Raw genomic sequence first — 72,089 nt, 5'->3', positions numbered from 1 at the left:
ATTTGATAAAGTGATGGGTTTTCCCCAAGTATCTTTTGAGTATTCACATTACATTAGAATATTTTATTTAAAAATTAAAAAGAGGTAACAAAATAAATTGTTCTTGAAATCTTGATATGAAAAGGAAAATATATTTTCTTGTTTCCCTTTATGGCCCAATACAGAGAAGGGAAGTGCCCAGGCTCAAGGTCACACATAGCTGAGAAATTTAAGACAGCAAGTCAGGCAGGCCTTCCTTTGGTACTTTCAAGCAAATGAATTGAGCTTTTGCCATGGCAAGGCTGGATTCCTCTTTGGTGCTTCCTAATGGGTGGTTGCCCCCATGGTTATAGTTCACCCCAGAGTGACTGGTTCTGCTGCTCATTCATCACTTCAAGTGATCTGTCTCGCCACCAGACTCCCTCTCGCTGGAAATGCAGTCTTGGTGGAACTGTCAATCATGGAAGATAGGGGAGGCAGGATCTGAGACCCAAGTGGGCCAATCAGACTCTTCTGCAAATTTGAATTACAAGTGAAATAGCATTAGATTAGGAAATTGATTCAAGTCCAGTGAGGCCCCATTAAGTCCTGCTACTTAAACTAGCAGATGGAGGAGGCAGTGTCCCCTTCAGAGCAGGGTTTTTGGAGCTAGATTGAGTTGGAAACCCAGTTCTGCTGCTTTCAAACGTAATGAGCTTCCTATGCCTCAGTTTCCTCAGATTGTAAGCAGGGAATAATAATGCTGCCCCCTCTAACAGTAGGGTTGTTACATGAATCAGTGCAAGTGTATCAGGCAGAGCTCTTGTCAGGAAATAAGAACCACTCTGAGTATCTGAAGCAGAAAAGGAATTTGATGCATGAAATTAGGAACATAGAAATCAATGAAAGGCTAGAGCAGTAGGCTCCTGGCTGCAGGAATGGTTTAGGGAACACAGTTCCAAACTGGCCTGCTGGAGAGCTGCCTTGTGTGCCACCATCAGGAAGGTGACCACTGGACTGTGACAGGAACGCCTGACTTCAGGAACACAGCGCCCTAGCTGTGACCCAGGGACCAGGGAGCCGCTTGGCTATTACTGTGCCCACTTCTCATCATTCAGGAAGCCGAGGATCAGACAATGGACAGGACTGTATCCAAGGGCATCAAGATCACTGAGTTTCCGTTTTTAAGTTTGAAGCCATGGCTGCTAGTAAGTGTTTGCATTTGTAAACAAGCAGTAACTTATAGCTGAATGATCTAACTTTGAGGACCCTTTCAGCTCTATAATTTCATAATTCTCTGGTCACATGTAAAAATCAGTTTCATTAACTTATAATTATGTGTCATATCTTCTGTATTGCAAAGAAGGAGGACGGTAATTCACAGTCCCTCCAGCAGAATGGAAGCATGTATTTCTTGCATCTTTCTGTCTCTCTTGAAATGCAGTTTTAGTAGCGTAATTCAGTTTTTATAGAGCAGCCTGGTGAACTGGAGACTTCAGTAGTCCAGTAACATATGTGGTTGGAGCTTTGACCGAGTCAGAGAAGCACCTGGACTACAGCATTGTGAGTCTGGCAGGAAGGAGGAGAGAAAGAGGGTGGGGAAGCTGATTGTGATAGAAAACTCACAGGCATCAACTCTGGGGGAGAGTGGGGGAACCCACCTGCCCTGTAGAAGTGGGTGGAGGTGGTGGTGGGCTGGGCTGAGCAACACCTTGGATTCAAAGGCTCTAAATTCAGCTGTGATTCAAGTATCCATCTACACCAGGAAGTCTGACCTAACAACAGCAGAATCCTTCACAGGGATCTAGACACTGCAATGTTCAGAAACTTGGTGAAGTAGCTGAGTTCAGGGGTCTTTGCATAGCAGGACCTCCCTGGGGGTTGGGGAGGAAGGGCTGGAGTGTGAGGAGAGGGAGAGGTGGGAACAGGGGATTTGCAGAGCTAAGCAGGTATCAGAGCCCCTTCCTCTTGCAAAGTCATCACTGAGATTTAGGCTGGGTGCTACTTACCCTGAGCAGAAACCATGAGATCGGAATTTCTTTCACTTGGATAGACTATAGACGTTTTTTTTTTTAATCAAGAAAAATTCTGTGTTAGCTAGACTTATTGTGGTGGTCACAATATATATAAATAAGGAATTATGTTGTACACCTGAAAACAGTATAATGTTACATGTCAATTATTCCTCAAAAAAAAAAAAAGAACTTCTCAGCTGGGTATTGGATCAAATGGTTTTTACTGTAACTACTTAAGTATGTAAAAATACGAAGCTATGTAAATTTTTGTCCATAGTGTTTACTTAATTCCGTATTTATATTTATGTATGAAATATATGTGGGTGATCCTTGAACAACATGAGTTTGAACTGCGCAAGTCCACTATGAAGATATTTTTCAATAATTATCTACTCTAGTATTCCTCAGTACATAATCAGAGGTTGGTTGAATCTGCAGAGGGTTGACTGTAAAATTATAAGTGGGTTTTTGACTCTGTAGGGGGTTGATGCCTTCAAGGGGCAGCTGTATATTCCATGCCATGCCAGTCCCACTGTGATACAATTATAAAACAGTACAGTGCTGTGGTTAAGAACACAGGCTCTGGAGCCACACCCACTTGGATTCAAATTCTAGAGCCACCATTTACTTGGTATGTAATCTTAGGCAAGTTGATCTCTCTGTGCCTCAGTTAGCTCACTGGTAACATGAGGGTAATAGGACCTATCTCAGAGTTGTTATGAGAATTAAATGAGCTAAACCATGTAAAGTATGCAGCACAGTGCCTGGGCTGTAGGAAGCTCTCCATAAGTACTAGCTATTACGTTATCTTTAAAACAGAGTGAAGCACAAACCATGTATGAGTGAAGCACAAACACATCTGCAAAACCAATATTATTCAAGTAGGTCACAGTCATTTAACATAACAGATGATGCTATTGTTCTGAAACTAATTGGTCATGTTGGGTTTAACAGTAGGAAGATGTGGTCTGAGGTTCAGTTCTGTATTTATTTTGGCCCTGGGGTTCAGTGCTAAAGGAGAGAATACCAGTTAGCCTGGTCTTGTTTGCTAGTGCAGAATAATTAGACTTCATAGTTAATTAAAAGTCTACCCTTGAGCATTTCTGAAATGCCAGTTCTAATGAAATGCCACTTGATAACTCTGTGGAACTGTCTTGTTCATTCGTAAGTAAGATTAGCCCTGACATATCCTGGAAGTCTGCATTAAGTGAGCGTCTAGTAGCATGAGTGCAAAAGTGAGGAACAGAAAAGTTCCTCATTGTTCATTTACTGCTATGTTCACAATAAATGAACTTTTATAAGCTGCCAGGTGCAACACAGACTCTGCAAACAGAATGAGAATGTAGTTCTGCTTACTACAAGGTTTCCTTCAGTTTGGACACCAAAACACTTGGCATTCCAACTACTTCAGTTCAGTTCAGTCGCTCAGCCGTATCCGACTCTTTGCGACCCTATGAATCGCAGCACGCCAGGCCTCCCTGTCCATCACCAACTCCCGGAGTTCACTCAGGCTCACGTCCATCGAGTCAGTGATGCCATCCAGCCATCTCATCCTCTGTCGTCCCTTTCTCCTCCTGCCCCCAATCCCTCCCAGCATCAGAGTCTTCCAACTACTTAGATTATTTAAATTATTTTAGATCTTCATTGTTCATCATAAGATGGCATCATTGGCCATTCACTTGATAAGATTATGTTTACAAATATAAATATGAGCTCTGAATTATATGGGAGAATATCAATTTAAAAAAGATTATCATCAAAATGAAGATAGAAAATTGGAGGGAAAAAAAAGAACAAATCACAACCTATACTCTTTTGGAGAATTGAAGACTCTAGGGAATTTAGAACTCTTTCCCTTTGGTTACTCAGTGCCTAGTATACAGTGGGTGCTCAATAAATATTTGGGTCTCCAAGAGGAAAAGAAACTAGTAAGGGAAAAGAAGGCAATAGCCATTTCTGTGGTTATTATGGAGAGGCGGGTAAGATGCTGGGATGTAGAGGTCTGTGGACCCACAGGGCTCACTTCTGGCCCTCTGGGTTGGGAACAATTAGGAGCTGGGCTGACTGGGCCCACGACATCAGGTCTTGAAAGGATGACCTAATTATCAGCGGCCGTGGGTAGAGGGTGGGGCTGAGATCCTGCTCTTGGGATTAGGGCAGAAACTAGGACTGCCCGCCCTGCAGCTGGGGCCTGTGTGTAAGACAGTCTGGGAAAACCAGTCCAGGGTGCAGGGTGAGTGAGAGAACCTCCACCCTGGACCACATCCTCCTGAACAGTGGACCAGTCACATCAGATACCTTTATATGAAGCCCATCAGTGCTTCTATTTTGTTCAACCGGAGAAGAATTACTTTTAACCTGAAGTTCCCAGTAAACAGGATTCAGGATGCAGCAGTTTCTTGAGTGGATCCAGATGGCCCACATCTGTAGCACTGCAGCCCACAGCAGGGTACAGATTCCTGGGTCCAGCCCTGGAGCTCAGGATTCCTTCTGGGTTCTTTGGAGCCTGGTATATCTGCATTTGAAACATGCTCCCACGTGATTCAGATGTGTGAGGGCCGTTTCCTTGAAGGCACGGCAGATCTGTTTTTAGCTAAATACGCTGCTGAGTCAGTCTTTATTGATTTGCTACACTGCACAGGGCTCTGGGGCTGGGTCTCTGCAAGAGGCGATTGTTCAACTGTGTCCCCCGTCCTCTCCTCACTGTATGCCCCACACTGGGCGACTGCTATCTTTTTCCTGTAATTAAGCCTCCCTCTGGTGCCCTGGTTTTACTCGCTGGCTACCTGTATTGTTCCCCTGAGTCAGAATCCATGCTGGCATTTGCCTCTTTGTTCCCCTGGGATCCAACTTCCTGAAGCTGCTGGAGTCACCAGGTTTGTGGAGCTTGCCTGCGCTGAGTCCCATCAGCTAAGGAGCCACGCCAGTCCCAGGGCGCTGCTCCCTCATCAGCCATGGCCCATGGGATAAGAGAATCAAGGACAGCCATCCGGGTCGGGCTGGAGGTATATTTTGCTAGGCAAGCTGGTTCTTTCCTTGGGAATTTGGAGTCTAGTGTCATTACAGACTATGAGGAAATTAGGTGCCAGTTTTGTAAATTTTTTGGATTAATTTTGAAGTTGTTTAATTTATACCTAGAGTTGAGGAACATAGTAAAAACAACAGACAGTAGAAAGAAGTGTGGCCAGTTAGCTGTGGCAATCCCAGCCTTCCTGAGAGACCTGGCTGCTTAACTCACCCTGGGCATGCGAGTCCTGTCTATACACTCTGCTGTGGACAGGGCAAGCCCTGACTAGTACAGTCCATCTGCCTGCTGCCCTGAGCCTATGTCTGCTCTCCATGTCCCTCCCCACACGCCCAGACAACCCCCAACCCCAGTCAGCACAGTCTTACTTTACCGCTCTTACTGCTCGTCCCTGTGTGGGGTGTGGACCCAGGGTCTCAGGTGCCTCATTTGGGGACAAGCCTGTCCTGTGACCAGTCGTAGCCCACATTTAGACTTCAGAGTAAATGCTGTTTTCATTTCTGATCCACTCTTATATTTTGGAAAAGAATACCACTTCCTGATTTTTGAGAGACTGGGCCTTCTCTATTTCCATCTTTTCAGCTAAAATCATAATTATCTGAGGAAAGAAGTGTGATTTAGGAAGGAAGACAATGGCACCCCACTCCAGTACTCTTGCCTGGAAAATCCCATGGACAGAGGAGCCTGGTGGGCTGCAGTCCATGGGGTCGCTAAGAGCCGGGCACGATTGAACGACTTCACTTTCACTTTTCACTTTCATGCATTGGAGAAGGAAATGGCAACCCACTCCAGTGTTCTTGCCTGGAGAATCCCAGGGATGGGGGAGCCTGGTGGGCTGCCGTCTATGGGGTCGCACAGAGTCAGACACGACTGAAGCGACTTAGCAGCAGCAGCAACATTTATTTTGCAGGATGCTGAAATTTTTATTTGAGGCCTTGATTTATATAAAAATTCTGGCACAGCTTTCTTCTTCTTCTTTTTTTTTTTTTTTGGTAGAGGGGGCTTTAGAGTTCCACATTTGTGGCAAAAGGGTTCCCTAGTTGTGATTTCTGATGTAAAAGTTGCTAACTTTCATGCTTTCTATATCTTGCTTTCACAAAGCAACAATCCATAAGATTATACCTGTTTTTCCTTAGCAGTTTCCCAGGACCTGTGATGTTTCATGCTCCTAGAAGTCATTGCTGATGTGCAGTTAGTGTGTGCCTGTTTTTAATTCTGGAATATATCTGTTCCCTTTTTCCTCTCCTGTTCTTTTCTCTTTAGCACTAGAGTGCTCATCTCTCTAGAAACTGAATCAGATTGTTCCTAAAATCAGGACTGTATCTCATTGTCAAAGTTTATATCTGAGAGGCTGCAGTCAGCATGGTTGTGGCATTTACTGAGCTCTTGGAATTCTCTCAAGCTGAAAGGCAATGATATTCAAGAAGATGTTTTCCTGCTGGTTGGGACCATCACTCAGACCTGGGACTTTCGCTTTTGTTGGCGCTAAAAGATGGCACCAATGATGGCACCAATGTTGGAGTGTGTTCCTGAGGGTGTGTTGGAATATAAGAAATACTTAGTGGGACTGAACTAACTGTAAGGCCCCATGCTGGGGGCTACAAGTAGGGCAACAGTAACTTTTATTCTAGGATCTTTTACAATAATAAAAGAGAAAAATGGTTTACAAAAATGACTTCTTTAGGACTGCAAAATTCTAGAGCCAGCAGGAAACTAGGAGATGATCTAATCTGTTGGTTTAAATGTTTGCCTTAAACCCACACCAAGCAATAAATTTAACATCGAGACCCAGTACACATGGCCATGGGCTTCCCAGGTGGTGCTAGTGGTAAAGAACCTGCCTGCCAATGCAGGAGACTTAAGAGGCGTGGGTTCTATCTCTGGATTGGGAAGATCCCCTAGAGGATGGCATGGCAACCCATTCAGGTATTCTTGCCTGGAAAATCCCTGGTGGGTTGCAGTCCATTGGGTCGCACAGAGGTGGACACGACTGCAGAGACTTAGTATGCAGGCACACGGTCACAAGGACATACATATGTAATTGCAACGTGCTTTACACATACTTCCTTGTCGTGTGCAATGTCCTCTAATATTTTCTGCTGGTTTTGATCTATTTTATTTCATTAATTAAAAATCCTGTTTGTAATAAAACTCCTAGAAGAGATCATAGTAAAACATTCTCTGACACAAGCTAATGTGTTCTTAGGTCAGTCTCCCAAGACAATAGAAATAAAAACAAAAATTAACAAATGGAACCTACAAACTTACAAGCTTTTGCACAGCAAAGGAAATCATAAACAAAATGAAAAGACAACCCTCAGAATGGGAGAAAATATTTGCAAATGATGCAGCCAACAAGAGCTTAATTTCCAAAATACGCAAATAGCTCATACACCTCAACACAAAAAAGCAAACAACCCAATTGAAAAATGAGCAAAAGACCTAAATAGACATGTCTCCAAAGAAGACATACAGGTGGGCAATAGGCACACAAAAAGGTGTTCAAAACACTAATTATTAGAAAAATGCAAATCGAAATTACAGTAAGGTACTACCTCATACCAGTCAGATGGCCATCATTAAAAAGTCTACAAATAACAAATGCTGGAGAAGGAGTGGAGAAAAGGGAACCATCTTATAATGTTAGTGGGATTATAAATTGGTACAGCTACTATGGAAAACAGTATGGAGGTTCCTCAAAAATCTAAAAAAAGAGTTGCCGTATGATCCAGCACTCACTCCTGGGCATATATTCCCAGAGTAATGATGCTTATGATGTGTTCTTTGTTCTGGCTTTGTCCCCAGTCTGGGAGTGAGGAGACTGACCAAATCAACCTCTCAAAGACCATTTCTGGACCTGCTTCTTGGGATTTGCTTCAGGGCCAGTTTATCAGCTATGTTAGAAAATTCTAAGTCTTACTACATCACCATCACAACCCACCTTTGGCTTTAACCTAGAATACTCAATCACCTATCTGTTCCTAATGTTTTTGACCTCTCTAAAAGAATCAAATTTACCTTCCAAATATGAAGATTTGCCACAGTAACATATTAAAAAGACTAGGCCTCAAGCTCTGTACAAAGTTCTGAACAGGAACCTTAGAGGGCAGACTTCTCAGGTTTGCACTCATGAAGCTGTGTGAGTTTGGGTGCATTTATTTAAACATCTGTCACAGTACTTAGTGTCTCTCTAGATGCAAATGACATCTGAACCATGCAACAGCTTGCTGTTGCTTACATGCTGTCTTCAGCCTGAAGGAATATGAGTATGGCTCTCTAAATTATTCCTAATGGAGCATGAACATTTTCTATAACTCAAAATAGTCATAATTTCATAGGATTCTTCATCTTTTTGTGATTTGAAACTGTTATGCCAACCTGGTCCTTGGGACCTGTTTCGTGGATGTCAGGACAGATTTGAGTAAATAAAGTAATTTATTGGGCCATATAGTAAATATTTACCAAGCACTTACTTTGCGCGTGGCTACGCAGAAGGAATGATTTGAATGCCTTATGCTTCTAATGAGTTGAATTTCCCTTTGTGTTTGAGGACTTCCTCTAACCCCAGACCTGGAGTGAAATTCAAGGATTATAAATGCTATTCAAATGAGAACAAAAACACCCACCCCCACCCCAAAGTCCTCTGTAAAGTGAAACTTTGCTTCTCCTGGCAGGCAGGATAATTCTCAGATGACAAGGGGTATATTTTTTTTCCTTGGGCTCCACTAATCAAAGTGTTAGCTTGTCTTGAACAAGCTTTACCCACCTCTGGTACCTTTCATCTAACACACCGAAGTTTTCTATAAATAGCAATTATGTCTTATAACACCCTTGTTGGCTCCATTTGATGGAGAAGAAAAGTGAGGTGGTGCAAGATTCCATTGCTTACAGAGGAGCCTCTAGTGAGGCATGATGCCTTGTTTGCTGAGTCCGGCTCTGTCTTCGGGTAACCAAAAAGCACAGTACACAGCTCAGCAAATTAAATGCTTTGGTTTCTTGGTTTGCTTTTCTGACTAGCTGGGTTCACAAAGTGGGCTAATACTGTATGATTCCATTTATATCAGACAAAGTTAATCTATGGCGTTATTTGTCAAGATAGTGGTTATTCCCCTTATACATGACTGGTAGGACTGTTAATTGGCATAGTCACTGGGAAAAACAGTATGCAGGTTTCTCAAGAAACTAAATGTAGAACTACCATATGACCCAGCAATCAAACTTGAGGGTATATATCTGAACAAAACAAAAACACTAATTCTAAAAGAGGCATGTACCCCAAAGTTCACAGCAGCATTATTTATAATAGCCAAAATATGGAAACAACCTAAGTGTCTATCAACAGGTGAATGAAGATGCGGTATATGTATATGCCATGGGATACTGCTTAGCCGTAAAGAAGAATGAAATTCTGCCACCTGAAGCAACACAGACGGACTCGGAGGGCATTGTGCGTAGTGAAATAAGTCAGGGAAAGACAAATACAGTATGATATCGCTTATATGCAGAATCTAAAAAAACACAAAACTAGTGAAAAAAACAAAAAAAGAGGCAGACTCACGGATATAGAGAACAAACCAGTGTTTACCAGTGTGTGTGGGGGCATGTGGGAGCGGAGAGTACAAAACACTGAGTGTTAAGACAGGCTCAAGGATGTATTGCACTACAAGGGGAACCGAGCTACTATTCTGTAATAACTATAAATGGAAAGCAACCTTTAAAATTGTGTTAAGGGACTTCCTTGGTGGTCCAGTGGCTAAGACTCCGAGTTCCCAATGTAGGGGGGCCCAGGTTCATTTCCTATTCAGGGAACTAGATCCCACACGCCTCAACGAAAACAGAACATGTGTGTCACAACAAAGATCAGAAGATCCTGCATGCTGCAACTGACTTGGTGCAGCTAAATAAATAAATATTAACAAAAAAAGAATTCAGACGAAGTGGTGAATGAGTTTTAAAAAAATTGCATTCGATGCATGATACTGGATGCTTGGGGCTAGTGCACTGAGACGACCCAGAGGGATGGTATGGGGAGGGAAGTGGGAGGAGGGTTCAGGATGGGGAACACATGTATACCTGTGGTGGATTCATTTTGATATTTGGCAAAACTAATACAATTATGTAAAGTTTAAAAATAAAATAAAATTAAAAATAAATAAATAAATTTCTTTATAAAAAGGTGGTGATTTGAAAAAATTCACTGCATTTATAATCTGTGCAACTTTTCTATGTACATTATACTTCATTAAAATGTTTACTAAAAAATGTATCCATTTACTATCTGCAGAACAGTGTTCCTATTATATTTGCAAGATAGATTTTGTTATTCCCATTTTACAATTGAAGAAACAGCTTGAAGGGTTTAAGTGCCTTGTTGAAGGCCACACAGTTCCAAGTTACAGAGTCAGGCTCTAAGGGGACCTGCCTGGCCCTCAGGACCACAACTTCACAGCCTTTCCCCGGGTTCCTCCCTGCCAAGTTTTCAGCCCCGCTCCCACTTTGGCCATGAGTGAAGATTTCTATGGAGAAAATCGTTCCTTTTGTACAACAGCTATAGAGCTAGAAGGCTTTCCAGCCCACTTCCTCCAAGAGTCCAGGAGGGTCTGTGGGGCCAAGTCTTCTGAGGCCTGTCCTGACATTGTGACCAGCTCTGTGGTGTGAGTGTGGCCCTCTCTATTGCTAGCACCTTTTACCAGCTCTCAATTCCCCTAAAAGATTCAATAAGGGGAGCAGCATTCGAAACAGACGGATGGTATTCACCTGTCACATAACAGCTAAAAATAAAAAAAGGGGAGGTGACAGTGAGATGCCATTGGTGGCATATTACCAGCTGATTGACACATTCTCATTGTTATTTCAAGTGAAAGGAAATACCTAACGCACAGTTGGCCCTGTCATCCAACATGGCTGTAAATTCTGGTCACTCATTAGTACAGTTTGAGCCAGAAAGAGGGTGTTCTGCATCTCGTTTATACAAAGGAGAATGGTACATTGTGAAAAAGTGAAATTTAGACTGCTTAGCATAGGCTAATTGGATCAATGCTGCATCCAAGGATGACTCCCTTCTACATCCTGGAGAGGTAAGTACTGAGAGGCTGGGCCAAGATCCTGCTGCAAGAAGACAGCTGTGTGTGGGCTGATGTGCCTTTCATTTCAAAAATGTGTTTTTCAATATAAGTTGACTCGTTGAATTAAATTAGAATTTTAAGTGGAATTTTGAGATCTTCTGAATAATTATTGGAAGTCCTTGAGGCTTTATTTCCATTCGGGTACTGACCCTAATGTGCTCCTTTTTATGTAGATGTGTGTTTTTAAGTGATGAAATAGGAATTGATGAGTTTGGCTTAGTGGTCAGGCTGTAAGAAGGTGTCACCATAGAAACCTGAATCTTGAAGGAAACAGTTTGCCTGGGGCATGTTTTGAGTATTTGGCACTTGACATTCGGAGGTTCTGGATGAAGTTTTCCTGTCTCATGAGGGTTCTGTTTACTGAAGAGTTCCAGCAGGACTGGCCTGCTTTGATACAGGGGAAGCCGTTTCTCATGGATATATTAAACTTGGGGCCCCTATAGAGAGAAAAACCTCAGCAAATATTATTATTTTTACTTAATTTTAAAGTTCAGATTTCTTAAGGAGTGGGGAAAGGCATAGCAAGCAGGAAGGAAGTAATAGAACCTCTGAACTGCACTTTGGGAATATTTTAAATGAAAAATTACTTCCATCATAAGGTTCAGTTCTTTTCTGGCAGCTCTTCTACTTACAGAGACTTTCACAAGAGTGTGTTCCATCTCTACTCAAGCTGGGCTTTTTAAAGTATTAACAAAAGGTGGTCCATTCAGAAACTTTTGCTTTGAGCGCCTAGAATTTCAACTTTTATCCTTGGGGTGACTCTACATTCCTTAAGCTACTTCTGCCAGTTGTAGCAAAATTTGCCAATGAGTAGGATTTATGGTAAGGACTAAAGTTGAGGATAGCATATCCTAGTATAGGCTTGGTTTCATAAGATTTACTAGAAATGGGTGTATGAGACTTGAATGCTCATTTTTAGGACACATAGACTCTAACTCACTGTATTTCTTATTTAAAAATTAAAAAGGAAGGGAAGTTCTCTGCTTTTAGACAAAAGTGTGTTGGGATCTATGGGGACAAACTGAGAACTGGTTTTTATTTCATTGCTTCTGAGATGCAGTGGCTGAGAAGGGACAGCTAGTCTTTCAGGAAAAACAGAGCCATCTGCTGGTAGATTGGCAGACTTACTTTTCCAGATGATCCAAAGACTGGGTACGGGTAATACTTGCAAGCTGGCAACAGATCTGTCACTGTTTATGCTGTCTCTGTTTTTAAAGAGCTGTTGTGTCATCATGGAATGAGAATGTTCAATAAAATTTACACATACAGTGTACCAAGCTATGTTGCTTTCGTAAGACTTTCTCTTGACTATATCAGGATCAGAAAAGGTGTGCTTTTGTCTACTCTTGTTTTTTGCCTCCTTTTAATCAGCAGCCTGCAGTGAAAAGCCCCAGAAGGGAGCAGCTCTGTGAGAAGGGGTTGCTCATTTCTAGTTGAGCCAGCAGCTTCTGGAACAGGAAGTGTTTGACCTGGGTCTAAGCCAGCATCTCTGCCGGGCGGGAGGCTTCTCAAGTCTCAGGGTGGACTTCCGGGGGGACTAAGCAACACTCACTTCTAGGACTGTCATATAGATTAGATGAGCTTTTTAGATGCAAAGGTTAAGCATGGTCTAGAAAGGCTCTCAGGGGCCCTCCTAGGCACAGTCACCGTCTCTCAACTGGCCTCCAAGCTCAGAGATGAGCTCTGTTCTTCACCTGGTGTTTTAAACTCCCTGCACAAAAGCAGTGTAAGCTCAGACCCAACTAACCCCAAACAGAATGCATTACCTCCAAGAGCCTCCCTGCCCTCACCAGGCTTTGAAGCCGTTAAAGCCATCATCCGTGCTAAGAAGTTGAGGCATCTGTTTGTTGCCAGAGCCTGTTCGTGTCACTATGAGCACAAGCTCTGGAGTCATGACCTTGGTTTTCTCTTCCTTTGATGGGGACAATAACACCCCCTGCCAGGGCTGCTGTGATGGTGCCACAAGATGAACTCACAGGTTCTTAGCACAGAGTCTGGCCGACGGGAAGACTCAGCATGGTTACTCACTTTTTAATAACATGGTCTCACAGATGCTTCCTCTTTTCCCCATTTCTATTGCCTCCAGGCCTGGCTTAATGCAGCCTCTGCCATCTTGACCTCCCAGCATTCAAGCTGCTACTCTCTTCCCTTCTTCTTATAAACTGTCACCAAGCTAATGTCCTTTATAGCCCTTGCCGGGCTAGTTCCTACTCAGGAAAACAGACAGACTTCTTAAGTAATCAGCCAAACTCCCTCTCCTGGTGTAAATCCTTTAAACCTGGCTCCACCTGCTATTATCCAAGGATTCTCACTAATCCTGATGTACAGACTCCACCCCAGGCAGTAACACACCTTGACCATTCCCTCTGTATCCTGGTCCCTTCTCTTATGCTATTTCCTTTGCTCTTTATGCTCCCTTCTCCCATCTTTTAACCTTGCCTGAATTTTAAGATGCAGCTCAAATCTCACCTCCACTGTGAGTTTTCCTCCAGCTCTGCAGCTTATAATGATTTTGCCTAAGGACTAACTCCTATTACCCTGCTGCTGCTACTTTTAAGTCGCTTCAGTCGTGTCCGACTCCATAGACGGCAGCCCACCAGGCTCCCCCATCCCTGGGATTCTCCAGGCAAAAACACTGGAGTGGGTTGCCATTTCCTTCTCCAATGCATGAAAGTGAAAAGTGAAAGTGAAGTCGCTCAGTCATGTCCGACTCTTAGTGACCCCATGGACTGCAGCCCACCAGGCTCCTCTGTCCATGGGATTTTCCAGGCAAGAGTACTGGAGTGGGGTGCCATTGCCTATTACCCTAATAATCCTAAATTCCTATTGCACTAAAAAATCCTACCCAATAGCCATAAATTAGAAGTTACTTATTCTCAAAGTTTTATTACAAGTTCAGTGAAGGGCCTGTGTTAATTCACCTCTCTGTGCCTCAGTTTTCCTCCTCTGTAAAATGGTGGTAATGACAGTTCCCGCCTCACAGGACTGTTGCAATGATTAAATTAATGTATGCAAAGCCAGAGCTCAGCACCTAGAAAGTGTTCGATAAGTGTTAGTTATTATTTTTCTGGAAACATGAATAAGGGATCAATACTGCTTATTTGATTGCCAGCTGTGTATTACCAAGAAGCCATCAGGTGCTAGACTTGGGCCCTTCAATGTCTATCTGATCCAACATTGCGTATCTTTTAAAGAAGACAGTAATGCTCTTGACAAATATTTATGGAGCGCCTACCACGCTCCAGGGACACACTGTACTGTTGTCAGTGCCAGTCTTTGTTTATTTTTACATATGTGGCCAGCCAGCTATTCACACCTGGAATGAACAGTATAGATCAAATATATTCATCATAGAGGATTTGAGTTCAAGTCTAGGCTCCTCCACCCATGTGGCCATGAACAAATAATTTACTACATCTGACCCTGACCTTTAGTTCCTCTATGTAAAATGAATTCTAAAGTCTTTCTAATCATGATCTGTCAAAAGAACCAACTATGGTTTAAATCAGATGTTTTCAGGCAGATAGTGGCCCTCACACATACACACACACACACACACACACACACACACACAGTTCATTTACATGCTCTTTAACACGAGGCCCTATGGTATATTTTTAAAAAACTCTCAGTGCCAGCACCCTCCTACTTCCTTACCGTTGTTTAATGCATACTTACCAACAAAGGGCAATTGCTCTAATTGCCATCTTGGAAAAGGAATGCTTTTGTTTTCCAGTGGCTTCCAGGTATGGGTGAGCCATAAACTCCACCACCTCCCTCTCTCCCTTCCCTGTCTGAGTCAGAGTTTCTGGAGATAGGGCTCAGGAACCCGTGCATTTGACAAGCACCCAGGTGACTCCCCTGCACATTAAAGTTGACAGTCCATGGAGTCTGGTCCACGCATATCCAGTTTAAACCAACTATAGCTAAACAGAAGCTAGATGTGGATGAGGGCTCCATTCAGTTCTGGTTGTCGGATGGCCTGGATTACCAATGCTGCCTTGTTACATGCCAACTCCCTGTCACCCAATCCTCAAGTATGGTGTCCTCATGAACTCTCTCAGTGGTCTTAGTCGCCAATGGGGCTTTTTCTTCTATGCTTGGCCTTCATGATGCATGGCTCCCTTAAGGAGGTTAAACTCCTTTGAAGGCGAGATCTGCAACCTGGGCATGATTTGGGTGCTTGGATTTCTCAGAAATAGGTTGCTGCATTCTGGCAAGTAGCAGTTTCTAGAGCAGATTCTAGATTTTGGACCATGACTCAATATGAGAAACCCATTTTATATGGAAACTCAGGGTTCATACAAACATGCATGCATGCTAAGTCGCTTTAGTCGAATCTGACTCTGCAACCCAGTGGAGCCCACCAGGCTCTTCTGTTTATGGTATTCTCCAGGCAAGAATACTGGAGTGGGTAGCCGTTTACTCCTCCAAGGGATCTTCTCGACCCAGCAATTGAACCCGTGTCTCATGTCTCATGCATTGACAGGCACATTCTTTAACACTAGTGCTACCTGGGAAGCCCCCATACAAACATACACCTGTATAAATATGCCCAGTGAACAGATAAATACATCCATCATATCTTTGCCCTTTGATATTTTCTTTTTTTTTCCAGTGTCTATCTTTTTTAAAAACTGTTTATTTTGTATTGGAGTATAGCTGATTAACAATGTTGTGATAGTTTCAGGTGGACAGCAAAGAGACTCAGCCATACATATACATGTATGCATTCTCCCCCAAACTCCCCTCTGATCCAGGCTGCCACATAGCATTGAGCAGAGAGCCCTGTGACATTTTCTATTCTATTTCATCAAGTAGATGGTCATTAGGAGCAAAATCCAGGCAGATCTAGAATCTGTGTTGAAAATCTGATGGAAGCTGCAGCTCTAACCTTCATTATTTGTAAATGATTTTGGGGTCCACAATCTCCCCAAATCATCTACAGATTTTAGGCGATGCAGTTTCTTGCTTGCATTTAAGGAAGCATGCCACGCTGCTTATGAAGCAGGGTGACACTGGGTTAGGCTTCTCTGAGCTAGATGCAGAATTCGTTTTAAAGTATGACGCTCCTGCAATGCACTTTCAGAATATCCATGGCAAGGCAGGGGTTCTCCGTCTTGGGAAAATAGTTGAAAATCTTCTCAGATGTTTCCTACTCTCCTCAACTGTCCTGGGGGCAGGACATCAACCCTTTGAAAATTCACTGCAGTTGGAAGCCAGTTTAGTATTTTCAAAGTGGAGACAAAGCTGGGAATCTTTCCACTATTAATAACAAAGTACTTGCAGTATATCCCACAACCAATAGTGCGTGGTCACACCATGGCTGAAAAGCTGGTTCTGCTTGACCTGACTATACCTTCCCCGGGGGCCTTCCAGACACTGGCCTCCCCTTTCCACATGCCATTCCTTCTCCTACAGTGCTTCCTCCCTGTCTTTCTGAATGGTTCTTACCTTCCAAGATTCTCTGTTTGAACCTCAATGACACTTTCTGTCTGTGCTGGGTAACTCCCTGCTTATGTGATTGATAGCAGATATATACTTCTTAACTTCAAATGAATGGATGAAAGGAATAGGTCTTGCTCTTTTTTTTTTTTTTTAAATTACCACCATGCCCTAGAAAAACAAATGCTCAATGAGCATTTCCTTCTACAAGTCCAGACACTGAGGCTGGCACACAGGCCTTAGCTTACCCTCCTAACTGGTGCCCAGAGGCAATGTGGCGAAATGGTCATCAGAACAGATTTGGGTTCTGGGTAGCCTGGTTCAAGTTTCAGCTGGACATAGAAAGTTCTCTAAAAAACATGGGAGAAGCAAGGTATAGGTCAGTGAGTTTACTCTGCTACCATGTATGAGTGAGAGATTCTGTGCTCACATGTTTGTTAATGCTTGAAATTTCTTTGGATGAATCCAAAAGAAATTAAGCAGTAGCACTTTCCTAAAGGGCAGGAGATTTGATTATTTTTCACTGTAAAGCTTATAGTTACCCATGCATGTATTGTTAAGTTGAAAAGTTTAAATTAAAAAATTTCCAGTTTTGTTGCTTCCTAGGGGTGTGATTTTTAGAAAATTGTTTGATTTTCCTGATCTTCAGTTTCTTCATCTGTAAAATGTAGCTAAGAAAGCCTACCTGAATGGATACATGCTAAAGTTGTTTCAGTCATGTCTGACTCTGTGAGACTCTATGGACTGCGGCCCACCAGGCTCCTCTGTCCATGGGATTCTCCAGGCAAGAATATTGGAGCGGGTTGCCATGCCCTCCTTTAGGGGAATCTTCCTGACCCAGGGATTGAACGTGCATCTCTTAGGTCTACCTTCAGTGGTAGGCGGGTTCTTTACCACAAGCGCCACCTGAGAAGCTAACCTGCGTGGACTGCATGGGTTAAATATGATAATATATACAAAATACTTAGCAGAAGGCTAAACACATTTCTTGGAAGAATTCACAAAATGGTTAACTGACCCAAGTCCTTGGAATTCAGTCCCATGCTCTCCTGTTTTAACCCAAAGCTTAGAATCCTAGAAACTTAAGTCCATTTCATTTCCATTGCTGTGTTTGGCGGTTCTTAACAAGGTCAGTGAGATCAGCCCTGGGATTTCTTTGGAAGGAATGATGCTAAAGCTGAAACTCCAGTACTTTGGCCACCTCATGCGAAGAGTTGACTCACTGGAAAAGACTCTGATGCTGGGAGGGATTGGGGGCAGGAGGAGAAGGGGACAACAGAGGATGAGATGGCTGGATGGCATCACTGACTCGATGGACATTGAGTCTGAGTGAACTCCGGGAGTTGGTGATGGACAGGGAGGCCTGGTGTGCTGCAATTCATGGTGTCGCAAAGAGTCGGACACGACTGAGCGACTGAACTGAACTGAACAAGGTCAGTGTCTGGCGAGGGCACTGTAACCCAGCCACCCGCACCAGGGGCTGACTCTTGGTTTCACCCCCTCAACAATCCTCCTGCTTCCTTGTTACCTGCAAGAACTCTCAACTATGTTCCTTCCAATGTTTGTTCTTTCATTTAATCCTTCATATACGCCTTAGATGACACTAACGAGCATCTTAAAAAACTGGAAATTCTTGAATTGAAGCAATGAGCTTCTATCCCGAGGTCCCTAACTTCCAGCTGGTTGCTTTTGCCAAAAGGAGAGAGCTCTTTAAGCAATGATTCACTTCAGCTCATGTTGCCTGAGTTGGTGTAACTTTGTTAGAATTTTCATGAGTCATATTACTTCTTTGCCTTAACTTTATCTGTTCAAGTGGTTACAGGATGATTTACTTGCTTTTACTTAAGTCATGGGAAATAAGTAGAAGGTTGAATTTCCGGGGGCTAGTTGTTGGTGCAAAACGATTGTCAACTCCTGCTATTCAATCGCTTTTCCTGAACTCTTTTGGTAGTAGTGCTATATCGAATTGGATGACTTTCCATAGTCTTTTTCCAGAACAAGATGTATTCTAACCTGAAATGGAGGTCAGGGAGGTCAGGGAAGAATACTATAATGTGCCACTGTCGAATCACATTAAAACAAAAATAGCTAACATTTGTTGAATTTTTTACTATACACCAGACCCTGAGCTAAGCACTAGGTTTAGTTCTTACCCTCACTCGACAAGAACTGGTCCCCATTTTTTCAGCTATGGAAAGTAAATGACTTACCTGAGAAGTTAATCAGTGCCAGTGCATCCACCTGGACCACTTGGCCACAGAGCTCATGCCCTGAAGCACGACATAGATCAACAAGAAATAGATCAGGGATCCAAAACCCTTTAAAGGGCTAGACAGTAAATATTTTAGGTTTTGAGAACAGAAAAGCACCATAGACACTATGTAAAAAAATGAGACCATATTCCAATAAAACTTAATTTATGAATAGTGAAAGTTTTCCCACAAACAGGCCAGTTTGTGGGGAAAAGGAGACTCTCTATTAGAGGTTTGCTCAGCCTATCCCAGAACCTTCTGGACTTTAGCTAAGGCCTGAAAGGAAGACAGGCTTCCCTGGTGACTCAGCGGTAAAGAATCCACCTGCCAATGCACTTGATGTGGGTTCTATCCCTGGGTCGGGAAGATCTCCTGGAGAAGGAAATGGCAACCCACTGCAGTATTCTGCTATTCCAGTATTCTTGCCTGGGAAATCCCATGGACAGAGGAGCTTGGCAGGCTACAGTCTTTAGTCACTAAGTTTACACGACTTAGCGACTAAACAACAACAAAAGAAAGAGATAAGGAGAAATGTGACCATCCTTGTCTGCCCCGATTCTGACACTTGCATTTCCTATTTGTCACTTTTCACCGGAATTCACTCTTTGAGCTCCCAAAGCTCCCTGTGCTCCTGGGTTGCCTGGAGCCTCTCTTGGGTGCCCCACTTAGATCACCCTTCCCTAAGTAGTTTTTCTTCCTCCTTCTCCCCCATCTTCCCATTCCTTCAGATAACCAACTTAGCTAAAGTGCTTTATAAAAATTTGCCTTAATGTATTTGCATTTTTAAAGGAAGCTTTTGGACAGAGGAATTCAACGGTAAGACTTTCTGAAGCCTTTAGCCTGGGAAGATGAGTGAGGTGCACTGAAGGTTGGGGAAGAAACTACTCACACTGTCTTAAAATCATACTTGGACAGATGTCTAGTGAGGCTGGTCCTGACCAGAGGACCCAGGGCTTCCTAAGGCCCCTGGACTAAGCTTGGATGTGGCAAGTGATGGGCTACTGGGGATGTGCTGTGAGAACCTTCAGGGGCTCTTTACAGAAAGGCTGAAGAGGCCAACTTGGTTCAGAACTAACAGCTAAAGGATCAATGAGCTGAGGGCTGCGTGCAGGAAGTGGTGACTTACCTCCTAGGCCCACTTAGGTAGATTTCTCTGAGGTAACAACCACTCCAGGCACTTACCTCAGCAACCGAAGAGCCCACGGGAAGATGCTGCAACATCCCTGTGGTTCTTTTAGCTACATCCGGTGGTTCTTAAGTACTGTATGCGGTGGAAGCTGGTTGAACCCCTGGACAGAGCAGAGGAGGAGAATGCCGGTATTTTGAAAGGGGCATGTGCTTCCCTGTCTGTTTTATGTTTCCTGAACTTTCCTATGACTTGTGATCACTTTCAGCCCGCTACCCACCTCCTCTCCAAATGTAAACTACTAACACTTAATCTTGTGTTACTTACAAATATGTTTCTGAGCCTACCAGATCATCTGCACCTAGCTGTTTCCTCTTTTATCCTATGCCAACCTCACCAAGCATAAATACAGGTCCTTGTTGTCAGTCTTCCTGTGAAGGTTGTAGGATACATGACTCCTTCTATTAAGGATCCATCTAAGACTAGACCTGTCCAAGGAGGTGTGTGTGTGTGTGTGTGTGTGAGTGTGATATTCTTGGAGTAACTGCAACTGGGTAAGGATAGAATTTGGCAGGCTCATATTTAAGGAATAGCAAGATAGAGAAAATGCCTGACCATTATCCTCACTGAGGTAGAATTTTCCCAGCAAAATACCTTTCTTTGCAATAGGCTAAGTTTTTTTGTTTTTGTTTTTGTTTTTCCTTTCTTTTTTGGGGGGCTAGCTAAATGTGTGTGTGTAATTTTGGATTTGGAGAAGCAATGGAATGTACTGTTGTATTTTAATTTTCTTAGGTTTTGGTTTCTTTTTTCTGTCTTCGGGTTAGGTCAATTCGTAGATAGACTTCTATAAGCCCAGACATTTCATTTTCTGGGGAGGAAAAAAAGTAAAATGAATAATCTGTGTTATTATTTGATTGTCCCATATAGCTTCAGAAAGGAAATGTGTACAGAAAATATCTGTCTTTGACCCTTCCTCTCCCCACCCCTCACCCTGGGGTCAAATTTAGCTTTCAGAGGTGGCCTATAATAAATATCGTTATATTGACACAGTGAGTTGGACACTCATCAATATTTGAACAACATTGCAAAGTGGATGATATGTGGGAAGCATTATCTTTGGCTTCTGTGTCTGCCTCTGAAGTGTGGATTGAAGATGGTTTGATTAATTCAGAATGTTAAAGCTAGAATGAAATACTGGGAAGCTCTGAGTTCCGGGCTCTATATATAGACTTTTTTTTTGGCTGCTAAACAGTTTGGTGATTCCATTCACTTCATGCTGCTTTTTAAAGACCTATGCTCTTTTAGCACACCCACAGGTTTGAATTTCTGTTCCTGTTTGAACAGAAGAGAGGAGCAGTGAATACAGGCAAGATAAAGCACAAGAGGAGGCAACCCACTCAGACAACTTCATTTTCAGACGTCCTAAATTCTAAAAGAGGGATGGGTATTGTTTAAACTTGTCTTTCAATTTACGTTTCTACATGATCAGTCTAGGGACACGATGTTGCACGGTGACGTCCCTTACATATTTGGAATGATGATTAGAGCTATGAAGGTGTGTGGTAATAACGAATACCATTTATTGAGCATCTACCACATACCAAGAAGCTATGCACGTGTTTCTCTTTAGTCTCACAATAACTCTACCGGTGGATTCTGAGACTAAGAGAAATTATGGCACTTGCTCCAAATTACAGTTAGTGAGTAGCAGGACAGCACTCAATCCCGGTCGGGCTGACTGCGTCCGGGCGGTGCTGTTTCAGCTTCGTTGCCGGGCGCCACCTGATCCCGCTAGCACAGCGCATGCGCTAGGCCCGCCCTGCGCCTGGGGAGCTTCTCGCTTCCTTTGTCTGCCCGGGCTGGTGTCGGCTCCAGGTCCTGAAGCAGCTGGGCTTTGTTTTCTTGTGTGTTGTGTTGTTTGCGAGCCCTTTACTCCCTGAATGGTTTCTTCAGCGTACAATTAAGAGATATTTAATGTTACCGAAATGTATGTTCACCATCTTGTGAGATAAAATGATTCTTGGGGTTCAGACACAAAAGTCGGCTAACAGAGCAGCAGAACTGTTGGCAAGGAGTAACATTTAATAGGTTGTTACAGAAACACCTGGTAGCATAATGAGTTACGTGAGATGAGAGAACCAAATATGTGGACTTCTGGGCTGTAGAAACAACAGTAAAATGGGGATAGCACAAGCCCGTGACACTGATCTCTCGTTCTGATTTTTTTTTTTTTTTTACGATGCATTCTTTGAGATACCGTTCCTATTTGTAATCATGCCTTACTCTATTAAAAAACGATCCTTCTATCAAATATGATTGATTTAAAATTGCTTTTAAGAATAACTGTTTTTAGGAATACTGTTTCAGGGAACAGTTTACAGAAATCTCTACCATGATAGTTTCTTGTTAATATATTGGGGAAGTTGGGGGGCACTCCATTATAGTTTGTAAATTACCCAGGGTCTAGGATTAGAATCGTTAACAAGAGTACTGCTGACTTAATGTAAGCTGTAAGAAATGAAAACATAGGAAGGAATTTTGAATTTGCTTGGTCATTTTCTTTTCAAAAATGCATTGAAATGATAAAGCAAGGCTTTGTATCGTGTTACCTAGCTTTGCTTTTACTTATTTACATTTCCTAAATACTGCAAAAAAAAAAAAAAAGCCAGAATCCTAGTTATTGTAAGTTTAAGCCTTCCTCCCTCCCTCACCTCCTCTTCCTTCCTTCCCCCCACCCCCTTCTTTCTCCCTGGTGGGAATGAGACAAGCACTTGAAATATATATTAATCTTTTTATTTGTTTACAGATATTATTTGAAGTTTAGCTTCCATACTTTTCTTCCTCTATATTAAAAAAATAAAATGTTTATCCTGAAGCCAGTCTTGTTGAAGACTAAGACAGAGACAGATCTTAGTTATAAGGCGTTTTTATAGAGACTGTGATAGCAAATGAATTGAGAGAAATGCTATTTGATGCACCATGGAAATGTAATGTTATTGTCTTCCTGTCAGTGTAACCTGGAGTGATATATAGCCACCTCTCCCTGGCATGGGAGATTAATGAAATGACTCTAATTTTGGCAATCCTTGCACACTGAGAGTGGGTAACATAACTCTAAGTTGATTTGTGTAAAGGGTGGAGCTGACCTTAAAAAGCGTATCATAGTATCTAGTCATCTTGGTGACATTCAAACTGCTATTTCAGCCCTACTCAAGGCAGGCTGCCCAAAACCTCTCTGCCTCTTTTGTGGTGGTACCAAGATGACACTGTGACTGTAGCTGAACTCTCATCCACTATCAGATGATATACCCTTTCAATGATTGTGCTTGCCAGTTAATAAAGTCACTTGGTACTTTGATCTGTTTTTAAAGGAATAAATGTATACTGCATTTTTAAAGATTCAACCATTTTTTGGCTGCAGTTTCACCTCCACTTCTTTCAATTATTTATACTACCTAAGGTGCAAGGGCTTCTCCTTTTGTAGCTCATGTGATTTGTTTCTGTGGTAGCTAAGAGAATGGGCTTTGGAGGAAGACTGATGAGGTTCAAATTCTCCCCCAGCACTGCTGCAAAACACAATGCCTGGCACAGAGTACAATTATTATTATTATTTTTTAAACAAAACTTGCTGAGTGTTTTGGTTCAGTACTTTTCTCTAGACCAGTGGTCCCCAACCTTTTTGGCACCAGGGACCAGTTTCATGGAAGACAAATTTTCCACAGGCTGGGGTTGGGGGGTGGGGATGGTTTCCAGATGATTCAAATGTATTACATTTATTGTGCACTTTATTTCTATTAGTATTACATCAGCTCCACCTCAGATCATCAGGCATTAGATCTCAGAGGTTGGGGACCCCTGCTCTAAACACCCTATATTAACAGAGACCATCGATCATCAGTGGCCACTAATATCACAGAAAAAGACAACCAGATACCATGACGATTCTGATGGAAGTACATGACACCTCTAATAAAGTGGTCTTGTCAAAAAATCAAACCTGAATCTAATCAGGCTCAATCTACCACCACTGCTCAGAAAATAATAGGGTACAGAGGGCAAAACCAGAATGTGGGAAACTCTAGGACAGATGACTCTGTGTCTTCAAGAAGTGAATGGCCAGGAAAATTAAAGTGGGGAGACAAGGACTTATAGACTAAAGAGGATACGAGTCATGACAACCAACTGCAACATATGGACCTTATTTGGGCAATTCAAACAAACTGTAAAAAGCATTTAGGAGACAACTGGGAAAAGTGAACACTGAGTGGATATTTGATGAAATTAAAGAACTACTGTTAATGTTTTAGTGGTGATAATGGTTTTGGATTTGTGGGTTTTTTAAAGTTTATTTTTAGAAATGTGTACTTAAATATTTTAGAGATATGCACATAAGTATAATATTTATTTAAAATTTGTAGATGAAATGATATGATGTCTGACTATAGATGAAATAAAATAGCTCTGAGTTAGTAATTATTGAAGCTCCATGATGGGGAGGGAGGGATATTTAATCCTGTTTTCTCTACTTTAATGCATGCTGACATTTTCCTTGAGAAAAACTAAAACAAAAGAATGCAAAACATTCTTAACCACCAAAGGCAAAAACTCTGCCAAAATTTAGTAAGCACTTGATCTGAAGCAGCAAACTCCCAGAATGCCTTAGCACCTGATATTTTCCATCCACATCATGGTACCTGTTTCTAAGTCATTGATTATAAGAGGCTTCCCTACTCAGGTGCGTGATTTTCCCCCCAACATGGTTTATTACCCTTAACAGAATTTGAGAAAATGGCTGTTTCAGGTTAGTTTCTGTCACCTGCCTCTGAGGTCAAATACTGCTATCAGGATTTGACAGTTGCTATTTGGCTCTAGTACTTAAGGTCATGGTCATTCCATTATCTTCCCAAGACTGCAATTTTTGAATCTGACTTTACTAGATATCAGGTGCTCAGTTGGCCGTCTTTTTATAGATGACATCAATATCAAGTGGTATAAGAAAGCTTTCCCAAACCATGATTGCCTTATTCATCAACTCATAAAACTGATCAGGAAAATGTGCAGGAATCTGTTAATGTGGTAATTAGGAAATAAATCTAAAACCTACCTTTGTTGAATAAATAGGCTTTGAAAAAGGGGTGGTGATAAAGTTCCGACAAACAAATGCATCTTACTATTTAATTTGCTCTTCTTTCTCTTGACCTATACTTTTTCCTCTGTGACAGTCTCTCCAGATAGCAACTAAGAATACTTCTCTTATCTGAGTGAAGATAGCCATAATTTGATAGCCTGGGTTCCTTTTGTTGTTATTTTCCTATCTTGGAGAAATCCAGAGCTAAAAGATTAGATACATTAAAAAAAATTTTTTTTTAATTATCAATTCATTTGGCGTAAATAAGATCCTGTCTTTCTTTATGCCATCACATTTTATCAAGACAGGCAACATAAGTTTTTCAGAAATAATAAGCAGTTTATCAGAATTCTGGAACAAAACATTTAGTGTTTAAATGAAAGAAAAATACTTATTAAAATCACCATATTAGGGAATTCTGATTAGCTCTTAAAAATCCGTGGCCGCATTAAAAGTTGAAAGGATAAGCAAATGATACAAACATTCTATCAGAGAAAGAATGGTGTGAATATAGGTAACATTTATTTAAAATTCCACATATTTAATGAAGGATGTTAAATTTCAGTATGAGGTTGGAATTGAAGAGTTTCTGATCCCTGACAGCTTTAGAAGTTTCTGCAGAACACTGTTTCACTCTCCTTTTCAAATCTTGACTACCCATGTGCTCCTGGTTCCTGAGAGCAAATCAAATGCCTGTTGGTGTTTTCTCCACCTCCTGACAGTGGTCTCGGAGCCAGCGTGGTCACTCATCTGTGTGGACCAGGAGTCTCCCTTCTCTGTTTGTCTAATTCCTTTAGATTCTGCAAGAGCCAGTTTCAATGTTACTTCTGTGAAGTTTTCTACTTTGCTACCACACACCTCCCACCTCCCCAGATGATTTATACTTCTCCTCAGGACTTAATCTGCTGTGTAAACATTGCAGAGTTTAGATAACCGGCAAACTCAGGTCTGAACTCCCCCCAGGTCTCACCGGGTTGCTCTTCTTGGTTACTCAAAGGGCTCCCATGGATGTTTACTGAATGAAGGTGTTTCCTGTTTCCCTTAGGCCTCCATTTTGTCTTCTGAGTGCCTTCTCTATTTGCATTTGTAGGGTGCCCTTTGCTTCTGGGGTTGGGTGGGGTGGGGTGGGGTGGGGTAGTGGTGGTGGTGGTGGTTTCCTTTCAATTAACCCTTTAGCACCTCATACCCATCCTGAGCGGTGGATACAGAAGCTGTAGCCCTGAGTGTACAGAGGCAGACAGTTTACCCAAGGTCCAGGGTCAATCTGTGGGAGAAATATGACTGCTATTCAGAACCCTGTGTTCTCCTAGGCTAGGTGGATGACTTTATTTTGCTTTTTGTTTGTACCAAGCAGTGGTGAAAATAAATATTAGTAATATTTCTTACATATTCCCCACTTCTGAGAGATAAGACTCGATCCATTGTTCATTGCTCCACATCAACCCCGTGGCTGACTTTGAAGCTGTGTGCAAAGCACTGGGCCTCAACTCTCTCCATGGACTCCCGGGGCTCCCGGAAGGGGAAGTGACCTGAGATGTGGGTGAATCACCTCTGAGTTCTGGGTGCTACTGTGTTTAAGAGTAGGAGTCACAGTGGAGAAAGGAAACTATACCACAGTCTCTTGCATTTCTCTTTCTGATTCTAGTACTTTGGAGTCATGAGTATTTCCACTGAAGTGTGTCACTAAAATGTGACAAACTCCATTTCATAAGTTTGACCGCTTCTACTGGAACAGAGTAGCCGAGTTCCTTACAAAAGAGAGAATCACCCAGGCCAGGCAGTCACTGAGTCAGGTCTGAATTCGCTAGCCTGCCTTGCCATTTGGGGGTACCTATGGGGTCACAAAGAGTCAGACACGACTGAGCGACTGAACTGAACTGAACTGATGTGACTGGTGTTTCAGGGTTGAAGTTAGATGCATTCCCTATGAACACAATTCTATCTAGCTAAAAAGAGTTAGACCAAGGACTCCGTGTATAAATTGCACATGACTCTGCATCCCAGTTTACAATAAATGTGTCATAAAAATTGCTTAGCCGAGAGTTGCTATGCAGCACTGTTTAGCAGCTTGCTTCCAATATTGCATTTACAAAAATTACATATTTCATATAATCAAGCCTGTCTCTTACTTAATCATCCCACACATCATATAAATCTTTAAAATGGACAGGTCTATAAATCACTAGCATTTTTCATTTACCACTTATTCTAAGCCAGGCAGTTTCTTATTTAAATTGCCATACGAATAAATCTAATAATCCTTATTCACTTACATCATCTCAAACTTTAAATCTTATTCCAGCTGAGGTCATAAGTGAAATCAGTATTGAGGGCAAAACTAGCAGCTGTAACAACTATAATAGCTTGCCAAATTATATTAAAGGGCCCAAATAACATTAAAAAAATGAGGAAGAATTGAATTACATTATTAAAGTGTGATCTGCTGAATCAGGCAAATGCAGGGCCTAAACAGAGCTCCTGAATAGTGTGTAGCTCCTGTGCGGGGCTTGTGCCAATTGGAAGAGAGGGACACTTGCCTGAACTCTCATCTACACACCTCAATTAAGATCTAGATCAGAATTTTTCAACCTTGACACTACTGACACTTTGTGTCAGGCAAGTGTGTCTTGTGGGAGCCTGTCCTATGCATAGCAGGATGTTTAAGGGCATCCCTGGTCCCTGTCCCCTACCCCCAGTTGTGATGATCAAAAATTTCTCCATTGTCAAATCTCCCTTGCAGGAAAAATTATCCCTATTGAAAACTACTGGCCTCGATGATCCAACAGGATTGAACTGGGGCCTCTTGCAGGGAGAACCCAGGATGTTCTGATGACTCTGGGTTTCATAGACAGATGTGCTCCACATCGCACCACTTTCTGTAACATCAGTGCTGCCCGCTTTTGGGTGAGCAGTGAGTCCACTACAGTTCTCCGATTAACGGAGGTGGTAACAGGGAGAGGGACAGGGGAGAAGGAACCATAAGAAGGAGAATAGGGAGAACATTCACTGAACAGGTCAACTCTCTGAACTCAGGCACAACATCTCTCATGTTAGGGGCAGACCTTTCCTCACCTTTCCCATTGAATTAGCAGCCTGCATCTCCACTCTTTATGAGAATCAAGGGCATCACAGCCCTGACACTCACAGCAGCTCTATCAGCATGGCTGTGGGGTACAAATGATTTTTGTATGCAACTTACATGGTTCAGAAAGGTCATGTGATTTCATAGTGATCAAAGGAAAATGGTGAATGTTTGTCAAGGGGACTTTCAAATTTGAATAATTGGTTCATGAGAAACTTAGGATTATCAGGCATGTACAAATGCTGAGGGTGAGGAATCTGGCTTCCTCTCCTCTTATGGCTGGCAGATTGTATCTTATGATGGCTGGCAGAACTGCCGATAGTTCATCTCCAAGCACTGGAAGGAACTGGCTGCAATTAGTTTTCCCAGAAAGATTCTGCCAGGTCTTTGACAGACTAAGGACTTATTCCCCATATAAATCATTCTTGCTCTGCCACCTTAAATGCACACACTTTTCTAGAAGGGCATCCATCCTGTATCACCCAAGCCTAAATAAAGCAAATAATGCCATTACAATTTGAAGATGAAACTCCCTGACAGCTCAATGTAACAGAGTGCTGGCTGAGGGGCTTGGTGGTGGTGGTGGGGATTTGTAAGTATGGATTGGCAGTACCTCATGCCTAACTAATGGGAATGGTGATATCATTTATACTGGGGACCAAAAAGACAGAACCAGGAAACAATATCAGAATGAAATCTGTTGTGTTCAGGAACTCTCCTTTTTGAAAGGTTTTTGATTAGCACTGAGAATGGTAAAGCCATTCCATTGTCTTAAACCTGTGGTGACTTCTGGGTCATTGAGTTGTCAAGCCGATTCACTCTGTACAGGAAAGAGGTGATTAATCTAGCTCAATTTTACCTGTAATTTTGGGAACATCACTACAGCTTTCCTTTTGTTTCTCTGTATAAAACAGTATTTTCATTTGTGCTCTTTTAGAAATGAAACCAGTCCATTCTAAAGGAGATCAGTCCTGGGTGTTCTTTGGAAGGATTGATGGTAAAGCTGAAACTCCAGTACTTTGGCCACCTCATGCGAAGAGTTGGCTCATTGGAAAAGACTGATGCTGGGAAGGATTGGGGGCAGGAGGAGACAGGGATGACAGAGGATGAGATGGCTCGATGGCATCACCGACTCGATGGACGTGAGTCTGAGTGAACTCTGGGAGTTGGTGATGGACAGGGAGGCCTGGCGTGCTGCAATTCATGGGGTCACAAAGAGTCGGACACGACTAAGCGACTGAACTGAACTGAACTAAGAAATGAATTTAAAGCTCTCAGTTATTTCATTTAATCATTGTATGGAAGACCCAGATCATGCGTTCTGGTGCCTTCCCCGCTAATGAAAATGCCCCAGGATGCCTTATATTTAAGGTGGCATTATTACTTCAAACACAGAGTATAAATCTTCCCGTAGCGTATTTTCTACGTGTCTGCCAGTAGACGGAGTCAGGACGAGAAGGCAGGGAGTATCAGAAGCTTTCTTGGTGGCATTGGGCCCCCTTGCAATGGTTGTCACTATCTCAACCTCTGCTTTATCTTTCTACTAGCAATGAATATTGGCAGTACTTGGCACTGAGGCTCTTAGAGTGCTTTCTACACCTTTGTGAAACATGCTAATGTGTTTTCTGAGTTCCAACACTGATACTCTGTGATTCCAAGGCCTGGAATAAAGAGGAAGAGATGGACAGACAAGATTCCTTGGCCTCTAAATTGCACCATCCATGGGCTCTGCTCATCACCAAGGACATGAACCCCTTCATTCAAGGTTCCATGTCAGCGGTATGGGGAGCATGTGCTATTTGAGAAAACTCTTTCAAATAAACTTCTAACAGTAACATCGTTGCCTTTTTAGGAAAGTATCAAATACTTTTAAATCAGACAAGCAGCCAGCTGTGTAAACAGTCCATTCACTGACTTACTCTTTAATCAGAGAAGATTACTGAGCCAATGCCTGTTTTATTGACAGATCATTTTGTGTCTCAATAAGAATATTTTGCATTTTAATGAGCCTTTGCATTCTAAGAAAGGAAACATTTATAGGCCCGAATCAGCCTGTTTTTCTCCATAATTCTTGGTGCATGAGGTGATAATATTCAGGCTCTGATGTTGACACTTGAACGTTCATGGTGGGATAATGCTCTATACAAAATTTTACTCTGGAGGCCCAGAGAATTTGTCATGGCTTATAAAATGGGCTACTTGCTAGACTGCTTGCTGCTGGTGGCAGAATCCACGTCTTTTTTTTTTTTTTTTATGCCTAGTTCAAGCCTATAATATATATTATTGTATATAATGACATTGATAACTTCCATTAGGCACTACTCCATGCCAGGCACAGTGCTATACACTTTACGTACCTCTCGTTTAAATCTCACAGCAGCTCTGTGAGGTCCTGAGCTGATTGCTACTCTGTTTGCTGCTCCCAGATCCAGTCTCTGCCCTTTTCCTGCTCTGCTCTGTGCCATGTTTCTTAGACTCCTGGGCTTCTAGGTGGGTTTAGCCAGTAAGAGGCAGTGGTAAAGGCTGATGGGCAGGAAGTGGGGAGAAGCAAGGGGAATTTCTCCTTTCTTGCTCTGACGCAGTAGTGGCTCCAGGAGCAGTTGGGTCTTCTCCATGGGTCCAGCCCCCACCAACCCTGGCTTCTGAGCTGGTACCTCTACCTGCTCCGACATCTACAAGGGGTGGTAGTGGCTTCCCAATGCAGCTAATTTCTGGTTTGCCTCCCCCTCCTATTTGGCTTGACAGCCTTTCCATCACCCAGGTAATCAATTCTCCATATAAAGTGCCCTCTCTTATAAGTGTCTGGAGTGATTTTCTCTCCTGACCGGGACCTGACTGACAGAGGCAAGTACCATACTACCCACTTTCTCCATATGAGGAAACTAAGACTCAGAGGCATTAAGAGACATATCAGTTCCTAAGTCTGGTCATTCAGTCCATGCGACTTAACCGAGAGAAAGTCCTGCCTCAATGTACAAACGAAAAGTCATCAAGTGATTAACATAACAACTAGAACTTGGGCTCATGGGGCTAAGCAGACATCAATTACACCCGCATCAGGTCAACTGAGAAGACCTCGGTTCCAGTGCTACTTATTCCTCCTCTAGCTAATTGTATGATTTTGGAGACATTCCTTAACATCATAAAACTGCCTTGATCATCTTACAGACTGATTCTAATATAAAATATAAGACAAATAGGAAGTTGGACTTAGCAATTTGAATTCTTCCAAGAAACTATATCCCCCTAGCTGGATCTTAACCATGTCAAAACATTTCTGTGGCATCTGTATAGAAGATGCTACATATCTCAGTTCAACCACAAGTTCAACACATTATTTCTGAATGCCTGCCATGTGCCAGGCACTCTTCTAGGCTCTTGCAGTTTAGCTGTGAACTAAACTGACAAAAACTGCTGCCCTGTTTGTCAATGGGATTTTTGGTTTTAAATACCCACCATGTTAACAACACTGTTCCTTAGAACCTCAACGCTGAGGTGCAGTCCTAGACACCAGTATCACTTAAAAATGTGTCTTATAGTTTTTTCCAAGAGCGTTCTAAAGACTATAAAAAACAGATAACACTGGAATACCTGTGGGTAAAAGGGGAAGAAAGTGGAACATCTGTCCTTCCAGGGTGCAGTGCTGTGCAGATGTTAAGAGCGTGGACCCCAGAGTTGAACTGCCTAGGTCCAAATATCTGAGATACGACTTACCAGCTGCGTCACCTTGGGCAAATTACTTAACTTCTCCAACGTAGTTTCGTCACCTGAAAAATGGAAATAGTAATACTAGTAAACCTAATCCATGGGGCTATCAAGAAGATTAAATGATAATACATGTAAAGTTCTCAGAATGGTGAGAACTGTTAACATTTCACTTCATGAAATTAACTGGGTTAGCAAAATTTCATGGAGGTCCCTCAGGTCATGTCTTAAAGCGTTATACAGACTAGTTCCATTAACGTTGAACACTGCTTGTGTTTCTTAAAATCTTACCCTTCGGATTCCTTCTTCTCATTATAAGAAAATGTCCCTTTTCCTGTAATTTTCATATCCTCTGCGCCGAGTAATTTTCCTTCTTCTGATGTATAAATGCTTTTTTATAAGAGCCTAGGCATTTGGGACCCCACTAATAAGGCTTCATTGTAATTGAACTCAATCCAAAGGACTTTTATTAAGTATTTACCTACCAAGGGCAACTGGATCGCTGAGAGAGCTATAGGGACTAGCACACATTGAGGGGATGGGGTTGGGTGGTCCAGTTTAGTCGGGCTTTACAGGCCCTCAAGCTGTCTTTAGCCATCTTAATAATCATACTTGCTGGTTTTTTTGTTTACTTCATTTGTAACCCTCCTTGTACCAGTTTTTCATTCATTCAATCAAAACACACTATGTGTTTCGGCCTCTCACTGGGTTCTTGGGGGTACAGTGGGGGAGCAAACAGGCTTGATCCCAACCTTGCCCAGTGTCAGATAGGTCAGATACTGTAACGAGTTATGTGAAAGCACATTCTCTTTGGTAAGAAGAGTAATTCACTGCCCCCCATACCTCCCAATTGTTATATGGGAAACAATTCCCATAGATATAGAAAGTAATTCCAATTGTTTTATGGGAAGGCCTACTGGGCTTACAGAGAGATCACTCAGCCCTGGGAAGTCTAGTGAGACAGCCCGATATGAGATGGAACTCTGCCAGGCATCTCATTGACAGTGTCTCCGGATCCTCAGAAGTTCTTCCTTCTTGGGAGCAGCAGGAAGGGCTCTTGTACCCCATCTGTGTTCCCCAGCTATGAAGAGAATGAGGGTGACTTTTGAAGACCACTGCATTCCTCCTGGTGGATGAGGGCAGGGAAATCTCTCTGCAGCTACCGAAGCCAGATTAGTGCTGTTGGGTTGGAGAGTGGCATCCATCTGTGCGCTGGAATCCAATGAGATGCATTGATCTCCCAGGGGGACAAATGAAATTAATCCTCTCTCCAGATGGCAGCAAGTGACAAGGGTGTAGAGATTAAAAGAGATTGTGAGGTTGGACAGCTGACAAAACCATCAGTCGGGTTATGACACCCAGCACTTTGTTCTCACCTTCTCGCTTTTGGAAGTTGGATGGGTCTGGGGTTCTGGAGAAAAGCCCATTCCTACTAACTTTCCTTAGATTTAGCTCTAAAGTTCAGAATTTCTATGTATAAGAAATATAAATTTCTATTCATCTTCATTCATCTGTCAAATTTTATTTATATATCAATCTCCTTGTGTCCAACTCTTCTCTTTTTCATTTTTACTGGGTTCCCAGGGAAGCAGACTGTGAGATGGAGATTAGCTTGTGGGAGGTTTACTAGGGGGCGCTCCCAGCAACAGCACCTGTGTGGGGAAGGATGGGGTGGAGGTTGGGCCACAAGGCAGTCACAAGGCTGGGTGTCAGTTGATTTCATAGTGAGCTCTGAAGCTGGGATGACTCTTCTGAGTTGTCGGTATTTCTGGGAAAGAACTGGGTCTTCATAGCCCCAGGTCAACCCGTCACTGATGCCAGCTGTCCCAGGAAGGGGCATGGCTGAGCCAAGATGGCTTTCCTCAGGGAAGCAGCTGGGAGCTGTCAGCCAACAACTTTCCCTGGGGAGTAAAACCTTGGGTCCTGAAGGACCTGAAACTGCATGGCACAGCATTCTTGACTGATACTTAACCGATGCCTTCAGGATGACCTGCGATTTGGAAACTTTCCTGACGCCATCAGTCACCTCACTGTTACCGCATCCAAAGGCATTTTCGTCATTCTTTATCTCGTAGTAGCATTTGGCAGTAGCTGCTCCATCTTTCTCAATAATTTGCTTCTTTTGCTAACCTTATAATTCCTCCATCTCTTTCACTGGCCTCTTTCCTAATCCATAACTATGCTCATGTCTCCTGAGATTCCTTCTTAGAGCTCTTCTTTCAGTTCCTCCTCTCTAGGTTATGTCAGTCACGGCTTCAAGGACAGTCCTCATAGGAGGGGCTTCCAAACCCATCTTCTCTCTCTCTCTCCTAAGCACCAATCTGGCAGCCCCTAATTGCCCCCACTTCAAACATAGCATGCCTCAAATCAAGTGTGCCTGTCTCTCAAACCAATTCCCCTTCCTGACTTCTTATTTTCTTCCCATGTTACAGTTTTCATAACCATTATGCTTGATATCTTCACTCGTTTTGAACCCCTTCATCCGGCTCATTTACCGTCCTATTGTGATCATACTAGCTACCCGGTTTATTCCAGTGCCACAGCTGCTATTTGTTCAAGTCATCATATCACAGCTGGACTACTGCATCAATAAAGATAATAAAAAAGTGATTTTAGAGACATTTCTTCCATCTATGCAGTATTTATAAAGTGTCTAGCATTGATCTAAGCACTTTGTACATATTAAGATATTTATTTCTCATAACAATCCTAATAAGCTACTATTATTAGACCCATTCTACAGATGAGAAAACTGAAGAACAGAGAGGTTAGTAACATGCGTGAGGTCACACAGCTAGAAAGTGGGAATGTCAGAATTAAGAACTCCCTCCAGGGCTTGTGCTCTTAACCATTAGGCGAAATCACCTCAAGCTCTTGCTTGGCCACTGAGAGTATCAGCTTCATCATCTTCGTCATCATCTTTCTTGCCTACACTGCTTAGCAATCACTCACCATGGAGCAATCACTCCTAGCCCTTAGAAATTTAATTTAATGTATGTCTTATTTCTCTGAGAGAAATCTGAGAGCAGAGGTCATATCTGATACTTTGAACATCACTGTAAATAGCAGGAATCTGGTAAAGTTCTCCAGTTGAATTGCTTGAAATACTATGTTAGTAGCATCACAATGGGCCTCTCAAGTTAATTCTCCTTGTTGCACACAGAATGACCTATTTAAAGTGAGAAGTAGAATTACTTAATTCTCTGTTCAACACTGCAGTGAAGTCCTGTGATATCCAAATTTCCTACTATGCAAGGTTCTGTATCATTGAGCTCGTCTCCAAACCTTTGCTGCCTCCCTCACTCTAGCCACGTGGCCTTCTGGCTGGACTGCTAACAGTTCCCGTGCAGCCCACCTCCCTCTGTGCCTGGCCTAGAATGCTCCTCCCATAGATCTTCCTCCCACTTCCTCCTTAGCTTCATTCAGTTCAAATGTTCAGTCTTCTGTCTAAAAGAGCATCCTCCTCCCATCACTCTCAACTTCCTCCTCTTGCTCTGTTGTAATTCATAGCACTTCTGATAGTATCGATCCCTACTTGACATTATATTATATATTATAAATAAGACATATATACATATATGTTTTCTTTCTCCTTTTACATTGTCAGAGCTCCAAGAAGGCAAAGACTTTGTCTGTCTTGTTTAATGTCTGTGCCAACAGCCTAGAACAGTGTCTGGCACATAGCAAGCCTCAACACATATTTTGCTACATGAATGAAATAGGAATACTGGCTATCGCAAAATGACTGCCTATTCTCAAAAACGTGCCCATTTTGGCTCTTCTTATTTCAGCCAGCAGGGGGCTCTTCTACTCTCTTTAGAATTCAGTATCCTCTTCAAGTACCTTGTGAGATTACCTGAAATTCTACAGCTTCCTGAAACCAGAAATACTAACCTCCTCCTTTCTCTCCCTGCCCCTCCCCCCGACCCCACCAACTAGGATTTTTCCAACCCAGGCAAATATTGAACTTTGTGTTAGCAAACAGAATTTTGTTTTTTATAGGTGGTTTTTCCAGGATTTTTTGGTTTTGGTGTTTGAAGGGTGTTAGGTTTGCTGCTAGAAATTCCACTTTTAAAATTCACTCACAAAGACACGTTGTTGTTATAAACAAAATGTGTGCAACCAAGGGGACAACAGTGCAGCAGTAATGTGAGTTTATGTAAGTGCTTAAGCCCCACAGGTTAAACTGCTGACTGAACAAAGCCCATCAATTATGATGTGCATTTATATCCTTTTGAAAGGGAGGTGCCTCTCTCTGTCTTCTCTAACCACCTTCTCTCCAATAACCTGACAATACATCTTGTTGAGAACAGATGTCAGAAATATATCGGTAAATATAAAATCTTCTTTGGGAAAATAAATCTTCCCCTACTTAAAATAGGGTGGTTTTTAAGTTTGTGTCAATTTAAAAATTGAAAAATCCCCACTGGACAACACTGCTAATGCACTTGAATGGGCTTATTGTCTCTTGCCCATTTCCTTTAGAGTCGATTCTGGCAGGAGAGCACCCGCTTCATTGCCAAGACAAGAAGAACTATATATTATGGTGTATGCTCTGCCAACACAAAGTAAAGCTAGTCTGGCAACACTTAACTGTTGTTGGGAAAGCCCAGGAATCATAAAGATATTAATATGGCTAACAGACTCTTACTCATGTCTGTTTCTGTAAAAACTGTCCTAAATTTTGTACACAAGAAAATTCACCTCTCTTGCGAGGCAGTAGTTTCTTGGAAAAACCACAGTAACCTTCTATAAATGAACCAGAATAAATGGGTTCTTGTAGAGGAAGGAGTAAAGAAGAACTCATGGCAATGGACAGCTTACCTCAATGGAGAAAGCTGCCGATTAGGTTATTTTTAACAAAGAAATCCCCTCACTGTATCAGCTTCCAAAAGGCAAACCAATTTAGGTGTGTGTGTGTGTATCATTTTTTTTCTTTCTGGCAAAAAATGATTGAAACTGTTGACTCTAGGCAGGGGGAAATGAACGCCAAGACTCGTATGGATTGAGGTAGCAGGTAAAGACGTGTGTGTGTATGTGTGTGTTGAGTCTGATGACCTAACTTAGCAGCTATTGTTTAAAGAGATTTCTTGGAATGAAGTGCTTCATATGTATGTTAAAATCATATGCTTTGTCAATCGATAGTATTTGCCCAGTGTGGGCAGAGATCCTTACCAGGCAGGTAGTGTGTGTGAGCAACAATTACACCAATGAAATAGATACAGTCCTGCCCTTAGAGAGTTTATGAAACTGTACATATAGAAAAGACACACCCGGAAGAGGATCAAGACATTATGAAGCAGGGTATTAATGGCTGTGACCCAGACTCATCTTTTTCCAGAAAGTGTCGTCTTCATCCCATTTAAAAAAACTGAAATTGGGCTGAAGTCTGAGTGTATCTGGTCTCTGGAAAACACATCACAATATATCCGAAAGGTATTTTAGCAGTGTGGCAGCTCTCCCGAGCACAAAAGCATCACCTCTTAAGTCAGATCTGGAGGTGGTTGGGGTGAAAGTTCAGTGTATTTTAATCAGTATTTAAAAGTTTATTCATTCCAAGGTATTTAATGAGCACCTACTGTGTGTAAGGCATAGTGCTTGGGACTTCAAGTTATTTATGATTGGAAAGAAGATATGACTTGTGTATAAATTGTTAAAATGAACATAGAGATGAGTGTCTCAAGGGAGGTACATACAAAATACTGAGGGAGTTCAGAGGAAGGTGACTACTCATAGATGAGAAACCCGATGAAGGTGTCAATGGCAGGTGGGTTACATAACAAATAGGACTTGAACACTTTGGAGACCGTCACGGCCCGAGGGCTAAGTCTGGACTGGTAACAGGTTCTGAAGCTTTGGTTCTCTGTCCTTCTGTATCAGATGCCCATCCAGAACTCCACACTGATCAATCAAACCTGGGACATGATTGACACTTCACTCAGTGTCTTCCCCCAGTCATAATCTTCTCCTTGCTAACCTTCAATAGTATTTCTTCAGATTATTTTAGTCACTCTAAGAAGACATTTCTTCCAGTAGGAATGAATAAATAAATGGTGTTTATCTTCCTGATCCTTTCATTTCCTCTTTATATACAAAGACAGTTGTCCCTCAAGCTCGTAAGATGATGGGCTTTTTGATAGATATAGCACAGCCTTGCTCTGAACAGAATGATTGTGAAGGTGCTCTCTTTTGTACCACTTGTATACATGATGGTCCTGCGCTCTCATGTAGAAAACTGGGGACTGAAAGCTGCCCCCACCTTCTGTTGCCTAAATAGTAAAACTGATGGACACCTCTTGAAAGAAAAGTAGAAAATGGAAGGGAATGAATGATACTGGGATTTGGGGGAATGAAACTTCCTGCTGAACCACTAAGCACTGAGCACAGGTGTCAGCTTCCCTGAGAGACCTCCCACAGACACTTTAGGTTTTGAGTGGATTCAACATTGCCATGGGAACTTCATTTTATATAAAATGGCAAGTTGGCAAAATACTGAAGCACACTGAGATCACCAACCAGGAATAGGGCTTGCTTCAACACAACTAAAAATGGAATTACATGTCCTGGATATAGAAATGACATGATAAACATAGAGCTTTTAAGTTGCAGAAGCACTCAAATAGTAATACTTCAAAGCCAGGAGGGCTAGACACATACCAGATACTTTACAAATGCCATTAGTGTCATCTTCCAATGGAAAGCATGACTTTAGAATGAGCTTGAGGCTACTGTCTACCTACTGACAGATGCCCTTCAATGACTGGCATTTTCAAATAAATCCAGCTGTGACCACACTTCAAAAGAACACTAACTCAGCTGTTCCCAAGGCCATATGGTTTTGTACCCATTTCATGTATTTGGAATCCCTGCAGAACCTTTCTAAGCTATTTGCTGGAAAACAGAGACAGCCAGCTCTTCTGACTGCCAGTAGATTTCAGACACCACCAAACAACCTGACTACTGCATAATTCTATGATTATTTCTACATTTATGAGAATACCCACTCACTTTCGTTATCCATCAGCTGTGATGCCATGAGTCACTATCACACCTGAATTCTTCTAAAACGTGCTTCTTAGGTGTAGAGTTACAGACCAACTTGGGTTCACCCCTTGGTAAACCCGTAACTGCTACTTCTTTGTGGCTTTGCTGAAATTCTTTCTCTGCCTCCTCTCCACCAGCAGGCTGCTTGCTGTCACCCATGGCAGTTTTCCCTCAGGATTATTTCTAACCATCAATTCTTCCACCCTCTGCCCGAGCTAAAACTGACTGCCTCTTTGTGGATGTGTAGCAAAAAATGTGGTTACACCCTGTATTTCTTTAGAGTCAGCTAATTACGAATTTAGAAACTTGGAAACAATTACAAAACGTTCTTTAAAATAAATTGCCATCCAGACTGAACTTTGTTATCTATGAGAGCATTATGTGCTAATTCTGATTAAGGGCATAAAATCCGTATTTTTGTTTTAAAAATGGATCTACTTTTATGCAGCACCCAAATTTATTGTTAAAGCTTTTTAGGATCCCAGATGAAAGATGCTACTGCAGTGGGAAGTTCTAATATTATTTATTTCTCTAGTCATCAACATTAGTTGGTTTCTTCTTTCTTGAAACCTATTTTTCATTTCTATAAATATAGTATTTGGGGGAGCTTCCTGCATTAGATCATCTCCCGTCCTTTTAGTGCCCTTGATGTTCATTGCACTTTCCTGGTGAGGCTTGCTGAGACATTAATGCAGTGGCTCTCCTGTTTTAATACCTTTGGAAAGTCTTTATGTTACTTATTGCTACAGAGATGAGCATTGACAAGTATTTTTCTTGCCTTTCTCCTATGCAGAACACTATATTCTTTCTTACCAGGGTGATCAAACTTTTCTCCTGATGTCAATATTCATTCACAAGCATTTACTGTTTCCTCCTCTGGTGCTAGATACTGCTAGGTTGTAGGGCTGTCAAGCGAATTCTGGGCCCTTCGCCTTCTTCAAAAGCCACATCAGATTGTGTGTCCTCTGAGAGGTTACATCTGGCATGGTCTCTCCTACCCATTCACCTTGTAGTATGGCAGACAGACTCTAAGATAGCGCCCACGATCCTGTCTTCTGGTGTTTATACCCTTCTGAAATTCCTTCTTGAGTGTAGGAAGATCCTATGACTTGATTAAGCAAATAAGATACAGCAAAGGTGATGGGGAGTCATTTGCCTGACATTCTGTAAGACTGTGATATCTGTCCTCCTGGGAGGTCTTTAAGGAAGCAAGCAGCTATGTTGGGGAGTTATGTGTGGTGGAACTGAGGGTGGCCTCTGCATGACAATCAAAAAGGATTTGAAGCCCTCAGTCCAATACCCAACAAGGTGTTGAACCACTAAGCATCCCAGCATGGGTGTCAGCTTCCCTGAGAGACTTCCTATAGACATCTCAGGTTTTGAGATGCTGTCAGAGACCACATCAGCTTAGACACAGATCCTTCCCAAGTTGAACATTTGAATGAGGATCCATCCCTGACCAATACATCCAGTGAAGCCATTTCCTTCCCCAGGCAATCTTCCTGACCCAGTGATTGAACATGTGTTACCCGCATTGGCAGGCAGATTCTTTACCACTGAGCCACCAGGGAAGCCGTGAAGCCTTATAGAAGACCCAATTAAGCCATGCCCTCACTCCTGACCTACAGAACCTGTAAGATAATAAATGTGTGTTTTAACCTGCTTAGTTTGTGGTAATATCATTGCAGGACAATAGAAAAGTAATATATGTAGCTAATTTCCCCCTCCACTTTGGACTCTGTGTATATGGTACATAGCTTACTATATTTAGATTGCACTGTAATCTTTTTTTTCCATATCTGGCTTCCCCATATACAATAGGGACCACAATAATAATCACTGAAGCAGAGTAGAATTGAACACTGTAGCTCTCAAACGGGTAGAAAAGAAAAAGCAACTTTCTATTGTTTTCTCTAACTGCTCTCATTTCAGTCTCAAGGCCCCATCCTGTTGACGGCTGTGTATACAGGGGAGGAGGAGTTCCTTAAACCTGCTAATGAAACATAACTCTTTATGTTGGCTTGGTCTTTAGTCAGTAAAATTCAAGAACTGATTCCCTTATCAGAGCTGTTTCTCTCCTTTCAAAGCTTTCCTTCCTTCCCTCTCCCAAACTGTGAAGTATAGGGAAGGCTTATGTGTTCTTAGGGCCCTTTAGGGGAAATGGCTCTTTCACATGATGCTCCTATATGCTGCCTGCACTTGCACTGGCCTCCTGAGAATTGTGCATTGTCCACCTTGTCACCAGACACCTTGCTGGCATCTGCAGGATGTTGAAATCTGCAGCTAACAAGAGTCATGGCCAATCTCAGTTTGATCACAGGTTGGTAGACGTGTTTGTTGACCAAGCTTCACATCAACCCTAGCTGGCTCTGCAGGTACTCTGGTTCTCTTCCTTGTTCTCCATCCAGTACCGGCCTGGAGTGTTTATTCTGTGGTCTCCTCTGTGGTTCGCTGTGACATCGGGCGTGCCAGCACTGTGGTAGTCCGGTTGCCTCTCAGTGGTCAGCTAACATCTGTGTCAGTCATTGGAGAGCCCACTGTATCACGTGAATTGCTTTTACGCTGCAAGGGAGCAAGGGGAGGCTTAGGATGTTCTCTGCCTCATCTTGGCAAAGGGATACCCTATGAAGTGACTTTCTCCCACAGCTCTATAGAAGGAGTGGCACAAGCCCTGCCTACTTTCAGTTTCCCTCTTACTCTGTACAATAATATTATGGCCCGTGTGAGGTCCAAGGAAGAGGCAGTGCCAAGTTTCTATGCGATTCAAGTAGTTGTCTCTTTACCTGCTTCTTTCCAAATCCCTCTCTATGATAATCACTTCTGGAAGAAGTTCAGGCTCCTCATTCTGCCTGGTGGGAATGCTCCCTCATACAATTTCCTTCTGCTTTCCTTCTTTACTAAGTGAGACTTGACTTTTTCTTCCCTGGGACACTAGCAACAGGGACACCAGGGACAGGCTAAGCCTCATGCCTTAGCCTTGATGGTACGCAGGCTGCAGGAAAAGAGATGGCTTACCCGTTAAGAAAGACGCATCAGGAGCTTAAGCTAAAAAAGCATCCCTAAACGGAAAAGATGAATTTATTTTACTCCAGTGAGATTAAGAACTGGTATTCATCAAAAATTCTATAAGAAAATTAGAAATACAACTCAGGAGAAGATATTTATACACATACTACTGACAAAAGGTTAGCATCCAGAATATACATTGTTTGCTTTAGAGGAAGAACAGAAAAAGATACATTTCAGTAGAAAAATAGGTGTAGGACACCAATAGGAATTCTCCAAAAGAAGTATAAACAGATGTTTAACTTTCTTAATAATCAGTGAGATGGAAATTACAGCCACAGTGAGATACTATTTACATCCACCAAGTTAGCAAAAATCTAAAAGTCTCATAGTGTTTAGCATGGTAGCACAATGGGAATGCTGGTATAAGGATGGGAGCACAGATTGATACAACCACTTCAGAAAACACATTTCCATTACCTGAGTGTGCATACCCAGGAATTCTACTCCCAGATAAATCCTGAGAAACTCTTGCACTTGTGCACCAGAAGCCATGCAGAAGAATGTTCACAGCAAAGATCTGGAAACAATTCAAATGACCACCAATAAGAGAATGGATAAATACCTCAACTGTGGTATACTTATACAATAGAAGACTGATTGGCAGTGGAACAGAATGACTGGGCTGCAGCTACACAGGTCAACATGGATGCATCTCCGAAGCATAGTATTGAGTGCGAAAAGGAAAGTCACAGCAAGAGAGAAGGAAAGCAAGCATGAATTCTTTCATGAAAAGGTCAAAAACAGGCAAAACCGAGTGTATTTTGTTTAGCAAACACATTAAAGCTGAAAATAAAAATAAAACATTAAGACATGATTCAGGATAAAGGTGACCTCTTTGTGGGGAAGGAAGGAGGAAAGGAGAGGCAATCAGGAGGGATGGATACCCCAAACCTTCAAATTTAACAGTATCTTTCCATTTCTTAAGCCAGAGGTACAAACTTCCAATTTTCCATGGCCAGAGAGCAGTTATTTTAGACTTTGAGGGCTGTATAATCAATCCCTATCACAATTACCACTGTAGCCATAGACAATGGATAAAGAATGAGCATGACTGTGTTCTAATAAAACTTTAAGGACATAAACTTGAATTATAATTTTTACATGTTATGAAATATCATTCTTTAGATTTTTTTTCAACCATTAAAAAATGTAAAGCCATTAGCCTATGAGTCATATACAAAAACAGGCACAGGGCCATCAGAGTTTATATGTATGCTGTTTATGTTTGTGTATGTATGTATATCTATTTATCATCCACTTACCTTTAGACTGTTTTGTGTATGCTTAATATTGTTTATAAAGAGATTTTTTTAAAGAATAAAAAAATTGTTATACATCTCTTACTATCACCTGTTTATTATCTGCTTTGTGCCAAATACCATGGTAGGAGCTGTGGATATTATTTTTAATTTTGGCAATAAGAATGAAATGAAAGTATTTTTAAAAATTCCTTTCAGGTGATGAAACTAAACCACACTGGGGATAGCTGACTTGAGCAAGGGTCCATAGATGTAAGGGCAGGATGGGGAGGTGAATCTGGATCTGTCCCAACCCCATATTCTATACATTCTAACAGAAATACAACCTATATTGTATTCATCTCTGCACCTTCATGCTCAGCCTAGAGTCTGGCACATTGTAAGCATTTCTTAAATATTAGTAATGTGCTGCTTCCTTATTCCCCTTTCTTTCTTCTAGCTAATTCTAACCATTTCACCTGGTTAGAAATTGGACAAATGAGGCACAGATGTAGTGGCTAGAATTCTGGTTTAAGCTATTCAACTATCTCTGGCTGTCACAAGAAAACAGACCTTTTTTTGGGAAAGACACTGAGTGCAAGTGTGCTTGCTAAGTCATTTCAGTCACATCCGACTCTGTGTGACCCTATGAACTGTAGCCTGCCAGGCTCCTCTGTCCATGGGATTCTCCAGGGAAGGGTACTGAGTGGGTTGCCATGCCCTCCTCCAGGAGATCTTCCTGACCCAGTGATCGAACCAACATCTCTTATGTCTCCTGCATTTGCAGGCAGGTTCTTCACCACTTTATTTTTCTGGGCTCCAAAATCACTGCAGATGGTGACTGCAGCCATGAAATTAAAAGACACTTACACCTTGGAAGGAAAGTTATGACCAACCTAGATAGCATATTCAAAAGCAGAGACATTACTTTGCCAACAAAGGTTTGTCTAGTCAAGGGTATGGTTTTTCCTGTGGTCATGTATGGATGTGAGAGTTGGACTGTGAAGAAAGCTGAGTGCCGAAGAATTGATGCTTTTGAACTGTGGTGTTGGAGAAGACTCTTGAGAGTGCCTCGGACTGCAAGGAGATCCAACCAGTCCATTCTGAAGGAGATCAGCCCTGGGATTTCTTTGGAAGGAATGATGCTAAAGCTGAAACTCCAGTACTTTGGCCACCTCATGCTAAGGGTTGACTCATTGGAAAAGACTCTGATGCTGGGAGGGATTGGAGGCAGGAGGAGAAGGGGACAACACAGGATGAGATGGCTGGCTGGCATCACTGACTCAATGGATGTGAGTCTGGGTGAACTCCGGGAGTTGGTGATGGACAGGGAGGCCTCTGCGATTCACGGGGTCGCAAAGAGTCGGACACGACTGAGTGACTGAACTGAACTCAACTGAACTCTTCACCACTAGTGCCACCTGCAAAGCCCAAAGATATTGGTGAACCTTGTACATATAGCTCAATAATCAGAACAAGGGAAGAACTAGGGAGCAGGACTGAATGGGCATTTTCTCTGCAGCACCTTCACTAGAGTAACTCACTCCCTTTACTTCCATCTCTGTGCTCCTTTATGTCTGGGAGGGTGAGTGCTTGGCCTCTCTGGGGTCAAACACTCACCCTTTGGGTGAAAAGAGGCACCATGATTGGTCATCCCACCAAGGCCACATGGCATGGGGGAGAGGATAGTTCCCCAAAGGGAAGGCAGCTGTCCATTACTTCTTGGAAAGAGATAATCCTGTTTCCCTGTTCCTGATTAGAAGGAGTAGCCTTTGTCCTTCCCCACTCTTAGGAAGGACTTAGAGTGCTGGCAGCAGGATAGCAGCTGTAGGCTTATGCTGGAATACTTTCAAGATAGAAATAGTTTTTGTTAAAAGAGTTTATTTATTTATTTTTGCCATGCCATGTGCCTTGCGGGATCTTAGTTCTCCAATGAGGGACTGAACCCAAGTCCTGAGAGTGAAAGCACCAAATCCTAACCACTGGACCTCCAGGGAATTCCCTAGACTTTATTTTTCAGAACAGTGTAAGTTACAAGGAAAAGATAGGAGCAGATAGTACAGAAAGACCCCATATAGTACCCCCCACTAGTTTCCCCTCTTATTAACATCATGCATTAGTGTGGTGCATACAACTAATGAATCAATATTGATATATTACTATTAACTAAAGTGGATAGTTCACCTAAAGGTTCACTCTGTGTGGTACAGCTCTATGGATTCTCACAAAAGCATGATGTTTTGTACCCACCGTTACAGTATCATACAGAATAGACTCACACCCCCAAAATCTTCTGTACTTCAGCTGTTCATCCCTTCCCGTCCCTTTGGAACACCTGACAATTACTAATCTCTTTATTCTGTCTCTAGAGTTTTGCCTTTACAGTATATGATATAGCTGGAATCATGCAATATGTAATTTTAAAAAATAATTAATTTTTATTGGACAGAGGAGCCTGGCGGGCTACAGTCCTCGGGGGTCGCAAAAAGTCAGACATGACTGAGCGACTAAGCAACCAGAGTGCATAGTAAGTCTTGAGGTCGGGTGCTGTCAGTCCTTTGATATCGTGTTCTTCACTGTCAATATCATGGTGGCTATTTTGGAGTTCTTCCTTCTTCATATAAAGTTTGTAATCAGTTTGTTGATATTCTCAGAATATGGAAATACTTTTAAAAGTAGCAATTCTAATTAGAGATACCTAAGGGGCAGCAGAGGGTGAGATGGTTAGCATCACCAACTCAATGGACACGAATTTGAGCAAACTCTGGGCGACAGTGGATGACAGAGAAGCCTGGCATGTTGCAGTCCATGGGGTCACAAAGATTTGAACATGACTTTGCAACTGAACATGGACGGAGGAGCCTGATGCAGGCTACTGTCCATGGGGTCGCAAAAAGTTGGACATGACTGAGAGACTTCACTTTCACTTTGCAACTGAACAACAACAACAACTGTCTTCACAGGAGCCTTTCTATGCCATATTCATTTTCACACTTTGTGACACACCAGGGAACATGTTCTTTGGAAAGCCATGTGGTTACTGTGACTGTTTTAAAAAATGTAGATTCTATAGTCGATAGTGGCAATAACACATTTGTACAATTTCAGTGCACTGAAAAAAATTTTAAGATTTTTAATTGTGGTAAAATACACTTAAAATAGATAATCACAATGGTGTGATCACTCACCTAGAGCCGGACATCCTGGAATGTGAAGTCAAGTGGGCCTTAGGAAGCATCACTACAAACAAAGCTAGTGGAGGTGATGGAATTCCGGTTGAGCTATTTCAAATCCTGAAAGATGATGCTGTGAAAGTGCTGCACTCAATATGCCAGCAAATTTGGAAAACTCAGCAGTGGCCACAGGACTGGAAAAGGTCAGTTTTCATTCCAATCCCAAAGAAAGGCAATGTCAAAGAATGCTCAAACTACTGCACAATTGCACTCATCTCACACGCTAGTAAAGTAATGCTCAAAATTCTCCAAGCCAGGCTTCAGCAATATGTGAACCGTGAATTCCAGATGTTCAAGCTGGTTTTAGGAAAGACAGAGGAACCAGAGATCAAATTGCCAACATCCACTGGATCATGGAAAAAGCAAGAGAATTCCAGAAAAACACTTATTTCTGCTTTACTGACTATGCCAAAGCCTTTGACTGTGGGGATCACAATAAACTGTGGAAAATTCTGAAAGAGATGGGAATACCAGACTACCTGACCTGCCTCCTGAGAAATCTGTATGCAGGTCAGGAAGCTACAATTAGAACTAGACATGGAATAACAGACTGGTTCCAAATAGGGAAAGGAGTACACTAAGGCTGTATATTGTCACCCTGCTTATTTAACTTCTATGCAGAGTACATCATGAGAAACGCTAGGCTGGAAGAAGCACAAGCTGGAATCAAGACTGCCAGGAGAAACATCAATAACCTCAGATATGCAGATGAAACCACCCTTATGGCAGAAAGTGAAGAACAACTAAAGAGCTTCTTGATGAAAGTAAAAGAGGAGAGTGAAAAAGTTGGCTTAAATCTCAACATTCAGAAAACTAAGATCATGGCATCCGGTCCCATCACTTAATGGCAAATAGATGGGGAAACAGTGGAAACAGTGACAGACTTGATTTTTTGGGGCTCCAAAATCACTGCAAATGGTGACTGTAGCCATGAAATTAAAAGACACTTACTCCTTGGAAGGAAAGTTATGACCAACCTAGACAGCATATTAAAAAGCAGAGACATAACTTTGCCAACAAACGTCCATCTAGTTAAGGCTATGGTTTTTCCTGTGGTCATGTATGGATGTGAGAGTTGGACTGTGAAGAAAGCTGAGCACCGAAGAATTGATGCTTTTGAACTGTGGTGTTGGAGAAGACTCTTGAGTGTCCCTTGGACTGCAAGGAGATCCAACCAGTACATCCTAAAGGAAATCAGTCCTGAATATTCATTGGAAGGACTGATGCTGAAGCTGAAACCCCCAAATTTTGGCCACCTGATGCGAAGAACTGACTCATTTGAAAAGACCCTGATGCTGGGAAAGATTGAAGGTGGGAGGAGAAGGGGACGACAGAGGATGAGATGGTTGGATGGCATCACCGACTCAATGGACATGAGTTTGAGTGAACTCCAGAAGTTGGTGATTCACAGGGAGGCCTGGCATGTTGCAGTCCATGGGGTCACAAAGAGTCGGACATGACTGAGCAACTAAACTGACTGACTGACACTTAAAATGTGTAAGTGTATAGTAATGTTAAGTATATACATATTGTTATGCAACTAATCTGCAGAACTCTTTCCATCTTGCAAAACTGGAACTCTATACTGATTAAAAAACAACTGTCCACTTCCTTCTCTCTCCAGGCCCTGGCAACCAACATTCTACTTTCCATCTCTATGAATTTGAAAACTCTATCTACGTCATATAGGCGAAATCATACAAAATTTGTCTTTTTATGACTGGCTTATGTCACTTACAGGGCTTTGCTGGTGGCTCAGATGATAAAGAATCTGCCTGCAATACAGGTGACCCAGGTTTGATCCCTACGTAGGGAAGATACTCTGAAGAAAGGAAAGGCTAGAATAGTCCAGTATTCTTTCGTGGAGAATTACATGGACAGACAAGCCTGGCAGACTACAGTCCATGGGGTTGCGAGAAGTTGGACATGACTGAGCGACTAACACACCCACACACAATATAATGATACTTGTAAACTATATCTGAATATTTAGTCAATTACATTAGTAAATCTAGGCTATATTAATAATTTTTTAGTAAATGACAATTTCAGGCATGGTTTTGGAAATATGGATTTAAGTAAGACTAGATTATGTTTAAATAAAGAAAATCTGAATATAAAATAAAGTGTGGCCTGAATTTTTTGTTCCTGTTGTTCAGTCACTAAGTCATGTCTGACACTGCTACCCAATGGATTGAAGTATGGCCAGGCTCCTCTATTCTTTACTATCTCCAGGAGTTTGGTCAAATTCATGTCCATCAAGTTGGCGATGCTATCTAACCATCTCATCCTCTATTGCCCCCTTCTCCTCTTCAGTCTTTCCCAGCATCAGGATCTTTTCCAATGAGCTGGCTCTCTGCATCAGGTGGCCAAAGTTCTGGAGCTTCAACTTCAGCATCAGTCCTTCCAATGAATATTCAGGACTGATCTCCTTTAGGATGGACTGGTTGGATCTCCTTGCAGTCCAAGGCACTCTCAAGAGTCTTCTCCAACACCACAGTTCAAAAACATCAATTCTTTAACTCTCAGCCTTCTTTATGATCCAACTGTCACATCCACACATGACTACTGGAAAAACCATAGCTTTGACTATATGGACTTTTGTTAGCAGTGATGTCTCTGCTTTTTAATATACTGTCAAGTTTTGTCATAGCTTTCCTTCCAAGGAGCAGGTGTCATTTAATTTTATGGCTGCAATCATGGTCCACAGTGATTTTAGAGCCCCAAAAAATAAAATCTGTCACTGCCTCCACCTTTCCCCATTCTATTTGCCGTGGAGTGATGGCATCAGATACCATGATATTAGTTTTTTTTTTTTAATGTTGCATTTCAAGCCAGCTTTTTCACTCTCCTCTTTCACCCTCATCAAGAGGCTCTTTAGTTCCTCTTCAATTTCTGCCATTAGATCTGCATATCTAAGGTTGTTGATATTTCTCCCCGAAATCTTGATTCCAGCTTGAAATCCATCCAGCCTGGCATCTCAAATGATGTACTGTGCATATGAATTAAATAACCAGGGTGACAATATACTGTCTTGATGTACTCCTTATTCAGTTTTGAACCAGTCAATTGTTCCATGAATCTGAATCTTTAGAATGATGATATTGTTAACTCTGATATGCTTAAGTTTGAGAGTAACTTTTGAAAATACAATTATTAAACAAAAATATCCAAGAGAAGAACAACTGAAGGTCACAAGATTTGCTGAATGCCAAATATGAGGGTGATTGGCAATTATGATGGGTAAAGTAAGATGTTGTCTGACGCAATGAAACAAAAGCAAATTCAAATAGCTTGATCTATTTTGATGGAAGAAATCTAAACCCAAACCATGTGAATTAAAATATTAGAAAAGATACTCATGGCCTTAGAGGAACAAAAAAGGAACAAAAAGATAATCATGAATGTGGCATTGAGTCATGCCAGTGGCCCACAGCCCCAGATTCTGTCTTCCTTGACTCTGTGAGGTGTTTTGTTGCAGATCAGTCCTGGCCCTGGGCTCCCAAATTACAGTTGTTGAGCTATCATTTATGAATTGATATAAATATCTATTATTTTTACTCACATTTATGTCAGTTTCAGTGTAACGTTTTCAGCAAATAGTATTTACCTGGTATTGAACCAAAAGCTGGTATTTTCAACATTAAATCCTGTCTTCACACTTCAGAGTTTTGGGATTTAGAGAACAGATTGCTGATCTGTGTATCTGTTTCTTCTATGGTTTTTAGTCTGAGACACAGTTGGCTAACATTCATTAGCCTTCTCTGTCCTATTCTATAGAAATCATACCATTCCCTTCCTGTTTTGGTTTCTCCTCTCTGATTGGTCTCCCACTCTTTTACATCTTCCCTGTGGTGTCACTATAGAAATCTTACACAGTTTTCCAGGTAAAGCTGCATCATGGCTTTGTACGGGGCCGGGGTTGGGGGCGGTGGCTAGTGCTACTGCTAAAGGTGTAATTCGAGGATGTAGTGTGCATACTGCAGCACTGACCTCTGGGTCAGGTATACTGGCCTGGATGACTGGAGCATTCCTTTGACAGCTGGGTGATGTTGGGCAAGTCATTTTGCCTTTCTGAGCCTCAGTTTCTTCTGTTTTATACCCCTCAGGGTAGTTACAGGATCAAATGGGACCCAGTACAGGCATAAAAATACATGTCTTTATTTCTTCTGATATAAAAATCAACACATATTCATTGTAAAAAAGTATAAAAGCAATACGAAATGGAAAGCAAAATCCAGAAATAACCACTAAGGCTAGTTTGGTTATATTCCTCTAGATTTTTTCCCCCCTCTGACTAATAACATGCAATACAATTGCAAAAGCAAAATAATTCCGCATGCTACATTTTCTCTCATTTCAGTCCCTTTGTACATTGTGACATCTTTCCAGGTCAATGCTTAGAGAGTTACCATATTTCTTTTCATGCCTCCATAGGATCCTAATTGCATGGGTGCCCCCATATATTAATTATTTAATCCATTTTATAGTGGCAGTCATTTCCCTTTGTTTCCAATGTTTTACTCAAGCTTGTTTCCAATTTTTAACTTTTTGAAACAAAGTTGCAGCAAATAACTTTGTGTTTGGTAGTTTTGCATACTTGAATGATTATTTCCATATTTTAAGGAAAGGAATTGCTGTGTCAAAGGTATGAGCATTTAAATTTTAATGGATATTGCAAATTCGAACAAGTGTTTTAAAGCCATGGGGCTCCCTGGGAATATCCATTATTAAACTAGTTTCTAGAAAACAACGAGCAAGTGGAGGTCACAGGATGGTACTGGGAACAGAGTATGTTCAGGCACACGTCATTTAACCTCTCTGTGCCTCAGCTTCTTCATCTGCAAAGAGGAGATTTAATGAAGATTTAGATGAAAAAGGCAGAGTTAAAGTAAGGCCAATAATAACCAACGGCTTTCAGGTAAGACTTTCTAATAGCTCTCCACCCGCTGGACCCAGTTTCTCCATGATGTGGGTTTGAGTCTACTCCTCTTCCTTGAGTGCAATCATTGTCTCATTGCTCTGATTTTCTAAGTGGAATTAAATGACTCTGTTTCCCTGTGACGTGGTTAAAAAAATAACTTTCATCTCTGGAACATTTTGAGGAGCTTCTCCCCTTGTAAAAACTGTTTGTAAATAAAGGTAAAATCATGATTCAGATAAATATAAGATGAACAATGTGGAAGATTTCATTTATTAACTCATTAATTAATGAGAAAACAAGATATTACTACTGGTTCAAAAGAGAATTTAAAAAACCACACACAGATGAATGGATAAGAAAGCTGTGGTACATATACACAATGGAGTATTACTCAGCCATTAAAAAGAATACATTTGAATCAGTCCTAATGAGGTGGATGAAACTGGAGCCTATTATACAGAGTGAAGTAAGCCAGAAAGAAAAACACCAATACAGTATACTAACGCATATATACGGAATTTAGAAAGATGGTAACAGTAACCCTGTATACGAGACAGCAAAAGAGACACTGATGTATAGAAGAGTCCTTTGGACTCTGTGGAAGAGGGAGAGGGTGGGATGATTTGGGAGAATGCCATTGAAACATGTATAATATCATATATGAAACGAGTCGCCAGTCCAGGTTTGATGTACGATACTGGATGCTTGGGGCTGGAGCACTAGGACAACCCAGAGGGATGATATGGGGAGGGAGGAGGGAGGAGGGTTCAGGATGGGGGACACGTGTATACCTGTGGCGGATCCATGTTGATATATGGCAAAACCAATACAATATTGTAAAGTTAAAAAAAAACCACACACAGACAGAGGCCATCAGGAATGCTGAAATGGACTTACAAATAGATGCAAAATTGGTCAATATTCACTGGGAGATAACAAATGTGTCCCACTGGACAAAATTTATTTGCATTTCAGTGGACAAGAATCATTTGCACTACAACCTGTGTTAGTTTCTTCGGGCTGCATAAGAAAGTCCCACAAACTGAGTGACTTAAAAGAATAGCAATTTGTGTTCTCACAGTCTGGAGGTTAGAAGTCCAAAATGAAGATATTGGCTGGACCAAGCTCTCTCTGATACCTATAGAGGAGAATCCTTGTGGTCTTTCTCAGCTTCTGATGGTTTTCTGACAGTTCTTGGCGTTCCACTGCTTGGAGCTGTAGCCTTTCAATCTCTGCCTCCATCACCACATGCTGCTTCCCTTTATGTGTCTGTATTTCTGTGTCTTTTCTTTTTTATATAAGGACACAAGTCATATTGGATTGAGGACCCACTGTACTCCAGGATGACCATAACTATTAATATCTGCAGTGACCCTATTTCCAAAAAAGTCACATTCTGAGGTACCAAAGGTTAGGACTTCAATATGTCTTCTTAGGCAACATAATTCAACTCATAATACTACCCATTTTCCACAAGTACATATTTGTAAAATAGCTCAAAGGTAACAAGACACTCTACCTAGTAACTGCTATTTACCCATTTCGGTCTTTCACAGTTTTTCCTAATACCTTTCCTAAGTGAAGTGGCTCAGTTCGTGTCTGACTCTTTGTGACCATATGGACTGTAGCCTACCAGGCTCCTCCATCCATGGGATTTTCCAGGCAAGGATACTGGAGTGGCTTGCCATTTCTCTAAATGTGGAGATCTGTACTCCACACTGGTCACCACTGCCATGCTTGATGAAAGGCAGGAAGCTTTACTGTTTCTGGAATAGTTGGGTACAGAGGCCTTTGCAGCAGCCCTGAGCTCTTGTGCTCAATTCCAGGTGCTACTGTAAGGTGGCCAAGTAACCAAGACACACTACTGAGGTGATGCTCCAGGAGGTTGCTGAGGTTGCTGCTGCAAGGGTGAGGCCAGTGTCTGTGTTGCACAGGAGAACAAATCTGACTCCCTGTTAGATCTGTTTCTTTTACTTTAACCTCTGTATTCTATTGCTTTAGCTTTGAGTTAAGAATGTCGCCTGGGATTCCCAGGTGGTGCTAGTGGTAAAGAACCTGCCTGCTAATGCAGGAGACATAAGAGACACGGTTCGATCCCTGGGTTGGGAAGAGCCCCTGGAGGAGGGCATGGCAACCCACTTTAATATTCTTGTCTGGAGAATCCCATGGACAGAGGAATCTGGTGGGCTACAGTTCATAGGGTCACAAAGAGTCAGACTTGACTGGAGTGACTTAGCGTGCATGCACACAAGAATGTTGCCTACAGCCTGAAATATATAGGAGAGCTGGTTCCCTGACTTTTAAGGGTACAACACTTTCCCATTCATATAAATGGTTGCAGAACAGAGAATAACACCTGTCCTGTTGGAGGTTTACAGGAACACTGTGACCTGACCTATAGGAACAGCTGTAAGAGCAAAGGATTCCTATACCAAGAAGTTTGCAACAACCAACCACGCCCCTCCTCAACTTTGCCTTTGAAAAGGCTTTGCTGAAATCCTTCAGAGATGGGATTTTTGAGGGCACAGGCCCCTCCACGTTTTGGTTTGGCCTCACTGTGCATTGGGCATATAGACTTGCTTTCAGTAATGTCTGCTTTTTCTAAAATGTCCAAATTCTACCCCATTCTCTGCCTCAGGGGCATCCAGTGTCTGCTCTGCCCCTCCCACATTCCGTTCCTCTCCTGGCAAATCTCTCAAGGTGCCTGTAGAGGATGAGAGTCAGAGGATGAAACTTTCTTTCTAAATCATTCTTGTAGCATATATTCACAGTCAGCCCTGAACAGGGAACACTGTGATGGGCTTTTGCCTCAAAAGACTCTGAGTTCACAGTCACACTGCCTTTGGAGAATGGAGACCACACTGGTGAGTTTGAGAAGGGTTGACATTGAGTGACAGAGGTTTCCAGGAGCTCAGCTTGGGTTGTGGTGGAGCGCTCCATTCTGATGATACCAATTTTATCATGTCAGTGCTTAAATTGCACCCCTCACGTAAAACTGCCTCCTCTTCTCTTCCTCCAGCTTATCCTTCTCTGGGAAGCAGTGGCAGCCAATTGGTGAGTAGCCAATAGGATCCTAGTTTCACTGCTTCTGACTTTTTCCCAACCACTATAGGAAAACTGGGCTGGTGGTGTGTCTCAGCCTCTCTGCTTGTCCCCATTGGATTATTTTATTAACCCCTGACTGCCTTGCCAGGCTTTTAGCAGTCTCTGTGTAGTTTGACATTCATTGTTTAGAAATGTTTTGTCATCTTTAGCATATTTAATCTTAGCAGTTTGATGACATTTTTTTCCTAGTGAATACTCATTTACCTACATAGATTCCAAAACCCTGTGTGTGTGTGTGTGTGTGTGTGTGCAGTCGTGTCCAACTCTTTGTGACTTCATGGACTGTAGCCTGCCAGGTTCCTCTGTCCATGGGATTTTCTTGGCAAGAATACTAGAGTGGGTTGCCATTTCCTACTCCAGGGGATCTTCCTGACCCAGGGATCAAAATCTGCATTGCTTTGCTTCTCCTGCTTTGGCAGGCGAATTCTTTACCACTGCACCACCTGGGACTACTCCAAAACCCCACAAAGAACCTAAATCTTTACTAAAAACCAGCAGATTTTTAAAGAAATGATTTTACCTCCTTCTCCCACAGGTGGCATTTGGCAATGCCTGGAGACATTTTTATTGTCACAACTATGTGGCTGCTACTGATATCTAGTGGGTAGAGGCCAGAGTAACACTAAATATCTTACAGAACAGCAGACATGCCCCCACATCCCTCACAGACAATCGTTAAGCCCAAAAAGTCAACAGTGCTCAAGTTGAGAAACCTTCTTTAGAAAAGACAATTACATTTTAAAAAATTACAAAATAATGCATGATCCTTATGGAAAAAAATTTAAATATAGACAAGCTAAAAAGAAAAACACAAACTTTCTGAAATCTCACAAAAGTACATTTCTGTTAAGGTTAAAACTATTTTTTTTTCTTAAAACTATGTGAAGAATAATCTGAATCCTTTCTCCTTCTCAGTAAAACTTAGAAGCAAAATATTTATTCTTGTTTATTTGTAACATTCAATGAATTGAAACAAGTTGGCCCAAGTTCTTATGGGCTAGCAGGAGGGAAAAGCAAAGTTACAAATAAGGACTAAAAGCTCTTTCTTTAATGCATTGGACTGATTTCAGATGGATTTCTAGATATGAAATGCCACCAGAAATGCAGAGCCAAGAACCCTGCCAAAGGTGTAGGAAACTGCTTGGTCTCCGGCTTGCCAATGAGCTGCTGGAATGTGAAAATGCATTCGCAGCAGACTATGGGGCTTCAGGACGACGAGGAGGCTGGCTATTGGCTATTTTTAAAATGGAAGGCTTCTAAAATAGTAAGATGTTAAAATAATAACCTGTGAAAGGAGAGAGGCCCATCCATGGAGTAAAAAGCCAGAGACAATGTGGCACCAACTGGGGAGTGTCTCTGAGTGACGCTTTTGGCCACGTGGGAATACAGGAAAGTGGGTGGCTGAGTGTATGTGGGGACTCTGTGTCTGGCATCAGCTGAAAAGGAGCTGAGTGTGAGCTGACAAGTGTGGTTACAGAGAGAAGCAGGCCAGTGAGCACCCCGCTGCTCTGGTGCATCTTGGAGAAAGTGGAGTATTGAGGGGACCAGACGCATTTCCTCACCGAGAACTTCCTGAGCTCCCAGTCTGCGGCAGACTTTGTGCTGGGCTGTGTGTCAGGGACACGAAGATGAATTAGGTCTTTGTTAAGTGGAGGAAGACATAGAGTTCGCTGAGTTTGGGGCCACTTCTTTTACTTTCTTAAACAGGAAGTTGACTGTTCTTGAGATTTAGGGCCAGGGCAGAAATTTTAGCGCTGCTTTTGTTCGACTAGGTTGTATCAACATAATTAACTGACAGTGAATCTAGGCAGAGGTTGTCAGAAGTTTATCCGAAGAAGTTTATCTTGTAAAGGAAGCATGATGGGCTGGGTCAGTGCCTCTTTATGAATTAAATTCCCTCAGCTGAAAAATGGCTCAGATCTCTGTCTGAGTGGCTGCAGACAGCAAGGCAGATGTGAATAAGAGCAAGTCAGCAAAGAAGGAGTGAGAAGCTGAGGTCTGAGATTGAGGGTGGAGTGGAACTGAGTAATAGCTTGTTTAAATTAAAAAAATTTAGGTGACATCAGTGTGGTTTGTAACAAGACACTCTATACTTGTAATCTACCCAATGGCTATGTAATTAAGCAAATTATTACGGAAAATCTGAGACATAAATAAAAGTAGAAAGAATAGTATAAAGAACCTAATGTACTCATCACCCAGTTTCACCAATTTTTAATAAATGGCCTATTTTGTTTCCGCTCTCCCCAACCTACTCAATTCCCCAGTACTTCTGAAGCAAACTCTGACAGTTTATTATTTCATTTGTGTATATTTCAGCATGTAGCTCTAAAAAGACATAGAAAACAATTGGAATTTCAGTTCTTTGTGTACTACAGAGCTATGCTGTAAATAACGCTGTCATTGTGAAAACTCACTGAAGAGAAGGGCACGTATTACCTCCTCACACAGGCTTCATCTGCTTCTCCTAGGCTGAGCTGAAGGCCCTTTACTGTGTTTCCTTAGCGCCCTGTGCAAACCTGGGTCGCTGCTCTCAACATGTTGTGTCTCTTGTCTGTGTCCTTTGCTAGTGTGACACTGATACTTAGTACCCAATAAATATCCACGTGCTCTCCACATTTCCTAGCCTCCCCTGGGGTTAGGCTGGGGCCATGACCACTTCAGGCCAATGACCTGTAAAGTGAAAAGTGAAAGTAAGTGGGACTAACAGGACACTTCTGAGTCCAAGCCGTGAAACACCAGTGTGCCACCACTGAGTTTGATACCAGGTTGGACTTTATCTGAAGACATTGCACCTTTTTCTTCTAAGCTGGCCAATTCCTTGTGGCTAAAGCTAGAAGCTTAATCTTAGCAAATGTCAGGAATTAGGTGGCCTTTAAAAGAAACCTTCTCTGGTTATCCTTGGCAGAAGTAAGAACACTTTTAAAGCACCCACTTTTGCATTTGGCCCACATTTGGGAGAAAAGGATTATTATGTTGAAAGATGTGGGAGAAATTATAGGGGAATTCCTCCCTGACTCCTCCTTGGCTTCTCTTATTTAACTCCAGTGATGTTATAAAGGATCTCAGCTTCATTCTGCCACAGAGAGAGAATTTCCAGGAGGGACGCCTACTCTGGTTTCTTTTTTTTTTAAGGTACTTATTACTGTGATGCTGATTCTGCCATAGTGCAGAGCACAGAGCAGCAGCGAACATTCGGAAAAAGCAAACATTTTTCAAAAGTGAGCTTCTCTGAGCTATTCATTTGTATAATACAGTATGAGACAGAGATGTAATGAAGTTATTTCTAGAAGATAAAAATGAGTAATTTACTTTTTAGTGGTCGTAAATCTTTAATGGCAACATATTTTTGTGTAAAATACATATTACTATGAATCTATTCTACAGACATAATATGTCCCAGTAAATAAGGATAGATGTATGAAAGATAGCAAAAATACGAAAATGAAATATCAGTGTCTATTGATAGAGGACAGCTGAATAAATTATGATTCATCCATGCAATGCAATATTAGACAACTATTAAGAAGACAAGTTTGATCTATGTATATTGCCTGGGAAGATGTTTATAATGTTATGAGAAAAAAAAAGTTTGCAGAGTACTTTGTATGATATGATGCTATTGTTTTTTTTAAAAGGAGCAAATCCCACGTGTGAATATATGTTTGTGTGAACCTAGTGAATGAATGCAAAGACACACACCAGCCGTTAACTTGGATTTTCCTTTGTGGTTGTTGTGGGAGCAGAGCTGAAAGGAAGTCTATTCATTTCCTTATAAACTACTTTTGTGTTGATTGATTTGTTTCCATGAGCATGTTATATAGCAAAAAATAATTACGGAAAGGCTTAATTTTAAATTATAATAGAAGCATAATATATGGATTGAGAGAAAGATGCAACATGAATCTTGTTGCTTGTAAATTCTTGCTTACAAGTAGTTTTTATTCTAACAGCTTGTGGATGTCAAGTTCACAAGTAGAAATCTAAAGTGGGTACTCTGGCTGATAGGATAAGCCATGCAAATTTAGAAGGCTTTGATCTAAAGAGAGTGAGAAAAAACTGGGAAGGGTTATGATTTGGGGCAATTAAGGTGAGGCCGTATATTATTAAAGGGGTGAAGTGATATAGTAGCCTGTGGGCTGTCAGTGCCTGTTAGGGCCAATCGTGTTACTTCCATGTTGGGAGAAAGCTTGTCTGATTGGTCCCAAGGCCCAGCAGATGAGTTGCACAACTTACAGACATAGTTTCTGAAACTACAGCACTTACTGTGAGAGACAAGGCAAGGAAAAAATGTGGAGAGGACTTGGGGGAGGGGCTGAATGAGTGGTTACATCCTGATATATATTGTGAGGAGACATGGGAAGAATTTTATAGAAAGGAAATCTTTACTCTGAAGTGCAGCATTCAACGCTCCTCTTCTCACCTCACTACCTTGCAATGCCCATTTTAAGGGTTATCTGGTGGCAACAAGCAGCATCTTAGGGCTTCCCTGGTAGATCAGCTGGTAAAGAATCCGCATGCAATGTGGGAGACCCGGATTCGACCCCTGGGTTGGGAAGACCCCCTGGAGGAGGGCATAGCAACCCTCTCCAGTATTCTTGCCTGGAGAATCCCCATGGACAGAGGAGCCTGGTGGGCTACAGTCCATGGATTGCAAAGAGTTGGACATGACTAAGCACAAGCACACAAGCAGAAGCTCATTCAAATGATCTCAGGTGAAAAGAGGATCCATTATAAAAATATAGGGCAACCTCATCAAACCCAGTTGTAGGAAGTGCATGTGGGCCTCCTGCTGCTGCTGCTGCTGCTGCTGCTAAGTCACTTCAGTCATGGCCGACTCTGTGTGACCCCATAGACGGCAGCCCACCAGGCTCCCCCGTCCCTGGGATTCTCCAGGCAAGAACACTGGAGTGGGTTGCCATTTCCTTCTCCAATGCATGAAAGTGAAAAGTGGAAGTGAAGTCGCTCAGTCGTGTCCGACTCTTCGTGACTCCATGGGCTGTAGCCTACCAGGCTCCTCCGTCCATGGGATTTTCCAGGCAAGCGTACTGAAGTGGGTTGCCATTGCCTTCTCCTGTGGGCCTCCTAGGCACTGAAAAATGGTCAGACAACTGCTCTTTCACTTGTCTGCACGTGGGCCAGCCTGGTATCTTTCATATCTGCTTCTCAGACCTAGTTTAGATACAATCTCTGGATATGTAACATATCCAGAGATCTCAATTAAAAATGAATTATTTCTCCCTTTGGGGCCTCCAAAATTTGTATTTACACTTCATACACCCCACATGTGTGTCTCTGTGCATTTACTTCTCCACCCACCTTCCCACGAATGGGGGCACATCTCGCTTATCCCTGTACCCCCCAAAACTTTCCCAGCAGCGGCAAGGGGGTTCACAGATATTTCCTGAATTCAGGCGCCCTATGGTTTATTGAATCATGAACGCCTGGATTTATTTCCTCATTAGCATCACCATAAAATGATGGAAAAGATTTTATCATTCTCTCTTCTATTCAGAGAAGTCAACTCTTCCGTAATTTTTTCCTCATGGAAGCATGAAAAGGTACAAGGACAACCATGTGTTTGCACTTTTGTTTTCCAGAGAAAATGAGAAGTACCCCCAAAAGATAGTTTTTCCATGAGTTCTCAGTACATCAAAATTATTTAAAAAGTAGCATCCTTATGCCCAATCAGGTTTCTTAGGGTTAGGTCTAAAGTTGCCCAAAGCTTCACTTGGGCAGCATAAACAACGGGAATTACTTCTTCAGTGTCTGTAGTCCATTTTTTGTTGGTTGGTTTGGTTTTTGGTGCTACCTGAGTGATAAAAGTGCCATGTCAGCTCAGATGAGCTACTGTCCTTATTATGTCATGCGTGGCAAATATCTATAATCCCTGACTTCCTTTTTCTCTCACACCCCATGTTCAACCCATCAGGATATCCTACTTTTGAAATACTTGGGGAATCTGGCCATTTCTTGTTCCTTTCACTGTGACCACACACCCTTTTACCAAGATCACTGCAAAACCCTCTTCATGTGTCTCGAGTGACTACCCATTCTATTCTGGGTACAGTGGCAACACAGATCTCTGAAAACACAGTTCAGATCTTGCTACTCCTTTGCCAAAAATCCCATTTCACTAGAAGAAAACCCAATCCTTCTCTAGACTGATGTGTGTCCTGAACAATCCCTCCACTTGTTTTCCTGACCAGAGGCCAGAGGTCAGAAATCAAGGTGTTAGTAGGACCATTTTGGTGGCCCAGACATTCTTGGCTGTGGCAGCATCACTTTGATCTCCACCTCCATTTTCATGGGGCTATCTTCCCTCCATGTCTGTGTATCTCTGCATGGTATGCTCCTTGAGTGTCTGTGTCCAGATTTCCCTCTTCTTATGAATGCACCAGTCATTGCATCATTGTACTTCCTAATGACCTCATCTTAACTTGATTACATTAGCAAAGACTCTATTTCCAAATAGGTCACAATATATATTCTTTTTTGGTGGGTGGGGGGCAGTTGCAGAAGAGAGGATGACACAATTCAACCTGTAACAAACATCAGGCAGCTTCCACTCCTATCAGTTATCTTCTTGGACCACTCCATCAACTTCTTTAAGGCTTTGCTTAGACATCATCTCCTCCTAAGATTATCTTTCAGTGGAGCCTCTTCTGATGACCTCTTTTAATACTCCAATCTGCCCCCTGCACCAACTTCCAATGTCTTTTAAGCTGGTCTTTTTCCCTCCCATCACACCTATTATCTTTTAACACACTAGGTCCTTTACCTGTTGATGATGCCCACAGTTAGCCGTCTGTCCCAACACCACCACTCCCCTGACCTTGAGTAGTGGAGGAGATAATCTCTGGCTATTATTCACTCATACATTTCATCTCCTATCACCGTGCCTGGCACACAGACACTCAATATATATTTGTAGAACTAACTGATTGTTTCTGTATTTTTAAAAGGAAAATATATATCTGTATTTCTGGAAATTCACTATCTTCTAACAGTTCAGTTCATTTCAGTTGCTCAGTCATGTCTGACTCTTTGCAACCCCTCGTACTGTAGCACGCCAGGCTTCCCTGTCCATCACCAACTTCCAGAGCTTGCTCAAACTCATATCCATCAAGTCAGATGGACAAGCAGAGATGTCATCCAACTATCTCATCCTCTATTGTCCCCTTTTCTTCCTGTCTTCAATCTCTTCTAGCATCAGCTTTTTTCCCAATGAGTCAGTTCTTTGCATCAGGTGGCAAAGTATTGCATTTTCAGCTTCTGCATCAGTCCTTCCAATGAACATTCAGGACTGATTTCCTTTAGGATGGACTGGTTGGATCTCCTTGCAGTCCAAGGGACTCTCAAGAGTCTTCTCCAACACCACAGTTCAAAAGCATCAATTCTTCAGCACTCAACTTTCTTTATAGTCCAACTCTCACATTCATACATGACTACTGGAAAAACCATAGCTTTGATTAGATGGACCTTTGTTGGCAAAGTAATGTCTCTGCTTTTAAACATCCTGCCTAAATTTAATATGCTGTCATAGCTTTTCTTCCAAGGAGCAAACGTCTTTTAATTTCATTCCTGCAGTTACTGTCCACAGTGATTTTGGAGCCCAAGAAAATACAGTCTCTCACTGTTTCCATTGTTTCCCCATCTATTTGCCATGAAGTGATGGGATCAGATGGCATGATCTTAGTTTTCTGAATGTTGAGTTTTTCTAACAGTATTGTCTATTTTAAAAAAAAGTTAAATTTTGGGTTGATGCCATACTGAAACACAGTATGTGATTAAGACTTACGTGAAACTTTTCTTAGGCCTCTTTTCCATACATATATTATTTGTTCTGGGTGCTTTAAGAAATGGCAATCCACATCCTTACATTTCTCAATCCCATACTTAGGACAAAATATATAACAGTTTTGGGTTGTGGTTTCAATTAGCATAGCAAACCCAGTACATATTTTCTCCCTGGCATCTAGATTAAAGAAGCTGTTTTCACTTTCTAGCCCAGTTTTTATTTCGCTTTCTCTTTTTCTCACTAAAAACATCTATGGTATCCACAATGTATTGGTAGGTTAAAAAAGCAAGTCATCAACTTATTGGAAAAGCAGAAATAGAGTTACAGAGGTAGAGAACAAACTTATGGTTACAAATAGGACAGTGGGGCATGGGATGAACTGGGAGATTGGGACTGACATATATACATCAGTATGTATAAAACAGATAATTGATGAGGACCTACTGTTTAGCACAGGGAACTCTACCCAATGATCTATGGGGACCCAAATGGGAAGAAAACCTAAGAAAGAGTGGAAGTATGTATACTAATAACTGATTCACTTTACTGTATGTAGAAACACAACACTGTAAAGCAACTATACTCCAATAAAACTTAAAAAAAAAAAGCAAGTCATCAAACAGAATCTACATTATTATTCTATTTTTGCAGGTTAAAAACAACATAGGTATAGATCACATATGTTTCATATGAAAAGGAAAGAGTTTGAAACAATACACATCAAATCTAGGATAGGGGGAGGCTTTACACATTTTTATATTGTTTGGGTTTTTTGAAAAAAATGAACAGGTATTGTTGTGGTAGTAAAAAGATTAAGAGACAAAAATTGAAAAAGCCTTCCTCAAAAGAGTGAATTTCCCATGGCAGAAGGAACAAAGCTGCTGGATAGTGAACACAGCGTATTCTTCCATGAGGAAACCTAAAGAAGAAACTTTGTGCTTTTCTATTTACTGCCCTGGAAGCCAAACATGAATGTGAATACAGATCTCAGCCATGTTTTTAAAATGTGTACTGAAAGACCAGAAGGAGATATTGGGTTGGCCACCCCAGTAAATACAGCCCAATAAATGACCAACTGTGGTCATCCTGGTGTGGTGGGATTTGGATTTCAGTCGATTTTTTATTGAGTATTTTGCTTTTATTTTTTTACTCTATTAAAAACAGGTATCCAGGTAGATAATGTTGACCAGGGACAGGAATGTCTTGGTGTCTTTCCTCTCCTGGCCCAAGGAAACCCTCTCCTGCCATATGGAGATGAGGGTCTGTGTTCATGGGCTCCTACATAGTGCATTCACCCCTGTGCATTCCTTCTAAGAGGGGAGCCCCTTTAAGGCTCAGACCCAAGCCCCCACTTTAGAGATATGGAAGTTCAGCAAACTCAGGGCTGGTGAGGGGCTTCACAGCCCAGAGAGGATTTGGGAAAGGGACTACACTGAGGAATCCACCCCACTTTGTGTTGGGTTCACAATCCCATCCCCCTGCCCAAGGAGTCAAGTAGAAAGGGATCATGAGGGCTGGCCTGACCAAAGTGATTCTTGAAATGGCAGGGCCCAAACTCTAGAAGTGTCCATTGTTCAGCTTCTCCACTTCCAGGTAGGCAGTACACTTGGCATGCTGGTTAACTGCCACAGTCCAGAGCGTAGTGCCTCTGGCAAAATGAACTCTGGGTTTGATATGGAGGTTGCCAGAGCAGAATGTGAGATAGGGGTTCTCAAAAGCTGGCATGCCTTGTGACCACCTGAAGAACTTCCCCGGTTCCACCCACAGTCAGTTCACACTGATGAATTAAAATTCTTATTCTAAGGCAAGTCAAGGAAAATTTAAACATAAAAAGTTTTCTCTGCTCTTTGGCTTCCTCTCCCTCCTCTATTGTGCATTGTGTACCTGTATTAAACACTGAGCAAGCCTCCCACTGGCAGAAATACCTGCTCAACTAGAAAGAACATTATTCTGCCACCACCAAGACAACTCCTCAAAGATAACATTCCTTTGTATTCTAATAAGGGGTCATGCTGACCCATCACTTGGTACTTGCAGATCTGGGTTGTGTGAACTAACATTTAAGGTACAGCCCTCTGCCTCAAAAATGTATGTAACTGTGCTTTGACCTCAAATGAGTGGAACAGTTCTTGGAGCTTTCTGAGAGGCTCTTCCTAGGTTATAATCCTCAATTTGACGGGAATAAAATTTCTCATTTCTGTCTGAGGTTGATTAATTTTCACCGGCAGTATTCTGGGCCTAGGAAGTAGAATTTGAATAAATATTCCTATGATGTTTTTCAACACCAGCTCTCTGATAGGATCCTCCTATTCTGCACGAGCTATGTGTCCTTTGCATCAGGCTCCACAAGTTCAAGGAATCAGTCTCACAAGATGCTCTCACTTCAGATGTCAGTTGCCAGTCCAGGTCCCCAGACCACCCATACTTCCCTATGATTTGGCTTCAGATTCAATGGTTCCCATACCAACTTCCTCCCCTGGCCCCCATTTTCAATAACTCACTGAAATGACTCATATAACTCAGGAAAGCTCTGTACTTACAATTATAGTCGTTCCTCAGCATCCTCAGGGGACTGATTTTGGGAGACCCCTCAGTCCATGGGGTCGCGAAGAGTCGGACAGGACTGAGCGACTTCACTTTCACTTTTTACTTTCACACAATGGAGAAGGAAATGGCAACCCACTCCAATGTTTTTGCCTGGAGAATCCCAGGGACAGGGAAGCCTGGTGGGCTGCCGTCTATGGGGTCGCACAGAGTCGGACACGACTGAAGCGACTTAGCAGCAGCAGCAGCAGCAGCAACAGGTACCAAAATCCACCAATGAGCAGGCCCCAGATGTAAAATGGCGCCAGGCTTGTGATTACAGTAAATCTTCCAAATGTGCGCTGGTTTCGCATCTGCAGATTCAATCAACCACTGACCTTCATTTAGCAGCTACTCGAATCTCCTGATTTGAAACCTGTGGTTATAGAGGGTTGACGGCACCGCTTAATTATAAATGATACAACTCAGGATAAGACAAATGTATTATGAATGTTACAACTCTATAGGGTAAGTAGGAAGTTGGGGGCACAGAGAGTCTGTGCCACCTCTGGGTGTGCCACCCTCTCAGCCCATGAATGTGTTCACAAATTTGGAACCTCCCTGAACCTCATTGTTTTCAAGAGTTTTTAATCCAGGCTTCGTAGTGGGCACAGTTGATTACATCCTTTGCTGGGATTGGGCTTCCCTGGTGGCTCAGAGGTTAAAGCGTCTGCCTGAAATGCGGAGACGCAGGTTTGATCCCTGGGTCGGGAAGATCCCCTGGAGAAGGAAATGGCAACCCACTCCAGTACTCTTGCCTGTAGAATCACATGGAGGGAGGAGCCTGGTAGGCTACAGTCCATGGGGTTGCAAAGAGTCGGACACGACTGAGCGACTTCACTTCACTTCACTTCACTTTTTGCTGTGATTGAACTTGATCTCCACCCCCTCTCTCCTCCAGCAGGTGGCACTGCAAGTTCCGGCCCTCTAAATACATATTTGGTCTTTCTGTTGTGGCCAGCCCCTCCCCGGAAACGTAGGATCCACCGAGAGTCACCTTGCTAGCAGACGCTCAAGTGTGGTTCAAAAGGGGGTTGTTATGAATATCAAACATGCTTCTATCACTCGGAAAATTCCAAGATTTTTAGGATCTCTGTGCCAAGAACCAGGGACAAAGAACAATATATTTGTGATTCTGATACAGGTGATTCTCATACACTGAGAACCACTGTGTAGGAAGATATCATTGCTAACACTTGAAAAATCTAAGTATCAGCACCATTTTTGGCAAGAAGAGAATTTTTTAGATGCAGGTGTCTCCCTGCCTTATTAGCATCCTTCCCTCCTCTTCACTGAAGTTGTAGCCCATATTTCAGTCCCCACCAAGCTCCCGCTTCTTGGTGTTCCATGGTGCAGTCCTGATTTGCGGAATTCTCTTTGGCCTGTTGCACATTTGAAATGCTCCTTAATTCTCATGTGTGTCTGCTTGTCTCATCTCCCCAGCTGTCTATGGACATTGCCTTACTCTTTATTGAGCCCTGATGCAAGATTTCTTATCCTTAGAGTATGGTGCTAACTCAAAGGAAACTCTCAATAAATGCTTAATGGGAATAAGTGAAAGTATGGATGCTGGGCCTAATTTTTAATAGTAGGAAGGTGCAAGTGGCTTGTGTACAATTTGGACAACATAAATTTTTGCCAGTTACCTGAGTGACTCAAACATTATGATTAAATTTCTTACCTTGAAGCAGGTAATTAGTAATGAATGTCTAAGAAAAACTTGTACTTTGCAATGACCACAATGAAATACTAGGAAACCAACTTGAGGTACAGTAAGTATGATGACCAGTGGAATGATCACTAGACTTGAAATCAGAGAGCATAGGGTCACAGTCTTCATCTGTTCATTGCCAACTGTGAGGTCTTGGGGCAAGTTGCTTGCTTGAGAGTTTCATTCACTTATTCATTATTTCAACCTTCCATCATTGAGAGCCTATCGTCTGGTGGGCAATGTACTAATAGATAGGCATCTTCTCATTTTATAATTTTGTACTTGAAGAAAAATCACAGAAGTCTGTCCTCCTTGGCAATTGCATCTTTCAACCTCCAGACCTCCTTTCCAGGGTTCCTGAGTTCTAAACCCTCATCATCGTTCAGTCACAGTCATGTCTAACTCTTTGCGATCCCCAGGACTGCACCACACCAGGCTTTCTGTCCTTCACCATCTCCTGGAGTTAGCTCAAACTCATGTCCGTTGAGTTGGTGATACCATCCAACAATCTCTTCCTTTGTTTTCCCCCTCTCCTCCTGCCTTCAATTTTTCCCAGCAGCAGGGTCTTTTCTAATCAGTTGGCTCTTAGCATCACGTGGCCAAAGTATTGGAGCTTCAGCTTCAGCATCAGTCCTTCCAATGAATATTCAGGGTGGATTTCCTTTAGGATTGATGTCTTGATCTCCTTGCAATCCAAGGGACTCTCAAGAGTCTTCTCCAACATCACAATTCAAAAGCATCAGTTCTTTGGTGCTCATGGTCCAGCTCTCACATCCATGCATGACTATTAGGAAAACAATAGCTTTGACTATATGGAAATTTGTTGGCAATGTAATGTCTCTGCTTTTTAATACATTGTCTAGGTTTGCCATAGCTTTTCTTACAAGGAGCAAGTGTCTTTTAATTTCTGCCTGCAGTCACTGTCCACAGTGATTTTTGAGCCCAAGAAAATAAAGTCTTTCACTGTTTCTGTTGTTTTTCCATCTATTTGCCATGAAGTGATGGGACCAGATGCCATGATCTTCGTTTTTTGAATGCTGAGTTTTAAGCCAGCTTTTTCACTTTCCTCTTTCACTTTCATCAAGAGGCTCTTTAGTTCCTCTTCACTTTGGGCTGTAAGGGTGGTGTCATCCGCCTATCTGAGATTGTTGATATTTCTCCTAGCAATCTTGATTCCAGCTTGTGTTTCATCCAGCCCAACACTTCTCATGATGTACTCTGCATATAAGTTAAATAAGCAGGGTGACAGTATACAGCCTTTCCCAATTTTGAACCAGTCCATTGTTTCATGTCCAGTTTTGACTGTTGTTTGTTGACCTGCATACAGGTTTCTCAGGAGGCAGGTAAGATGGTCTGGTATTCTCTTTAAGAATTTTCCACAGTTTGTTGTGATCCACACAGCCAAAGGCTTTAGCATAGACAATGAAGCAGAAGTAGATGTTTTTCTGGAATTCTCTTGCTTTTTCTACAATCCAATGGATGTTGGCAATTTGATCTCTGGTTCCTCTGCCTTTTCTAAATCTAGCTTGTACATGTGGAAGTTCTCAGTTCACACACTGTTGAAGCCTAGCTTGAAGGATTTTGAGCATGACCTTGCTAGCATGCGGAATGAGTGTAATTGTGTGGTAGCTAGTTTGAACATTCTTTGGCATTGCCCTTCTTTGGGACTGGAATGAAAACTGACCTTTTCCAGTCCTGGGGCCACTGCTGAGTTTTCCAAATTTGCTGGCATATTGAGTGCAGCACTTTCACAGCATCATCTTTTAGGATTTGAAATAGCTCAGCTGGAATTCCATCACCTCCATTAGCTTTGTTCATAGTGATGCTTCCTAAGGTCTGCTTTACTTCATCTCCAGATGTCTGGCTCTAGATGAGTGATAACACCATTGTGGTTATCCTGGTCTTTAAGATCTTTTTTTGTATAGTTCTTCTGTGTATTGTTGCCATCTCTTCTTAATCTCTTCAGCTTCTGTTAGGTCCATTTTTGAACCCTGAAACACAGTTATTATTATCCTCCATGGCCTCTGAGGCCTTGCTGCTGCTACTGCTGCTGCTGCTGCTGCTAAGTCGCTTCAGTCGTGTCCGACTCTGTGCGACCCCATAGACGGCAGCCCACCAGGCTCCCCCATCCCTGGTATTCTCCAGGCAAGAACACTGGAGTGGGTTGCCATTTCCTTCTCCAATGCATGAAAGTGAAAAGTGAAAGTGAAGTCACTCAGTCGTGTCCGACTCTTAGCGACCCCATGGACTGCAGCCTACCAGGCTCCTCCATCCATGGGATTTCCCAGGCAAGAGTACTGGAGTGGGGTGCCATTGCCTTCTCTGAGGCCTTAGATTCTATAAAAAAGACTCAAAGTTGAATAAGATTTTAGCATCAGAAAGAACATGAGAGATGGTCTAATTCACTTGAATTCAGATGAGGATGGGAGCCAGGATCCCAAATCAGTAATGGGAGGAGAGATGTCCAGAAAATTTTCCAATGCTGTGGGTCTCTCTAATGCTAGTTTCTCCTCACTGCTTTTGTGTTGAAGTTGTGGAAGACAGGGCCACAGGGAGCAATGTCAGATCCAGGATGTTTGCAGAGGCTAGCAGCTCTGAAGTTTCCATCCAGACACTGAGGACTCCAATGGAATAAAACATGGTCCCTGCTTGCCCATGGTCCAAAATCAGAATTCCCATTTCTCCGTCGGACTAACCAATATCAACCAACCAAACTCTGGGCCCTTGGGGAGAGGGAAGGGACCAAGAAAGCAGGGGAGGAAGATGTGTTTGTCAGAAAAAAACCTTGAATGTTCTTGAACCGGATGTAAGTTCTGAGATTCCCAGCAAAAACAAAGGGTTTCTCTTCAACTCTGACCACTGGTAAGGTTAGAAGACCAGAGTTGAAAAAAACTCAGAGTTAAACTACAGCCTGGTGAAATGAAATAAAGACACAGTGTTTAACTCACTTCTAAATGTATGAGCATTTGTTGTTATGTTAAAAAAACAGATCCTGTGGGAACTGTAGTTACGTGGGGCTGGTTTGGATGGACTGTACCACTTCCCCCAACCTCAGGACAAAACCAGCCAACAACAACAAGAATCCTACAGCTGGAATGCATTCTGGATTTCTAATCTGAATATTTACCCATGATTGCACTTTTTTTTTTTTTCCTCACAGTGTTCCCATATCCATAAGCATACATTTGAAATCAGGATCCCAAATGCCTTAAGTAAAACCTATTTCATGAGTCACACTTTTTATCCAATTCAAGCTTAGTGACTTGAAGGAAAAAACAAAACAGAACAAAAAAAACACCACTGACTACAATCTGAATTCACAGGCAAAGCACTCAATTAGGGTTGACTCGTCAAAGTCTTATGAACAAGAAGGTGCTTTCTTTTGTGTATGGGCTGGCATAGCTCTGATGTTGCCAGTGTTCCTGCTGTTGGACTTAGGAAGGAATCAAGCGACCTTTCTGTCATGCTGTTGTTAGCAGCAGGTTTGCCCTCCAGGTTATGTTGGACACAAGCTGACACTAAAAGTAATTTTGCTTTCCCAGGGCCACCCAGGTCACCCAGGAGAGGGGACATATGGCACAACTTGAGGAAACACCACTGTCCAGTGGAGACCCACCACATCATTCTCTGGATGAGCCTGCTGCCTAGCAGAACTCTATAGCTTTTGGAAAAACACATTTCCTGCTCCAAACTGAATTTTGCCTTGGGCTTGTCCTGTTGCTCAGAAATAAGACACTCTATCTGCAGCAGGCACTGGAGAGATCTCTGCTGCACATTTGCTTCAGGGCTTTCTCTCAACTATCTGAGCCTGGACAAACACAAAACTGCAGTTCTTGTCTTCCCGCCCATCTGGAGTGGGGACACATCCTGCTACATTGGCAAGACATCAACCAGAGTTTATAGGAGAGTGAACAAGAATGAGCTCTTCTCCAAGTCTGGAGAAAAATCCCTCCCAGGATCTGAGGTCTGCTGCAAACCAGAGAGCAAATGCCTTATCGGTAGGTAAGGGAGCCTTCCTACCATTCTTTTTAAAATTAATTCATTCATTAATTTGGCTGCACCATGCAGCATGTGGGATCCTAGTTCCTTAACCAGGGATCGAGCCCCTGCCCCCTGCAGTGGAAGTGTGGAGTCTCAACCCCTGGACTTTCCACTATTCTTCCCTCAGTCCAAATGTCATCTACACTTTAGAATCAAGACAAAGCCATCGCAAAGAGGTGAGAAGAAGGTAGGCGAGCAGGTCCTCCTTAGTGGCCAAAGTAGAGGGATTTTAAAAAATGCTTTATTTTATTGAAAGATTGTTGATTTATAGTGTTATGTTAATTTCTGCTGTACAGCATAATGTTTCAGTTATATATATACATATACATATGTATATGTATGTATGTTTCATATATATATACATATATACATATATACATTTTCCATAATGGTTTGTCACAGACTATTGAATATAGTTCCCTGTGCTATACAGGAGGACCTTGTTGTTCATCCATTCTGTATGTAGTAGTATGCACCTGCTAATCCCAAACTCCCAATCCATCTCTCCCCCACACCACTTCTGACAACAAAATGGTAGGATTTTAAAGAATCCTGATGGTGTTACAACCTGGCATTTAGAGGTTGCCTGCCACTAAAAGGGCATATCTAGATATTCAGTGAAGTGAGGGTTACCAGACTTTGAAAATCTTCAGTGCAGGGTGGAAAGGTAATGTAGGAGCTGCAGGGGTGTGGGGCTTGGAGCACACTGGTGGGTCCTGCCTTACGACACTCGTGGTCAATTCAAAGCAACAGCAGTAGCAACAGCAACATGCAAGCAGTTTCCTATGTGGCCCAGACTCTCAGTCCAGACATCGTGCTTACGTGCCCCTGAAACTGGTACAGTTGGGGGTAGGCAGAGAAAATCTGTTCCTGGAGGATCCTGAAGCTTTCATGTCTTAAAACGGCACTATTCCTATATTTTGCTAATTAGCAGCCATCAAGCAGCCACAGATGCTGCTCACTACCATGGGGTATAATTGAATGGGTAACCAGTGTAACAAGTATCACCTGAGCACCTACTATGTGCCAGGCCGTGAACTAAGTGTGAGGATTCACTGACTTTTTCCAATAAGCTTGTGAAGTTGGCACTCTTACAAACCCAACCTTGCAGATGAGGAGACCAGTGCTCAGGGAGGTGAGGTGGCTTGCCCGAGGTCATGCAGCATTGCATGCTGGGCATTTCTGGCATGTAGGCAGCACTGTGGGAATGGGTCCACATGTCCACGGCAGCCCCATAACTCAATTTGCAGAGAGGCTTTGATGGTCTGCCCAGTAGGGAGGGTTGATCTGCTGCAGCATTTCAGAGCTGCTGGATAGGGGATCCTTGGAGGCAGGTTCCAGGCATATAGTGGATGCTTAATAAATATTGATCAAATGATGAATTGCTTTTCCATCATGTGAGAACTCACCTAAACGCTCTCCCTGGAAATGGGAGTTTATTGGCTGGCCTTTTGGGAGTCATAGGAAGCTCTCTGGAAC

At 42.2% G+C, this 72,089-nt stretch overlaps 1 long non-coding RNA gene across 2 annotated transcripts; it reads right to left on the bottom strand.

Moving 5' to 3' along the window:
- Positions 1 to 25,574: 25,574 nt before the first annotated feature.
- On the bottom strand, positions 25,575 to 65,271 carry LOC147374097 (uncharacterized). Of its 2 annotated transcripts, XR_015162409.1 has the most exons (4): positions 64,816 to 65,139; positions 42,392 to 42,491; positions 31,871 to 31,923; positions 25,575 to 25,874 (listed from the first exon to the last, which is right to left on the bottom strand). It is a non-coding gene; the product is annotated as an uncharacterized LOC147374097 (long non-coding RNA). The 2 variants fall into 2 exon arrangements; XR_015162408.1 differs by lacking the exon at positions 42,392 to 42,491 and having other exon boundaries at positions 64,816 to 65,271.
- Between the last annotated feature and the right edge of the window lie 6,818 nt (positions 65,272 to 72,089).

The sequence above is a fragment of the Bos grunniens genome, chromosome 4, assembly GCF_055505025.1.
Source record: "Bos grunniens cultivar Pamir isolate PY7600 chromosome 4, Bosgru_T2T1.0, whole genome shotgun sequence".
NCBI classification, from domain to species: domain Eukaryota; kingdom Metazoa; phylum Chordata; class Mammalia; order Artiodactyla; family Bovidae; genus Bos; species Bos grunniens.
This window is presented reverse-complemented; position numbering and strand designations above follow the sequence as displayed.